Source organism: Poromitra crassiceps (genome assembly GCF_964638095.1).
Source record: "Poromitra crassiceps genome assembly, chromosome: 10".
NCBI classification, from domain to species: Eukaryota; Metazoa; Chordata; class Actinopteri; order Beryciformes; family Melamphaidae; genus Poromitra; species Poromitra crassiceps.
In genome coordinates, this window is record NC_139631.1 from 51,122,860 (window position 1) to 51,194,948 (window position 72,089).

Here is a 72,089-nt window from a genome sequence, read left to right on the forward strand (position 1 = left end):
CTACTAACTCTACAAACTAACTCTTTTAGACAGAGAAAGTACACATTCTATTAGTACTTTTGAGATATTGTATGTTCACAAAGTCAAAGCAGAAAAGAATCCTCGGCTCTTGTAAAATGAGCCAGAATCCTCAAAAAACGGCTTGGCAGAAGCTACCTACAGCAAGAAAAAAACGGCTGGCAGTCAATGTGTTAATGTTAATATTCCTCTAATCTGGCGACAAAGTGCCCTATGGGCGCCGGCAGCCGTCCCCCCCAATGTTGAATCCGTGGCTACAGCCTTACAGCACCCCCTACCTAAAAGTACTTCCAGCGCCTAGGGTGACCAGATCCCAACTAGCCAAATGTGGGACAAAGAGTATGTTTGTGTGGGACAATGTGGGACGCGTTACCAATGCATCAATGTAGTCTAAAATGTTGATATAAATGTCTCTAACTTAAAAAAAATAAACGTTTCTATTCTGCCCTTAGCTCATAACATCTCTATACTTTGCCCTCAGGTTGATTCAGTAGCACATAATATAGACTATGGAAATAACAACTTAACAAATGTATTTTATTTAAATGCAACTTTACGTTCCATAAACACAGTAAGCATGAAGCTTAAGTTTCACAGTGCTTCTACACACCTGACCTGACTAAACTGTGTAGCCTACAATAAAACAGAACAGTCAAGTCTTAGAACTGTTCTTTCAAGTAGTACTTAAAGTGCTTTCAAAAGGGTTTGTCCTGCCTGTACTTTCTCAAACAACAGACAGCTGTTAGCTTACTGCCACAGTCTTCTGACCTGTATGAGTGGCAGTGTTGCACAGTGTGGTAAACGGTAGTTATTTCAGCTGCTGTTACCTTATCTGTGTTGGAATCCTGTTTGGGTTTCAGTATGAACGTATCCATAGACTGGAAAGCCTCCTTTTGAGCAACACGTTTCTTGTGAGTCTCGCATTGTTTGTGTCGTTTCACATCGTATTCACCTCCGTGTGCAACTGAAAAATCACTTCGGCAAACGTCGCAAAACACTCTCTGAGAATCGCCTTGCACTGGTTTCACCCATGGGTAAATAGTGGTCCAGTCCTTATTGTAGCTGCATCTCCTTTTCTTGGCTGTAGTCGCAGTTTCTTCCCTTTCTCTTTCCATGTTTCATATTCCGCGCGCAGCGTCAAATCGACTCGCTGTTCTTTTCCGTGTTGTGGTGGTGTGTGGGCGTACCCCGGTTGCCTGCATTATTTTGATTTGATCCCAGGACCTCGTGTACCCGCTCCAGTTTGATTGACATGTGACATCAGACATAGCCCGCCCCGTCATGACAGCTTTCTCTCCCTGCTTTCTCCACAGACCACACACAGCCTTCATAAGCCAGACTTTAGAAACGCGCATTTGAAAACTGGAGCCAGACGATCAAAATGCGGGACAACGTCTCAATTTGCGGGACGCTTGAAAAATCTTGAAAATGCTGTGCAGTCCCGCACAATGCGGGACATCTGGTCACCCTACCAGCGCCACTGATTGTGAACACAAAACAAAGAACTTCTGATATAATATGATGAGTGTTTTATTAAAGTGTATCACTCAATACAAAAAATAAAGGCTTTGAGAGAGGGGGGGGGGGTGTCTGTGTGTGGTAGCTGTGTGTGTGTGTGTGTGTGTGTGTGTGTGTGTGTGTGTGTGTGTGTGTGTGTGTGTGTGAGAGTGTGTGTGTGTGTGTGGGGGGGGGGGGTGCCTAGGCAATTTTGTAATAGGATAAAATAGTACAATACCATAAATACAATAATTTATTGTTCCAAAAAGACAATGCATTTGTGAATGAAGAAACTGTAGTAGTGTCTCAATGGCTGACATTCCGATTCAAGTGTAAGATAGAACATTTGTTCTTCAAAAGAATGAAGAAAAATAATAAGAAGAAAAGGGCATTGGGTTTGCCAGTGTGAGAAATGAACCTCAACAACAACAAGTAGTATATGATTGATTGATTGATTGATTGATTTTTATTAAATGTGTCATGCACTTGACAGTGCCCAGCCCTCATGGGCTTACAAGACACACATATGATATATTATGCAGTACAACATACGCCAACGCCGCAGTAATAAAACTAAATCACAGCATAACATAAACCATATCAGCAAAACAAAATCATTACATCATTTTCTGAACAGAACATTTTGCCTTAGCTCCCATGCCTGGGAAAGAAAGTTTCCAATAAAGAAAGTGCCTTTCTTAAAACACAACTCAAGTTTTTCATAATCGTCCATCTCAAAAAAGTCATCATAAATAGAGGACATTTTACTGAACAGTATCTCCCTTACCTCATCATAGACAGTACAATAGAATAGAAAATGAATCTCATTCTCAATTTCACCCAGGTCACAGAGCAAACAAAGTCTGCCTTCTTCAGGGGTAGCATTAAACCTACCAGTCTCCAGTGCCAAGGGCAACGTTCCAGATCGTAACTGTGCACACAAGGACCTTTTTCTTCTGTCCAGATGGAACTTGACATAAGGCTCTACAGAAAAACTGTCTTTTATAAGATACTGTATAAATGATTTGGTTTAATGTCAATGACAGCAACCACAGTTAATTATAAGAGTACCCTATTGCATTCATGAATGAAATGTATTTTTAATGAAACACGTTCTTGTTATTCTACTACGCCTATTATATTCACTCATCATGATGATTTTGATGGCATTTTACCCATCATGTTCTTTTTTGTATTCTTTTCTGGCTTCAATAAGATTATGTAACATTTTGGAATAAAAATACAGATTAGTAGTGCAAAACTGGAGGCCAGAATAGCAAATATCTCCACAGCAACACTGAACTTCCCTGGAGAGCTGACATACGCAGGGATAAAGGTGATCCAGACAGCACAGAATATCAGCATGCTGAAGGTGATAAATTTGGCTTCATTGAAATTATCAGGCAGGTTCCGAGCCAAAAAAGCTAGAAAGAAACATAACATAGCCAGGACTCCTATATACCCCAACACAGCCCAGAAGCCTACAGCTGAGCCTAATGCACATTCCAAAATGATTTTGTTTTTAAAGAGTTTAAAATTCTTGAAAGGAAAAGGAGGAGAGATAGTTAGCCAAAGTATGCAAATCAGAGCCTGTATGAGAGTGAAAGCCAGAACACTGAGTCTCTGCTGAGCAGGGCCAAACCATTTCATGATATTACTCCCTGGAAGTGTAGCCCTGAAGGCCAGTAACACCACTATAGTTTTCCCCAGAACACAAGACATGCAGAGGACAAAGGTGATACCAAATGCTGTGTGTCGCAGCATGCAGGACCACTCAGAGGGCCGGCCGATGAAGGTCAGAGAACACAGGAAACACAGGGCCAGGGAGAAGAGCAGCAGGAAGCTCAGCTCAGAGTTGTTGGCCTTGACTATGGGGCTGCTCCTGTATCTGAAGAAAATGAAAGCCACCATAGCAGTCATGCAAGTTCCTAACAGGGACGCCGCCGTTAGCAGTGCCCCCATAATCTCTTCATATGATAGAAACTCTGTGTGCTTCTTTTCACAGTCATCTCTTTTCTCGTTTGACCAGAATTCAGGATGGCATCGCTCACAGGTGATGGAATCTACAAGTTAAAATCAAAAGAGATATTACATTTCCTGAGTAGCTCCCTTATTTTCCCACGGTGGTGGCAGCAGGCCAGGCTGGGGTCAGAAAATGCCAAAGTCAGGACACTCACTCACTCGGTCAGTCACTCATTGACATTTAGTAAAGGGCGGGGCTAGGGGAAAACGACTGTAGCTATGGATAGGAAGATCGTAGAGAGTCAGGGTTCAGGGGTTGGCTAAGGGGATGTGGGTGGTAGGAGGAGGTGGAGAGAGGTCAAGGAAGGGCGTGGGGCTGGGGAAAAGGGGCCGTAGCTAGGGATAGAAAAGTCGAGAGTAGAGAGCTTGGGATTAATGGGTGGGTAAGGGCAGTGTCTGTGGGGATGTGGCTGTGTTAGGCTTAGGGTAGGGTTAGGACCATTTGACAGTTTTTAAGAAATAGGTGTACACACCTCATTAGGAAACACAAATCTGATTACTATGTATCAAATACAACTAAACATTTAAAGAATCCACATGAATTTTGAAAACAATCTTGAATTACCACCACACATTACAAAGGGTGATGGAATGGTCTATGATAGAGCTGTAATGTTAAACTGTTTCAATGACCATTTTGTTTCCTTTGGTTTTCTGTCCAAGGCTACATCAAGTGACCAGGAACTTATAGACCTAAAGCAGAATCTGAAGTATCCATGCCCCCAAACATCTCATCATTGCAGGTCCTGAACAACTTGATTAGATCCAGGAATTTAGTGGATGTTTGGAAGATTCAACACCCTATATACAAATAATACTCATTCTACTCCCATGTCCACAAATAGACTACTTTCTGATAGACTCAACTAATCTCCCATGTCACCGATACAAAATACTACAACATGTTGATTTCTGACCATAGCCCCTTCTTGTTGTCGCTAAGTCTCTCTCTTCCCAAACAAATTTACTCTTGCCGTTTCAAACCCCCCTTATTCGCTGAAGGGAAATTCATAGAATATATTACCACCAAATTAAAACATTTGATGGAATTCGATGATAACGGATAAAGTATCTCACTCCATACTATGGGAAACATTAAAGGTTGTCATTCGCGATATAATTTAATTTGAGTCTGCTGCCAAGAAGGAAAGAGAAAGGCGACTATTGGAGATTGAAAATGCTCTCCCTGCCCTTGAAATGGCATACCAGGTCTAAAAATCATCTGAAGATTATAACAAGATATTGAAGCTAAACTATGAATATAACTGCATCCTGGGTGGTCAAATAAATACTCTTTTAAAACTAAGGCAAAAGCAATTTGAATTGGGAGATAAAGCCGAGCGGCTCTTGGCGCGGCAGCTCAAGGGCCTCTAGGTCAATCCTCAAAGATGGGCACCCTGCTGACTAATCCCAAAGAGATAAATGGCCGCTTTAGATGGCCAATTCCCTGTTATTAGGGTGTCCCCGGTGTGGACTTCCGGTCTGATGTGAAAGAGAGAGGATGCGCGGAGGGGTGGCGGCTCCCGCTGTTTCAAACTATAAGCTCCATTTATCACGTCTAAACTGGAAAGTAAGAATGAAGTTCTATAACCTCCCATGAAGTAATGCCCATGGACAAACAAAGTAAATAAGGCACTCAACCACCACCTACGCTTCAACTAGAACCAAGACGAAGAAAGACAAAGACTGAAGCAGCCACCATGCCGGGCAAGGGAGTTCCAAAGGACCTGCCCGACACACAGTCGTAGCCGCTTCCGAGCGGTAACTGTCTGCCTTTCCGAAACCCTGCCACTCCGAACGTTAACTTCCATTATTCGGACTGGCGGTCCTTCACCTTTTTTTCATAGGTCCCACCATTACGAAAATTCCTGGCTTCATTATTCGAAATGTCGGCCCTTCCTCTTTTTTCTAAATAATCCGCCATTCCGAAGTTTGGATATTGTGGAATATGGCACACAAGTGCAGACATTTCAGTCGCACACTGTGCGTCTCAGCAGCGCAGCAGAACTGGGCTTTTACTGATGCTTTCTGAAGGCTATTTACTTGATTAGACTTCTATTTTCGTTAGGATATTATTATTTTTCGTTATTGTTTAATTGTTTTCAGTGAATCAGGCAAGCTTATCCTATTGGAATTTATAATTATTTCGTATGACATTTTACACAGCTGCAGGGCGCATGGAGGGACAACACTATGTTCCCGCGGGCGTGTCAGCATGTGTGTGCGCTGCTCTCAAGCAGGGTGTGTGCGTTGTGCACCCGCCTATAGAGACACATAGCCTATTACTATCTTGCACATTGTGGAGTTAGAGGGAGCACCAACAACATCTTTGAACAACACGTCTTTATTTTAATTTTGTTGGGCTCCACAATCATTTCGAGGATTCGAGGCAACCCATTTAGCAGCATCTGAGAGAGGTGCCTGACTGTCTGAACGAGGTCTTTGAACAACACGTCTTTATTTTAATTTTGTTGGGCTCCACAATCATTTCGAGGATTCAAGGCAACCCATTTAGCAGCATCTGAGAGAGGTGCCTGACTGTCTGAACAAGGTTCAGCTGCCTGAACGTGAACTGGAAGTCAAATCAAGTTCGGAGTGGCGGACCTTATGAAAATCGGAGTGGCGCGATTTCTGAGTGGCAATATTTCTGAGTGGCGGAACATCGGAGTGGCAGCACGTCGGAATGGCGGCATGTAACCCTTCCGAGCGACCTACAGAGTCTCCGCTCAGCTTTGGTTACAGACATGAAAGAAATTATCCATAGTGTTCAAAAAGTTCAAAGTGCCCTTTCGCCACTGAAGAAATCCTTGGATGCTGTTCAGTTAACCACCCTTGACCATGGTAAACGCATATCGGAGTTAGAGAGGGCCCTCTCTGGATATAGTGACACGGTAGCAGCCTTGGAAAAGACCTGTGACACGCTCAGCTCTGAAAATGAAGCTCTCGCTAGCCGAGCGGAAGATATCGAAAACCGATCCCGTAGGTGCAATTTGTGGATCGTTAACATCCCAGAAAAAGCGAAGGGAACAGACACTGTAAAGTTTATGGCTGATTTTTTTGTGGAGATCCTTGGCAAGGATGTCTATCCTACACCCCCAGTGTTGGACCGTGCCCACCGGATTGGCCAAGAGCGTCCCGGTCCTACTGTGAAGCCCAGAGTAATGATTGTCCGCTTCCATTACTATCAGGATAAAGCCAGGGCCCTGAGAAGCAACCGAAACCAGCTCACCTGGCATGGACGGAAAGTATTACTTTTCCCAGACTACGGTGTCAACACATCCAAACAACGCACTTCGTTTGCCCGGATAAAATCCCTGCTGTACGAGAAGAAGATCAAGTTCCGTCTCGCCTACCCTGCTCTCCTAAAGGTGGATTTTTGAGGGTAAGACCTACGACTTCAAGACTGCTTCAGAAGCACAAAGGTTTACGACCAACACTTGACCTGAGCACATGCTTCTGGTGATCGTTAACGCTACCAGCATGGGATGAACGCTGCCTGTGACCCTCACACCAGATGGAACTTTGCCTGACTTTCTTTATTTTTTTTCCCCATCAAGAGGAGGATCGGGCTTGCGGGATTTTTGATTATTATTATTTTAACCCAGCTGGCAGTGGTTAATGTAATGCGTGGACAATTCAATACGGTCTCTTCTCCCTTTTGTTTTCTCTTGGACACTAATGTTGCCTGTTGGACGTTATCGAACGGACTGGATTGTTTTGTTTTGTTTTTCTTTCTCCATCTCTCCCTCTTTGTGCGTTGGGAGCCGATCAGATTCTCCGTATTCGTAACTCTGATGGTCCCGCGTGAGTACACATGCCTGTAGGCACTCTGGTGTTTTGTGCTTACTATTCTAGTTAACAATGTATTTGTATTGTATGTGTATTTCATGAACTGACAGCGCTATACTCTAAAGTTATCTCCTTCTATGATGCACGTATGCACTTATAGTTTAACTTGGGGATTATTGTCACGTCTAGCACTGATGTTGCGATCAGAGTTAGCAGGTTAATACTTAAAGGAATTTTGCAAAGTTACCAAAGAGTGTACGATTGTTCAGTGTTTTACGTCACACACTGCGACACCGGTGTAACTGCGCTTTAATATGACGCCGATCTTTACCCCCCTCTTAAATCAAAGAATTTACGCTGATAAGAACAAAGCTGAAACGGGGTAACATCGGCTTCCACTAGCGCCGCCTCTGATTTGGTGTCACGATGTTATGCTGTTGTGCTATTGGTCGTGACGTGGCCCTTTCAGGCCAAAATGGCGGCAGCACTGCTATTGGGGTCGCAGATAAGCTTTTTTTTTTTTTTTGCCTTTATCACTCTTTCGTTAAACAAGAAGGAGGGTGGGAACTCGTATGCAGGTATTGTGTTGGAGCTGGAGATGTGCTATCCTTTTAACTTTGGATAGCCCACCTTCATGATACTGTTTTTTCTTTCTTTCTTTTCTTTTCTTTAGTTTTGGGAACCACCCCTAGTGTGTTAGTATGTAGGTTTAGAACTTGTGTAGAAGAATAAGGTAGGATACGCAGAGGCTCTGCAGCTGCGTGTTACTGTGAAAAGAAGAAAGTAAGCATTGTGGGAGTGGGATACTCCACTAGGTGGAGTCCCAGGGATGGGAATGCTTTTACATTTTTATTTTTGTTCATGTTTTGTGTGTGTGTGTGTGTGTTCACTCCATTTCATTTTACATCTATGGGCACAAATCCTCCTGTCGTAAATGCCCGGGTCTCAGGGTAACATTCAGCTGGGGGAAAGGGAGATAAAAATGGTCTCATGGAATGTCAAGCGGTCAACCGGTTAAAAGGGAGAACGTTTTCAGACATCTCAGATCACTGTCAGCAGACATAGTCCTCCTTCAAGAGACTCACATCAGCCCTACACAAGAACATTAGGGGCCATTCAGACCAATAGTGTTTTTGGAGCTGCCAACGTTCTTTGGCAACAACGAAAGAGTCGGCTCCGATCTGCCCCGGATGGGGTTACAGTGCTCATCTTCTTCTTCTGTGATTTCTCTGAAGAAGTGTGGTAAGAAGAGAAACCACAGAAGAAGATGAGCACTGTAACCCCATCCGGGGCAGATCAACGTTGACTGTTGTGTTGGTGTTAGCTTAGCTTCTAGCTATTAGCTAAATAATTATATTTACAACCAGAATGAACCGCGATGTGACCGAAAAAGTGTCATTTACAGAGCGCGTGCAGCATGCCCCGCAGGCTCCCATTCTAGCCTGTTTGAGTGTTTGAGGAGTGTACTCGGTGCGACAAATCTTCTGTGGGGATCCGAATGAACCCAAAAGTATTTTGGGGTAGAAAACATCATATTTTAAGCTGGAAATGAGGACCGTGGTGTAAAAAAACGAAATTCTCCTTTAAGGCAAGTTGATGAAATTCCGTCAAGGCGTTCCTCAGATATCGCGTTAACAATCTTGAAAACGGCGTTCGAGAAGTCACAGTGACCTTGACCTTTGCCCTTTCACCACCAAAATCTAATCAGATCATCCTTTAGCCTAAGTGGATGTTTAAGGCAAATTTGATGAAATTCCATCAAGGCGTTCCTCAGATGTGTAACCCTAACCCTAACCCATTAACAAGCTTGAAATTGGCGTTCGAGAGGTTACAGTGACCTTGACCTTTGACCTTTGACCACCAAAATCTAATCAGTTCATCTTTGAGTCCAAGTGGATGTTTAAGGCAAATTTGATGAAATTCCGTCAAGGCGTTCCTCAGATATTGCGTTAACAAGTTTGAAAATGGCGTTCGAGAGGTCACAGTGACCTTGTCCTTTGACCTTTGACCGCCAAAATCTAATCAGATCATCCTTGAGCCTAAGTGGATGTTTAAGGCAAATTTGATGAAATTCCACCAAGGCGTTCCTCAGATATCGCGCTGAACATCGGACGGACGGATGGACATACGTACGGACGGACGGACAACCCGGATCCATAATGCCTCCGGCCTGGCTATCGCCGGCGGCGGAGGCATAAAAAGTTGAACATTGAGGAAAAGCGCCCTGATCGTCTTTTTCACTCTTCCTATCTTTTCTCCTCCCGAGGGATTTTCAACAAACGGAGCACAAAAGAACCGCTCCGTGTTTTGTGCACAATGGAAGCGCTCTCAACATGATTTTCATAGCGTTCCGACTGAAAAAAGCGCTTTGGGTGTTAACGCCGCCTAAGTTGAGGTGTAGCTGGATGTCACAGGCATTTCAGTCATCATTTTCCTCCCATGCTCGTGGTGTAGCCATCCTGTTAAAAAAAAATATCCCATTTCAGCTCACCTCCATCACTGCAGACCCTTTTGGAAGATACATCTTAGTTTCTGGAACCATGAATTCATTTCCGTTAACAATACTCAACATTTATCGTCCAATTTCAGACAAGCCAATTTTTTTTTTTTAAGTTTTCGACCTACTCCCTGACACCATCAATTCAAATATAATAGTTGGAGGTGACCTGAACTGCTACTTAGACCCGTATTTAGACAGACTATCCCCCCGCCCGCCCCCACATATCTCATCAGTACATGTCCTAAATAATCTGATTAAATCTAGAAACCTAGTCGATGCTTGGAGGGTTCATCACCCCATTGATAAAGCCTATTCATTTTACTCCCATGCCCACAAATCATACAGGAGAATAGATTACTTTTTAATAGATTCTCAATTGATATCCCACGTCACCGATACAAAATACCATAACATACTGATTTCTGACCATAGCCCCTTGACATTGTCCTTATGTCTCTCTCTCCCCAAACAAACCTACTCTTGGCGTTTCAACCCCTCTTTACTCACTGAAGGAAAATGTATAGAATATATTAGCCTACCACTAAATTAAAACATTTTATTGAAGTCAATGATAACGGTGAAGTTTCAGACTCTACATTATGGGAAACATTAAAGGTTATTATTCATGGGAATATAATCTCATATGAAGCAGCTGACAGAAAGGGGAAACGGAGGCGACTATTGGAGATTGAAAATGCTCTCCCTGCCCTTGAAGCGACATACCAAGTCTAAAAATTTTCAGAAGATTATAATAAGATACTGAAGCTAAAGGGCTCTATCATTGCATCGGCTTATAGCCTGCGCCCAGCGCCCGGCGCAGCGCAGATTGATGGGCGTGGACCAGCCCACTCGATATTTTGGTGTCGGCGCTACAGGCGGCCTTAACACTTTGAGTGCCACGGCCCTTGGGCAAAAGGTTGCTTGCTGTGCCACATAGGCCGCAATGCATTTTAAAACAGTCATATAATTTCTTTAATAATTACTATGTAAACACTGAACACGCACAAATAACGATGAGACTCTCTTCTATCACCTGCAAAAAAAAGTTTATTGATCCCATTTTCCGTTCTTTAGTTATGAGCCGGAGAAGATAGCTTGATTGAACGAAAAACAGCCTTTTGTGAAATTAAACATTTCAAGCACATCACTGACTCTGAAGCTAATTTTCTGATGTAGTCACACCTCAAAAATAATTTCCTTCAATAAAACAGTGAAGGCAAGGGAATTTTGTTTGGAAGAATAATATTTTTAGCTGAAACCAGCAGCGCTGGCCCCTGCGTGCGCTGCTGGTTGCAGCTTCTTGCTGATCTTTTGCTGCTGGTGGGCATCGGATATTCTGGCTTGCGTTTGCCAACCCTGTCCTGCTGTCTGGGTCAGTGTGTGCTGCTCTGCGTGCCCCACCTCCCCCCCTCCTCCTCCCCCCCCCCCCCCCCGTTGTGGGAGGAGTGTCTCTCTGCTCTGCTTGGCTCTGCTGTTTGCTCTGCGTCTGCTCAGCACTGAAAGTCCGCTAGATCCAGCTTTTTTACAGCCGCGTGTACCAGCTCTCATGCTTCCAGTTGAGAATAATAACAAATCCATGGCTGATCATGCGAATGGGTGTTGCAGCGGACACGGAGGCTGTTGCAGCGGACACCGAGGTGCTCAATTGTGATAGCAGATTGGCTGCTGCAGGGGCACAGCTAAACGTTATGCTTCAATGAAGCCGCTGCATACGGACGGATGCGATGCGATTTCCTTTTCCCCAATGACTTCTTCTGTGTGTTTTACTTCACGTTCTCTCATCTGGAGAGCGCTGTCGCCACCTAAGGGTTCTGTAAAATAGGTTAGACACATTCAATACCTCTGATATTGTAAGAGGCGATGTAAGAAGCTGAGATGGACACCCCCCCGTCAAAAAAACAATTTCGAGTTATTGACGCCATTTGGCGTCGCTGGCACTCTACGGTAAATTTCTAATGACGCCATATGGCGTCGCTGGCACTCAATGTGTTAAGCATTATAACCACGCCTTTTAAGCGTAAAATTATGCACAATCTGGTCATTGGAGAAGTGCAGTAAACGAATCACAAGCTTCCCTTTTAAGCTCCAATTCCACTGAGCGATCCAGTCCGGTCAGAAAAGCTCCCCCCCTCCCTTTCATCCCCGTCTGTCTGTCTCCATATATAGGCTATTATTCCATATTATTATCCTTCTCAAACCAATCTAACTGCAGTTTAAATACTGCAAGCATGTAAATACGCTACACTATAGCAAGATCAAAGTGAAAAGAATGTCCAGAATGATATCGTTTTCTCTCCCCTGCTGCACAGGTAGGATGATGCAAATAAATATAGCCTACATTATGTAAAGTCATTGCATAAATGTGTGTTTTTATTGTAAAAGTAAATGTGAAGTAAGCCTAATCTTATTGGAGTGGAGCAGACATCACAGGACATCACAGTAGAACCGTGTTACGGCTGTCTCTCATCTAAATCACATTGTATCTGCAAGGGATCTATATACGACCTGGGGTACATATGTTTCACATAGGGTTGTGTTTGGATTTCTATGTTTTATTTTGGCCAATATTGAAATGTTCGAGAATTGCATGTTGTGTGAACAGAAACATTATTTCTATCTACCACTTTAGGCAATTTAGGCTGATTTGGTTGATATTTATTCTCCAAAAGTATTAGTCTCAATGCATGCTGGGAGATTTGAGGGAGTGAGAGAGAGAGAGGGGGACAGCCTCTGAATGACAGGGGCTCAAAACTACATATATATATATATATATAACTACTAGATATAACTACTTTTTTTCCATCGCGGGAGAGAGAGAGAGAGGGGGGGAGAGAGTGTGAGATGGCAGAGGAGAGCTGTGCGTAAATACGCACAATATCCGCGGCGCACTGAATAAGGCCTGGTTTTGAAAAGCGCTAAATTAACGCCAGGGGGGAAGATATCGTTAGGCCGGTATTTAAGGCCAAAACGCCCATTCTGGCCTATTCTGGCACTGCGCCATGCCTCTTTGACGTAAAGCGCATTTCGGGGCCTAAAACCATGTTGCTATCTTCCCGAGGCAGGCGCAAGGCACGTTTTTTTTGCGTTTAACGCTAGTTTTTGCGCCTAAGGCCTGTGGGAGAATAGGGCCCAAAGTATGAATACAACTGCATCTTGGGTGGTCAAATAAATACACTCTTAAAGCTGAGACAAAAACAATTTGAATTGGGAGATAAGCCAGAGGGGCTTCTGTCGCGGCAGCTTAAGGGTGCCCAAGATTCCAGGTCAATCCTCTCTATCAAATCAAAGAGGGGCGCCTTGCTGACTAACCCAAAAGAGATAAACGATCGTTTCAGAGAGTTTTACAGTGAACTCTACTCATATGATGCTGCTCAGTCTGATCTGAATGACTTCTTTGACCCTCTTGAAACGCCCAGACTTAGTAAAGCTGCCAGAGAGGACTTAGATTGTGATTTCACATTAGAAGAAATAACCTCTGCCATTAAATCATTCCCATCAGGCAAAGCGGCTGGACCGGACGGATTTGGTGCTGAATTCTACAAGAAATTTTGCGACATTCTTGCCCCACTCCTCCTCAGAATGACATCTAGCTCCAAGAAGGACAATGTCTTGCCTAAAACACTATATGAAGCTAACATCTCCCTTATTCTAAACTAGAACGACCGCAACGTGGACTTATGCCTCAGCCATTAGTTCATTCTACAGTCCAAATCGCCATTTGAGGCAAATTGGAAGAAATTCCGTCAAGGCGCTCGTGAGATGTTGCGTTACAGAGCTTGAAAATTGGGTGTGTGAGGTCACAGTGACCTTGAACTTTGACCACCAAAATGTCCTTATCCAAGTGGACATTTGAGGCAAATTCGAAGAGTGACCTTCACCTTTGAAACTTTGATAACCAAAATGGAATCAGTTCATCCTTGAGTCCAAGTCGATGTTTGAGGCAAATTTGATGAAATTCAGTCAAGGCATTCCTGAGATATTGCGTTAACAATCTTGAAAATGGCGTTTGAGAGGTCACAGTGACCTTGACCTTTGAACTTTGACCACCAACATCTAATCAGTTCATCCTTGAGTCCAAGTCAGTGTTTGAGGCACATTTGATGAAATTGGTGAGTGGCCTTATATGTTTGAGTCGCTATGCAGATTTGGGTTTGGCGAATCATTCGTATCCTGGGTAAAGCTCATATATGCTAGCCCAACATGCCCCATTATAAGCAATGGTGACAAGTCAACCAGATTCCCACTACTTCGTTCGATCCAGCAGGGTTGCCCTCTCTCGCCGGCCCTCTTCGCCGTCGCGCTCGAATCCCTCGCCCTAAAAATACGTAGTCACCCAAGCCTTGCAGGCTTGGAGGTCGGTCTTATTAAAACGCGTATCAGTTTGTATGCCGATGATGTAATATTATATTTACACAATTCAGAAAAATCAATCCCCATTCTCCTAGAATTATTCACTTCCTTCAGTAAGCTGTCCGGATACACAATTAACTGGACAAAGTGTGACTTTATGCCTCTCTCTGATGTCTTCACTCCCGGCTTTCTGGAAAATATCCCATTCAAATTGGCCAAGGATCGCCTCACCTATCTTGGCATGACTATACCCAAAGATCCAAAACTAATATTTAAGTTGAATTTTGATGATTTTGTTTTAAGACTTAAACAGTGTATAGAAAACTGGAAAACCCTGCCTCTGTCTATGATTGGTCGCATACATTGTATTAAGATGGTTTCACTTCCCAGGTTCCTTTATCCATGTCAAAACCTTCCTATCTTTCGTCCACTGGTTTAAAAACTGGACTCCATAATTCTGTCTTACATCTGGAACTATAAAAACCATAGCATTTCAAAAATGCATTTGCAAAAACCTAAGCTTGAAGGAGGGCTGGCCTTACCAGTATTTAGGCACTACTACTGGGCTGCTAACGTTAGGGCTCTAATGTTTTTGCATCAGGGGACCCCTGGTAATTTGTCTCCCGGGGCTCCCCTGTGGCTGAAAATGGAGGCCAGCTCTATTGGCAACTCTTCACTGCCAGCTATGCTATTTGCTAGGTTGGAGAACCCTGGGACTTTGGGAAATCTATGTTTTGTTGTTAAAAACTCTGTCAGAATTTTAAACCAAATTAGGAGTGTTTTGAGTTTACCAGATGTTTCTGTCTATACGCCAATTTGTTTCAATCACACTTTTCTGCCTCCATGGTCAGACATACACTACCATGCTTGGAGTGAGAAGGGGCTAGTTTCCATCAAAGACCTATTCATAGATGGCCATTTTGCATCCTTTGATCTACTAAAGAGGAAGTTTGAGCTGCCCGGCACGAACTGGCTCAGATTCCTGCAACTCAGAAATTATGTTCGATCCAAGATTCGCTCTTTTGGAGTGCTCCCAAATGAACATGCCTTTTTCGATGTACTGCTAAGCCCTCCTCACTCCAAGCATCTTATTTCTAGATTTGTCTGTCTGTTTGACAATTGTACCACAGCCTCTACTGAGAGGATTAGGGACGCTTGGCAGGGGGAACTTGGCATTGACTTATCTGACATTCTATGGAATAGGAGTCTGTCTATGATACAACTCTGCTCAGTTAATAGTAGACACCAACTCATTCAATTTAAAGTCACTCACCGTCTTCACTATTCTAACCATAAATTGCAGAGGATTTACCCATCTGTCTCACCACTGTGTGACAGGTGTCGTGTATCGGAGGGCACTCTGTCTCATGCTTTTTGGTTTTGCCCTTCACTGACTGATTTCTGGGCCAAAGTATTCGACTGGTACTCTAAGGCCTACAAGGTAGCCCTTCAGCCGGAGGCAGAACTCGCCACCTTCGGCTGCTCGGACTCCTCTTTGAACTTCCCTACAGCTGTGCAGCAATCTCTGACACAGGGGACAATCATTTCCAAGAAACTCATTTTACAGGAAAGGAAGTCCCCCTCCCCACCATCTTTTCAGCTATGGTTGGCTCTGATCTCTGTCATACAGATGGAGAGACAGGTTCCTGAGAACCAACTAACTCTGGAGAGTTTCGGTTGTTTGGGGCCTGTTTCTGGCCTACCTTGACGAGGTTAGGGATGATGGGTGACTCGTGTGGGACCCCATGCCATGCAATGCATAACCTTTACAAGCACTTTCATTGTTGTAATATTGGAGTGTGTGTGTGTGTGTGTGTGTGTGTGTGTGTGTGTGTGTGTGTGTGTGTGTGTGTGTGTGTGTATATATATCAAGGGCATCCATTTGCATAGGGTTGGTTGTGACATGTCATGACCAACATTTCAGGGGGTCCAAATTGTCCCTACCCACTTTTAAGCAACCTTATTTGCATTATCTTTAAAGTGCAGTTATATAGGTCATTTAGATTGTCTTCCCATATTTTGCAAGGATAGAATTGACCCTACCATTATTGAGTGAAATTAGTTTGCATTATGAAGTTACATTTACCCCTGTTTTTCACCACTGAATGTGCCAGTCCAATCTTTTTTTTCCCAAACTCACGTTTGATTGGCTCATTTGGCTGATGACCAATCAAACGCCCACCCACACACACACACACACACACATACTAAAGGGCTCATTATACTCGAGCAAGCTCCGTGAGGTGGAGCTCCGCAAGTCACCGTGCGGACCTCGCGCTGGGGCAGATGCTTTTATACTCAGAAGTGATCAGCCAAGTGATCAGCATGTTGTACAATGGTAATAGTGAGAACAGCCCGTGAAAAAGTCGCAATTAAACGCTATTATGTGCAGTACTGAGTGCACTTTCACTCTCAAACGACCGCACATCAGCACATAAATGAATCACCAAAGTTGTTTTTACTGAATAGTCGTTTCAGTTCTCAGCCCTGATAGCCTAGCCTGGTAAACCGCCCGTCACGTGAACTCACATTTCATTTGGTTCTCCGTGACGGTCTGGACCCGCACAGGCAGTTAAGATGATTGGTCGAGCCATGCCGGCTCGACGAATCAGCGGCGGCCGTAGGCGGGCTTAGGCTTGTCTGGGCAAGTAGTGGGTACATGGTCTTTGTAGTTCTTTTCACTCGTCAACATGGCTGCCGCCACGGAAGTGACAGGCAGTCTGAATGAAATTGAATGTAACGTTCCCAATTCTATGTATTAAATTCTAAAAAACGACCCTCAACATTTGGGAAGGCTAAGCCACACAACTAGTTCGTTATAATCTAACTAAATGCTTCGAAGGTGACTTTACGACCGTGAGGACTCAATCAATGAATACCACGGAGATCATCCACAGGCACCTTCTGATTGGTTGAAGTTAACATCCACCAGCGGTGATAGACAGATGGGTCATCCAATCACCTGCCAAGCAGTGTTAATTTTGGCAGCTATTTTAGATTTAGTCTTAGTCTTAGTCTTTTGGACGAAAATGCTTTTTCGTTTAGTCACATTTTAGTCATTTCTATCCTTGATAGTTTTAGTCTAATTTTAGTCGACGAAAACTCATTGCATTTTAGTCAAGTTTTAGTCATTAGTTTTAGTCAAAAAATGTATGTCTTTAAAATAATTAAATTATGTCAATACAGGTATTGGAAATTGTAATCAAGGTTGACAGGCTGCAATTCATAGTTAACTCTCTTAACACCTTTACTTGTTTCCTTACCAGTTTGATAGCTCTAGCAGAGACTCTACAATCGATGGAGATGGAATGCTGCCTTGCTGTAGGCTACTGATGATCTACTAAGATTGTCCAAAATAAACATGCTGGCTAACATGAACTGCTAACGTTACATACAGCAGCCACATATGCTGTTCTAGACACACTGGGGGACAGCAACAGGTCTGAATGGCTAAATTTCCCCCCATATGTTTCACTCAAACGTGGGACAATATTATGACTTCACTTGCTGTGACCAAAAGCCCTGCAGTTTTACTCATGACAAGCTTGTTAACTAACGTTAGCGCAAGCAAGCCAACGAACAGCCCATTCATTTGCAACAGGGTGTAGCTTACCGTAGCGTGCCTCTTTTAAGTTCGTTGTATATCCACATAACACATCGCGTATCTCCGCCTGTCGTCGTCACTACGGTGCACTGTTTTCCTTTCCGCTGGATTATAGGTAAAGTATAAATCAGTTCTATTTCTCGACAACCAAACTCTTCCTGTGTTGACCATGTTGGTTGAGGCTGGCCACCACGTAAACTCTGCTTGTAAACACGGAAGCACGTTGTGCCTGGTGGGTGTGGTAACAGCAAAGAGTATATAGAAACCAAGAGGAACACGCTGTCAACCAAACAAGGACAGGACGCATTTGCTGCAATTGCTGCTGAAATGTCATGCATTTTGAAAGTCCGACAGCCCACCCACTACGTTTTCGTCACGTCTCGTTTCGTCAACGAAAACAACAATACGTCTCGTCATATTTTCGTCAAGAAGAGCTATTTTTAGCTAGTCAACGTCTCGTCCTTCGTCATGAAAAAAAGGGGCGTTGACGAAATAATTTCGTCATCGTCATCGTTGACGAAATTAACACTGCTGCCAAGTAGCTTGGAAAAAGTGCCCGCCTCCGTCAGCGGGTCTGGTGACTTCATTCCCAGATCGACTGGTTTAGTGAAACCTATGTGGAGCTATACCGTCCATCTGGCAGTGTCAGGTTACTGATAGCCTACTCTGTGCTGCTTTTAATCTCTCTCAATCATGCTCACATTTACTTGGTGAAATGACTAAAAACGAACAGTTACAAATCAAAGTTTAGCCTACCACATGGGTCAAGAAATGTGGTGAAAACACAGCCGACAGGAGAGCTGAGCAGGTGGTGAGATGAAAGTTATTGAGAAAAGGAGAAGATACTGAATAATGACATCACAACAGTATAATCCTAATGTTGATTTAAAATGAGATATTCCTCTAAATATGGCTAAAAGGTAAAAAAAAAAAAAAAAAAATGTCGAAAAAAATCTGGTCGAATTTTGCCGTCCTCGACCCTACCAACTTTGAGACCAAAACGACGCCCTTGGTGTATATATATATGTTTGTTTTTTCTTGTCTGAATTTGTTGTTGGGTTTTTTTGTGTTGGTTATTTGTGAAAAAGAAAATAGAGGGAGACTGTGTACAGTCTCCTGAGTTACTTATTGTTTCATTGGAGAATATGATTGTCTGATTGCAACCAATGTGGACTGTACTCTACCTTGCAAATAAAAACATTTAAATATAAATGGCCGCTTTAGGGAGTTTTACAATGAACTCTACTTGTCTAAGTGTGGTCAATCTGATCTGAACAACTTTTTCGACCCTCTTGAAACACCCAAGCTTAGTGGTTGCCAGAAGGGACCTGGACTCTGATTTCACATTGGAAGAAATAACTTCCGCCATTAAGGCGGAAGTTATAAGAATTAAAGAATTCTTATTTTTACCCCTACCCCTTGTTTTTGAGTGTCCCTCACTTTGGCCCTTGGCCTTCAAAACAGAGCCACAAGGGGTAGGGATTGAAAACAATCACCTAGGTAATGGGACACCACTCATTACCTCATCATTTTGCCCAACTGCAGTGGTGGCCCAATGGTTAGAGAAGCGAGCTTGTGACCGGAAGGTCGTCTGTTCAATCCCCGGGACCGGCAGGATAAATCTGGGTGGGGAAAGTGAAAAAGGCAGCGCTTGCCCCTCCCTCATTACCACCACTGAGGTGCGTTTGAGCAAGGCCCTTATCCCCAACCGCTCCAGTGGAGCTGATCAGTGGCCAGCAGATCAGACTGTGGTTATACTGGTCAGCTTCCAGGTATGAATGTGTGTGTGAATGTGAACAGGGCACTCCTGAAAAAGAGAGCATTGCTCTCAGTGAGACTCCCCCTGTATAAATAAAGGTAAAAAAAAAAAAAAAAAAAAGATAATAAAGCTATTTCTTCAAACAGATTGATTGAAGTCTGCAGATTCTCATATAGATACACTATTTTGTCACCATATTGCATATTACCAGAAATTAATTAATTAAATTGTTGATACTGTATTAATATTTAAATTATACTATTTTATTTGTTGACTGGTTTGCTCAGGAGTCACTGGAAAACATGATTATAACATTATAGGCTAGCCCAATAGTATAGCCTATTCAAATTGATTGAGTTGATATTGTAGCTACATAATATTAAGTTTTTTTTACATTTTATTCTCACGATTGGGTTGCTTCATAATTGGGACATTAAACTATCCCATGGTCAGGTGTCCAAAAATAATCTATTTTATATCTCCATAGTCACGTTTCAGTGTTAAAGCTTTTTACACGGATATGCTTGCAGATACTGGCTGGCTGGCTGGTGCTGCTGCGACTGTTCCCAGCTTGAAGTGAGCGCCCATACTGTCTATGTTAAAATAGTCCCAAAATACCTAAACAAAACATACAAAATAAATGAATGTCTTCCTTTAATGTCGATACAAAGGATCACTGGGTCGGAATGTTGAAACATGCATTTCAAAACTCGATATTTGCAAAGATTGCAGTCTCCTCTTCCACAAACTGGAAACCAGGAAACCAGTGCAGCATGAATTTGTATCAACATTAAACTCAGATATAAACGTTTGTTTGTAACGTTTGGCTAATTTCTGGTGGATTAATAGTGATTTCCTTCTGAGCCCTTGGTGTGGGTCCTGAAAATCGCCGGTTCGAGGGCTACTAACACCTCCCACTTCACCGTGATGCAAAAACAAATTGGGACCTCACTACCACTTTACGTGAACGCACAAAACGGAGGCTTAAGAGTTAAGTTAAGTGGTAGAGCCAAGGGGGGAATTGGGATTGGGCCTAAATCATTTCCATCAGGCAAACCAGCCGGACCAGATGGATTAGGTGCCAAATTTTACAAGAAATCCTGCAACATTATTGCTCCACTCCTCCTCAGAATGACATCTAGCTCTAAGAAGGACAAAGTCTTGCCTGGAACACTCTCCCTAGTCTCAAAAAAGGAGAGGGAGGAAGTAGACCCAGCCAGCTACAGCCCATAGCACTTCAGAATTTTGACAGAAAGGTAATCACTAAAATGCTGGCCACCCGGCTAAATAAACACTTGTCAGCCATCATTCATCCTGACCAGACAGGGTTAATCCTGAATAAGTTATCTTTCATTAATGTCAGGCGCCTCCTCAACACCATATACGCAGATCACAGTAAGTCCAGTGGTGCAGCAATTTTATCACTCGACGCACAGAAGGCACGCGTTCAGGTTGAGTGGCAGTAGTAGTGTAGGGTTAGCACCCCTTGAAAAACAAATAAAAAACACATTTTTAGAACTTCCTCAAAAGGGCACTTCCGCTTTTTTGAAAAGGGGAAGTGATTTCTTTTTGGGTAAAAATCAATTTCTCAGTACTTCTGCAAAGTGTACTTCTCCATTTTTTGCCTTGTGCTTAAAAAACACTTTTCTTGTGGAAAGTGATTATTTCAATAGTTATCCAAAGGCTACTTCCCCATTTTACCCCATAACACAGCTCACGACAAATACCACCGTTTTTTTTTTTGATCTCGGGGGAAATACATTTGAGCAATCATTATGCAAACCCAGCTGGGTCATTTTACATAGTGGGCAATATCTCTTTTGCTCGCTGTTGTTATGGAGGCGGCTTGTGAAACACCAACGACTTCCGCAGCACGCACCACGTCTCTTCGTGACAAGAGACGTGCAGCACGCAGCACGTCTCTTGTCACGAAGAGGCGTGCTGCGTGCTGAACGCCTCTATGACGCAACTCCGCGAGAGGAAGCACCTCCCTTTATAAGGACGAGAGCGATCAGCTGAGTACAATCACAAAGCCATAGCTGTTAGTTTCTTGAGAGAAGCAGTGGAGGGCAGAGCGCAGCATTTTTGATCTCAACTAACAACAAGAGTGTGTGCTTGTTTTATTTTTACTATCGACCCTCGCATCAACAAACGGCGGAGACCAACAGCGCGGCATTTTTTTTGATCTCAATCAAATACAAAATTGATTATGGCTTCTCATGCAGGTAACGCAAACAATATTCTTACCTGTCCCAGTGCCCCTATGCGCAGGCGCACTGTTCAACTAGAGGCGTTATTTCAATTTGACGGCAATCACGGGTATGAATACAAAATCGAGTACTTACGTGAGAAGCTATTGCTAAGGGCTAGCCATGATATTGGTAGAAAGGACATTGTGTGTTTCAGTGCGTGTTCACAAATGACACCTGAAGCGTGGAATGAGCAGGCATCAAGGTATTTTGATGATGAAGCTATTCTATGCAGAACACCTTGTCCATTTGGATCTCAAGTCCATGGCAATATATCTATAACCGATTGGCGTACATTCATGTTTTTAATGGGAACAGAGGTGTGCCCAGCAATTAAAGCAGAGCATGGGAAAAAATCTAAGAATAGACCGGTCTGGCTGTGGCGAGCGTCGGATGGTTTTGGTGGACTTAGGATTGAGGTGCGCAGCTGGTGTTCTGGACCCTGCGATATCCTGGACGGATTTGTTTATCTCGGTGTATGTCATAATTTTAAAGGCAACGATCTATGTGAAGGCCTACCGAAAACAGGCTTTTTTAGGCCGGGGGCTAAGGAGATCCCAGCTGAGGATTTTGTAGAAACAATTTTTTTCATGCAGCTTGGCGACTGGAACAAAATGCATAGCATAGGTCATAAAATTAACGCAGTCATTACTAGAGACGCGAGACACGCCGCTCTGAGCTCTATTAGAAAGAGACTGGCGTTTAATATGGAGTGCAACAGCGACGCCAGTGACGAGGAGGAGGACAACAACAACAAAACAGTCAACTGAACCCAAATGGTATGATACGGCTTGTGTGTGTGTGTGTGTGTGTGTGTGTGTGTGTGTGTGTGTGTGTGTGTGTGTGTGTGTGTGTGTGTTACAGTATATGTGTAGGAGGAACAAACCACTAATTCATCTATTGTCTCTTTTATGTTTTACAGATCATAACACCGATGACCTCATCCAGTATCGCCCCCTATACACCCACAAACCCCCGCCTCGCACATTCATAACAACTCAGGCACAGGTGCACGCCAATGAGGATTCAAACCATCACATCAGATTGTCCAGCCAGGAGACAACCCCCACAGGTGCAACGCACATACCACCACCACCTCCAAAACGCATTGACATATCTGCGGTGCGCGGGATCAGGGCCCTTCTTGTACGTTGCATCCGTGCAGCAGCATGGACGAAGGCAAGACTTTTGTGCAATGGTTGCATTATTGACCACCCCAGTCAACTTCAGCATTCATGTGTGTTCGCCTACGATGATGACATATTTGGACTTTACGGCAGCGAGATATTCGATCTAGTGTTTTCTCCTCAGCTTGTTTCAGCCATAGCTAGAGTCGTCTGGTTGATTACAGGGGACACTCATTCGAACGAACGATTAATGGGAGCAGCGGAGGCCATAATTGCAGACATGTGTGACCCCCCCACGGGGCTCAGATGGAAATGTGATGAATTTGATCCAATTAATACATCCCTCCCACATGATAATTTTGTAGGTGAGGGTTTCGTAGTGTGGGCTCAGTCTAACCCCTGATTTTTTTTCTTCCCACTTATAGGCTATTATAGGCTATAATAGGCTATATCTTTTTTTTTTTTTTTTTTTTTTTTTTTTTTTAGACTAGCCATGTGGTGGTTAGTCAGTATGTTAACGGATATATTTTACCCTAATAATGTTTGTTTTGTTAGAAATAGATTAAAGGATATTTTCCATACATTTGATGATGATACTTTTAAAAATCATATGAATTTTGTACGTTCTAATGTTTGCTGGGATGAGATGCTTATACTGTGTAATAATACAAACATGTCTACAGATGTCATATTTGATTCGTTTTTCTCTGAGGAGGGTAAAGTGTTTGACATAGGTAATTTAGTTGTGATATTTGCATTCATGCACGATGTATGTATTAGACATAACATAGATTTAATTTTGGATTATTTGTGTGATAAACATTTACATGTATGTATGGCTTATTTGAGATTGATTGATAAGAAAAGAATGTTTACATTGTCTATGGAATAAAAAAAAACATTTTTAGATAAAAAACATTTGTTTGTTGGTGTTTTAGCTTCAGCGTGATATATAGATGTATATTCATAGTCAACATTGCGGGGCTTCCGCTAGGAACGAATCTGATATATGCGTTTCACCCCGGGTTGTTTTTGAGTACGGACTGTGCGTCTGACCATGTAGCCCCCCAGTGACATCCGGTTTAGCTGGTTGCCTATAGCCACACATGATACGCTCTAATATAAGATATATAACTGTTTGACATAATGTCAGATCATGATGGAGCAGCGATTAGACAAGATCTATCTAGATCCCGCTAACCCCGCGGGTTTCTCTAGCATTGCTAAACTATGTGATGCCGTTAGAAATGACGATAAGGGGCCGGTGAATGAAAGCATCGTTAAAGATTATCTATTAAAACAAGATGCATATACACTACACACTCCGGTTTTTAGAAATTTCAAACGTAATAGAGTATTTGTATCGGGAATCGATAAACAGTTCCAGATAGACTTAGTAGATATGTCTGAATATTCGATGGAGAATGACGGCATTAAATTTTTATTAACGTGTATTGATGTATTCAGTAAATTTGCATGGGTTCAACCTCTGAAAAATAAAACGGGTCTAGCTGTTACAGAGGCCTTCAGATGTATCCTCATGGATGGCCGTATTCCCATCAAATTACAGACAGATAAAGGAACAGAATTCTTCAACCGTAATTTCAAAAAGCTAACCCAGGAATACAACATTAAACATTTTACGACATTTAATGAGACTAAGGCCAGCGTTGTCGAGAGGCTGAATAGATCGATAAAATCCCGGATGTGGCGATATTTGACAGCTGTCAACTCAAGAAGATACATTGATAACCTAAGTGATTTAGTTTACGCCTACAATAACGCCAAGCACCGATCGATAGGGATGACACCCAGCCAAGTAAATAAAGGAAATGAACGCATAGTTTTTAATAGACTGTACAAGAAACACCCAGAGCCAACCCCCTCGTTCAAGTTTAATATCGGAGATAACGTGCGGATCTCAAAACAAAGAGGGATATTCGATAAAGGATATAAAGGTGGATATACCGAAGAATATTTCATAATATATGAGCGAGTCGCTAGACATCCGGTGGTCTATCGCATCAAGGATCTATCCGGTGAGGTGTTAAAAGGGTGTTTTTATGAAGCAGAACTGCAGAGGGTTATTATTGACGAGACCAAGCCGTTTAAAATAGAGAGAATAATCAAACGACGTAAATCAAAGGGGGCAAGACAAATCTATGTCAGTTGGCGTGGTTATCCAGAATCTTTTAATTCCTGGATTAATGAACGTGATTTGATTACCATATAATATTTATAGTGGGTGGATGACTGCTAGGCGGCTACTCTCCCCGTGACAGGCAACGCGTTACGTCATCTACAACATGGCCACCCCGGAAGCGGCTGGCTTCTACGTTACGCTCCCCAGTAACGCCTCTATCGATATATATCCGAATAATAAAATCTGGAGTTATCGGACAAAGCTGGCGAAACCATTAGTGTTTAGAGAAGCCTTTGAAGTAGGTTTGGTAGAAATCCAATACCCAAAGTCTTGGCCTACTTTTCCATTAGAGGACGCAAACATAATGGTTTTTGATGTTAGGGGCAAAAAGAAGATTTTCAGAACCGTTTCTATGCAGATAGGAACTTATGGGTCAATCCCTAGTATTTTATCACGCTTCAACCACACATGCATGACTGTGTTCAATAACCCAAACCCACCTATAGTATTAACCTATAACGAGGTCACTAATTTTGTACAAATCGGAGGCGTCCCAGGATCAAAAATAATATGTACAGGAAGGCTGGCGACTATCCTAGGAATGAGCCCAAATGTAGAACACCTCTGCATTCCTAAACCAGCGACCGCTGATTATCAATCTGATATTGACGCGGGTGTTTATAATATATTCGTGTACTCAGATGTATGCCAGCATCAACTCGTGGGTGACGAATATGTACAGTTGCTCAGAACGATTAATATATCAGACACGGACCGACGCGTGACCACTCTATCATTGGATCCCGTACATTACACACCTATCTCAAAGGACGTTATCGATGACATTGAACTGGTTCTGAAAAACGATCAAAACAAGCATATTCCATTTGCATACGGAAAAGTCCTTATCAAATTACATTTCAGACCAGTTGGTTATAAACGCTGACGCATAATGATGACGCCGTATGAGAGCGCCGGAAATGACGCGATGGATTACTATTATGATTACTATGTTAAACAGGCGGGTGGAGATTTAGCGGGGTTTTCTGGAAGCGCTACACAGTATGGAGCGGGACTAGGTGGCCTGTTTAGAAGTCTTTTTAGGATGGCTGTTCCATTATTTAAACGCGGATTTTCTATTGCTAAACCGTATATTAAAACTGCAGCATCAGGCATCGCTGGAGACATAGTTCAGAATATCGTCAGAAAAGCAACAGGAAGACCTGACCCCCAAACCGGAAATGGTTTTATGGCATACCCCCAGCGTAGACCACCATCTAGTGGTCGGAGGGGGTATCGCCCCGTTAAGAAAAGGAGTAGAATACATAAGCGAAGACGTTGCACAGCTCCTCGCAGACCAAAGACAGCAACCAAACCACGTAGACGTGCTAAAACTCACACCAGAGACATCTTCTAAATAATGTCACTCCTTCACAACCAATCGGTAGAGTGTATGAAGAGTGAGCTTGATATTTTTCGTCTACCACCAACCCAGACATGTATAGAGCGTGCTGCGTGGGTTGAAATTCCACCTGTTTCTCAAATCACCACTGGGGCACCAATCGAATTCGTAATTACTGGATCAAACGATCAATATATCGATTTTAATGACAGCTATTTATATATCCGACTGAAACTCACCAAGCCTGGCGGCGTAGCCCTGGCTGATGATGATATAGCTACCCTGATCAATTATCCAGGTGGTAGCCTATTCTCACAACTGGACATTCAGCTTGGTGATAGGCTTATTACTCAAGCCAGTAATACATATCCATACAGAGCCTTGTTGGAATGTCTTATTAATTATGGGCAAGAGACATTGGATACACAATTCAGCACAGCCCTTTTCATCAAAGATTCGGCTGCTGCTATGGATGGGACATCTCTTACCTCGGGTAATGATGGTCTGGTGCGTAGGAATACCTACACTGCAGAAAGTAAAACTTTGGAGCTTATCTGTCCTATACACGCCGATTTATTTATGCAGGAAAAACTGATGATAAATGGCATTGATGTGGGGCTGAAATTTATCCGCTCTAAAGATGAATTCTGTCTCATGTCACCCACTCCTGATAAACACATCGGGGTGAATATACTTAGCGCAAGTCTCTATGTGAAGAAAGTTAGCATTTCCCCAGCTGTCAGGCTTGCCCACATGAGGGCGCTAACGCACGCCAATGCACGCTATGCCATGGATAGGGTTTCACTGAAAACAGTGACAGTCGGGAGAGGCCTCAGGATGACAAATCATGAAAACTTATACAATGGTCAGATACCCAAATTAATAATAATTGCTTTTGTTGATAACGAGGCACATAGCGGGAATTATGCAAGAAATCCCTATAATTTCCTTAATCTCAACACTGAATTTATTGCATTATATTGCGATGGTCATTCATATCCTGCGAGGCCTTTTACACCTAATTTCACCACTGGCGAGTATGTCAGAGAATATCATGAGCTGTTCCAAGCCACCGGTCGTCATTTGAAAGACCGCCCTCTCGCTATTACACGCCAAGAATATGGGAGTGGCTATACCTTGTTTTGCTTTAACCTGGAAGCAGATGGTGCGAACACAGGAAACGTCAGTTTGATTAGAACAGGCAATGTGAAACTTGAGGTTCGTTTTAGACAGCCTCTGACTCGCACAATCAACATAATCTGCTACAGTGTCTTTGACAGCATCTTGGAAATTTCAGGGAAAAGACAGGTTTTATTGGACTATTACTAAAACTGGACACTATGAACACAATGGAGATTGATCGGATTCTCAGGAAGAAACTTGCAAAAGGCGTACAACTGTTGGGTGTACTAGCAGCCGACGCACTTCCGCGACATGTGCGCTCACTTCCGGCTATGGTTATTGTCAACACCGACTATAGTGACAAGCCAGGACAACACTGGCTCGGAATATATATAACTGTAACCCGAGAAGCTATGTTTTTTGACAGTTATGGTAATCGTCCTGATTTCACCGGGTTCCCAAAAGAAATAGCATGTTTTATAAACCGGAATAGCCGTCATGTCACATATTCAACTGTGCAGGTGCAGAACAGCGCCTCTGTCAGCTGTGGACAACATTGCATATTCTTTTTAATCAACATCCAAAAAGGTCTATCGTATCAAAGTGTTATGAAAAAATATACTAGTGATACTCTGTGTAACGATAATATGGTATGTACCTTTGTAAGCAGAATACAGCCTGGATCATGTAAAAGCTATCATTTAAAATGTATACAATGTGCAACACCACAGACCTGTATGTGACATTTTCAATCAAATAAATCATATGAGACTGGAAACAATGTTGGTTGTGACTTTTTATTTTTTTCAATATGTACATAGGATATTTTGAGCATTATGAAAAAACAACAACAACAACAATATGACCATACATCATGATATGATAAAAATAGGATGAGAAACAATACATGATATGATAAAAATAGGATGAGAAGCAATAGCATGTAACAAAAATGCTGAGGTTGTAAAAGCTTCAACCTGAATGATAGGATAAAAATAAAAATAAAAATGGAAATAAAACATAATAAAGTAAATAGAATTTGAATGTTCTGTTTTCAATTAGAATCATTTGAATAAAAAAATAGTAAAAATAAAAATAAAAATGGAAATAAAACATAATAAAGTAAATAGAATTTGAATGTTCTGTTTTCAATTAGAATCATTTGAATAAAAAAATAGTAAAAATAAAAATAAAAATGGAAATAAAACATAATAAAGTAAATAGAATTTGAATGTTCTGTTTTCAATTAGAATCATTAGAATCATTTGAATAAAAATAAAGTATAATAGAAAATAAAAAAAAATGAAATAAAACATAATAATAATAATAATAATAAAACATAATAATAATAATAAAGCATAATAATAGAAAATAATAGAAAATAATAGAGTAAAATAAAAGTATAATAATGTAGAGTATAAAAGAAAATTCTAATAGGATCTCCAGGCGGTCCTGGCGGGGCTAAACATTTCACCATCAACAATAACACTATCATTATCATCATCTGCACCATGCATTGTCTTGCTATGTTCAAACAGACGACGGAGACTCCTATTTGTAACGGTAGAGGAGGGGACATTTATCTCTGCTAGTGTCTTAAGAAACTCTCGCCATCCTAATGGGCGAGCCGACTCTCTAACCAGCTGTGAACCTGTCATAAACTTGACTAAATCAAATATGTGTGTTCCCCTGAGGGGCTGATTGTCAATAACTAGCTGACCGTTAGCAGTCCATCTGATTCTATCCGATGCATTGGAGATAGCGTTCAGAACGTGTGAGGCCTTGTTTTTGCTGTGTGCTGGTATGTGTTGTAATACATCCGTTATGTCAGCAGGTGTCGCATTGTTATCATTCACAGGTGCTAATGTCTCAGCTGGTTCAGAATTTGGCATCAATAGTGTTAGCGTGTTCTTTTCGTTATCGGCCTGTTTCACCAGAGTCAAATATCTGTGTAAAATGTTTGAATATTTCAACGCTTTACTATGTACATCAACACTGGGATCATCTAGGACCTCTGCCATCAAACGATCTAGATCACACTGAGCCTTTGTTCTGATGTCAGGGGGGGCGATGGGAGTAGCAGGTGGGCGTGTCTGAAGAGCCTTGATTTGATTGTGTGGTACAAGAAACATTTTGGTGGTGTGTTCCATGATCAGCCTCGATTAAAAAGACCACTAATAATAGGAATAGCCGCAGCTAGCAAAGGGAATATAAAACCACCGCGTTGGTTAATCTTTTTCTTTTTTTTCAATAGTGTAACTTTTTTATTGGCAAACCACCTAAGTAAAGCCTTGCTTTTCTTTAATCTCCTGTGAAGTTTAGGAGAAAGTGGAATATTCCCTTTTAATAGGTTCAATGCAAGCTCACATAATGCATTAATTAGATCATTGCTGGCTGTGGCAAGAATGGTCTTGCGCCTTTTGGGGGTCGCCTTATAAAGATGTTGAAGAAGTTCGAAATTCCTATGTACACGAGCAGACATTTCTAAAAGAGCCTAGCTTCTTCCCCCTCTGGGCAGATAGACAACCTGTCGCTCGGGGGTTAACTCAGTTCTGAGTCTTAACAGGTCAGGTGTCGTTGGTTTATAGTCTATGAGAATATATCCATAATTACTCGATGTGGCATCTTGAAAAGCTTCCATAAAATGTTTTGAATTTTTGGAGTACATTTGACGTGCTATGATGCTTATTTGTTGTTTATCGCGAGGGTTTTTAAATAACACAAGATAATTAGTGTTGAGACTTATTGTACGGCTTGCTTTGCCTTGGGCGAAAAGATTCTGGACCAGATAGATACAACTTAAATTTCTGTGATGACAGTATTTTGTAAATACATTTTGAACCTCTGAATTATTAACGGCAGAAGACATCTGATCATCAATAATTAATAAGTTGCTCTTATCGGGGGGAAAAATACTATCATCTGCTAATGAGGGCGGAATACCCTCAATAAAAGTAATTGGTCTAATCAGTAATAAATCATCATATACTTTTTGCCAGCAGCCATATAAAAAGACGATATTATCCAACGCTTGTGTGATCAGTTGTGATGCGTTTTGAATAATGGATTTAACAAAAAAAGTTTTTCCACACCCAGACGGCCCAGAAATAATCATGGTAAAAGGGTGGAGTAGGCGTGCATCAAAACCCTCCTGCGTGTTGATGACGTTGTTAATATCCATGTGGACGTGTGCTGAAATCGTTCAGAACGCGGCGTTTATCATAGACGACCTGAAGGCGTTTAACTAATGACTGATTGCTTAGCTGTAGCGATAATTTATGTCTCCTGATTCGATCAGCGGTTGTTCTAATAACATTAACTTCACCATCCAACACATACGCTTCCAGCAGGCGTAAAAGGGAATCATAAGTGACAGCATTTTTATTTACACTAGTATTTAGCGTGATACCTTTACATTTCACTGACGAGCGACCTGTGTTGGTGATAAATGCATAGGATTTTGGACCCGTTGATACAAAGTCTGTAATGTGTTCGGCTGGATCAAGCTCGCTTGTCAATTGTCCTAAATGCTTACCGAGTTCCGGGTTCCACTCCCCCTCCCGCGCTGTGAAAATTATTGAATCTGTATCACTATATAATGTGCGCGAGCCAAGTTTATCCATAATTTCATATAGCTCCAGACGAGCATATGCGGTGGTCATAGCTCCTAGAAAGACATTAATATCTTTTCCCTTCGCGCCTTGACCGGCAGCATGTTTCCATTGGACAATAGCGACATCATCGGTGAGGAAGCGGAATTGACTCACAATGAATTGGTCACTGAACATTAGTTGTAGAAAACGAGCCTGGTTATTAATTATCTCACATGTACACTGTTCATCTCGTAATGCAAATCGTCCCCATAAAGTGTTCAAAAGTAATTTGGATGATGAACGTAGTGCAGGATTGTGCACAATTTTTGTTTTGTCTAAAAACACACCTTCGACTTTTTGGTATTCGGCAATGTACGCGTCTTTCTCGGCATCCGTAGTGACGTCGGCTGGGAATCCACTCGCTTCCTGTTTACGCTTGAGAAAAGCTTTTACGTACCCTTGGAATAATTCCTTTGTGCGGTGTTCAAAATGCCAGACTTCAGAGATTGATATAATACGATAACCTTTCTCGATCGCTTTGTGTAACTCAAACGAAACCCATACGCCGCTGAGAGCTCTCTCGTTCTCGTTGTGGTCGCACTCATCTTTAGAGAGCCCTTCTGCACATGTGCGACAAAGAGGGAACATCAGTTTCCCGTGTGCTCTGTGGGGGAGGACGGGGTGAAACAAAGACCTAGGTGGCGCTATTACACACTTGATGAGTCCGAAGTAGGTTGAGATATCATCAAAATCCCTGGTAATAACTTTAGGATGTCCAAGAGGGTACTCTTTTGTGTTCTGTACATATGGATATAGAGAACAAAAGTCCACATAATGTATCTTTTCGCCGTTTTCGACCTTATGGTGTAATTTTAAGGCGTTTGTTCGTCCCCCATATAGGGCATGGCGTGGGTTCAAACGCTCAGGTTGTGTGTAAGATCTCATGAATGCCATCACGGAGACATCCGTGTGTTTCATACGGGTCCATTCACACTCCCATAAAACGACTACGTTCATACCATGGATAGATTCTAACGTATTTATTTTTTCAGCGAAAGCATGGTACAAGTCCCCAAACGTTGCGTTTTTGTAGGGGTGTGTGTCATTTGAAATATGACAGCGATCACACCCATGAAAAAAACAGCCGGCAAATTCATATGCAGTATTAGTCCTTGGGTTGAAACCATCTAGATAATAACCACCGACTCTATGTTCACCATGGTTGAGAGCATGTATAATGCTAATATTCTGGCTTTGTGCCAGATAAGATAACCACTGCATAGATGCGTCGCTGAATGTTCGGTTCTGACCTGTATAACAACCGTTATAGGTGAGCGCGACGGTGTCTGGTTTTAGGAATGTGGTTTTAAATACAGCCATGCAGGCGCCAGGAAGCGTGACATATCGGAGGGGGTCTACGTTGGTGGCTTTGATGAACGCTTCCCTATAAAGAACACAGGCTTGACGTAACACTCGAACATCTTGTGCACAATACTTGGCCTGTTGCTTAGCAAAGTTATATATCAGGGGCTTATGACTATTATACCATTTTAAGAACTTGTATTTATCTGATTCACGCATTGTACCATACCCAAACATCTGCTTTGAGGGGATGACTCCAATATAGTTTTCATTTTCTATTGTGTTAAATTTGTATGGGAAATAGCCTTTTGATTCAGCAAAACCTAAGGCTTTTGGGGTTTCGGCTAAACGCATGGGTAGAAAGCTGGCAGAGTCTATGAACCTCTGTTTTTTGTATGTGGAAAAGATGGCGGTCAGTCTGGATCCCTTAACAATGACAGTGGGAGTTAGTCCTTGAGACACCATGTTTTTTAATATTAAATATCCATCAAAACCACTACCATTATGCGCTATAAACGTATGCTCTGCATAGCGGGGGTTGGTATAGAACCTTAGAAAATCACCGATGCAATCTTTCCCATCAGCGCCACTGAAGTTTCTAGGCCTGTCATTTTTAAGCGTCATAGCTGATACAAAACTTGCTTCATGCATACCTTCTGCATTTATTCTTGTCTCGATGTCATAAAATATATAGTTTTCCGTGGCTTCTTTAAATGGAGTAGGTTGTATGAAGCAGGCATGGTCAGACTCTTGCGCCCCTAGTGGAACGCCACAATGATCACATCTTGGTGAGCTGCATATGTGGGGTGTACTGGGTCTGTGCATGTGGCTCATTTTACATAGTGGGCAATATCTCTTTTTCTCACAGGGGGAGACGCTATGTTTGTCCTTTCTCATGTGTGCTTCATAGCAAGTCTGAGATTTGCATATACGCCTACATACATTACATTTAACAGTGGTGTTCGCCTGGGGTGGATCTATGTGTAGAGGTCCGTAACAGACATTACATATGTGTCTACATGTATGTATATAAGGCTCCTGATACGGCTGGTAACAGTAGTCGCAAACATAACTAGACCCAATGAATCCATTTTTATTCAGAATGAGATAATAATGTCCTTCATATAAATAAACCCAAATTGTTTCTGGGTGGGGGGCGTGTGTAGTCATAAATGGGTATCTGCGTTTAGAACTCTCTTTGTGGTGGAAGATAATTATCTTGCTGTCAAAATGACGTTCAAAAGTTCCAATGTCGGCAAATGATACTTTATGCATATGGTCAAAACCCAACTCAGTGTATATTTCTCGAGCTCTCTCCAATAGACTAGCGTTGTTTAAATCAGGGTTAAAATGTCTGGCAATAACCATGCCGAAACAAAGATTATTTCCACAACCATTATCAGGATTATAAAGGTAATGAATCTTTCGGTCAATAATATCTTTATATTGTATATCCATCAATCTAAGCCTACCGCCCCCTTGCTGATTCATTGCAACTGTGATGGTGAGAGATAGGTCACCAGAGATCATTGACTCATCATTGCTTTGAATTGCGTCTGAGACATGGTCCAGAAATTCTTGACCAGCATTGTCTCCGGCTGTGGTGATAGTATGCACATCTGACGCTAGGCTATCACCCCCCAGCGTTACATCCATAATGCTACCCGTCGGGACCTCGTTTGTAACTACATCAATTAACCCTGTTAATCTCTGTCTGACCATACCAGGCACCAATCCGAGATTATCAGTGTTAATATCGCGTAGATCTATATTTTGACGGTATATCCTAGCGTTGAATGTATCTATGTGTCTAAGGGTATAATCACTGGGAGAGATGGCAGCTGGGGGTTGAATCATAGAGTCTGCAGACGGTGTAGTGATGTCGTCATCGACGCGGTCTGATGACGCGTCTATTTGTTGTGATGGTGTGGGTAGCATGTCGGCATTTGATGACGCTGCTATTTGTTGTGGGGGCGTAAGCGTAACGATTGACGTGGGTGGGGGTAGCGTGTCGGGATTTGATGACGTCTCGTCGCAGTCTGATAACGCGTCTATTTGTAGGGGTGTCCCTCGGGGGTCGACTGACTCTAATGACGCAGCAGCTGCGTCATTTTGGGGTTCCGCGTGTTGTTGTTGTGTTGGGGTAGGCAAAGCGCCACCGGTCTGCGGTACAATGCAGCTTCTCCGGGGTGGTAAATCAGCTATGTAGCGTTTGATTATACGAGTCTGTGCGTTAGCCCAGGCTCTAATATCGTTATTATTATTCACCCCCGTAGGTAGGTCATTTGCTAAAGCATAAGCAACGCCTTGCTCACTCCAGTCTATTCTAAGGGGAGGGGGTTTATCGGAGTTGAAATATCTAGTCAATTTAGGGGGAGGTGTTCGATTGTCTTCATCTGCATGTCGCCTACGCTTAGCCATATTGGCCGTTTAATTGATCTCTATATACATGGACTTTTTTTTAAAATGATGGTGATGGTGATAGTGTCATTGTTCTACCTTACTGTACTTTTACAAAAAAATTACACATTCCTCAATTTTTCAAGCATGGAACATTGTATATTCTGATGTATCAAAATTGTGTTCAAATTGGCATCAGCCGATGCCATCCACCGTGTGTGTGTGCGTCTGAGTGTTCTCAATGTACGTTCAAATCTCCTTTGAGAGCGTTGCATTATCCTATAACCATTTCTTAAACGTCTATACACATTCTGCTTATCTGAGTCAGAGGTACCTGAGAGTTGTTGGGTCTTCTCGCGTGGTTGATGATCAGGCAAGGGTGGAGGTATCGCGTTCTCGTCGATACAGTGTGGTCTGTTGATGGAGAGGGGCGTGGGCGTATCTGAAGCTTCCACCCGTTCGTACTCGGCAATCCACTCATTCAGTGTCTGATCACTGAGCTGCACATCCGTTTCCAACCACGTGGGTTGGTTGTTGATGGTGTCTTCAGCTGTTGGGGCCGTGTGTTCGCTGAGCTGCACATCCGGGTCCACCCACGTGGGTTGGTTGTTGATGGTGTCTTCAGCTGTTGGGGCCGTGTGTTCGCTGAGCTGCACATCCGGGTCCACCCACGTGGGTTGGTTGTTGTTAATGGAGATGGGTGTGGGCGGGTCTGATGGTGAAGGTTGACTCCTGTACTGTGCAATCCACGCGTTCAGTGTCTGGTCGTTGGGCTGGATGGTGGGATTCAACGCTGATTCAGGTGATGTTGGTGATGAGGGTCGATACAAGTCTACATCGGGGGTCAGCGCTGAGTTGTTGGGGGTTGTCTCCTGGCTGTAAAAAAAATAAAAAATAAATAAAAAATAAATAAAAAATAAATAAAAAATAAATAGCGATGGATATGTCTATCTCAAAAATACATATAGCCTATATATATATTGGTGGTTGTTATATCTGAATTATGTCCTTACATCTGGTCGATTAAATCTGCATAATCATTTGGGCTCAGCCCGTTGTCCTTAGATGTGATGTTATCAGATGAATGGTGTATGGGGGCATCGGGGTTGCATCTATGGAAGTCACGTGGTTTGCCTCTATGGCGACGGTTGGCTGTCTTCGTGGGAGCCCCTCCCAAAGATTGTGGATGAAATAACAATTCACCTGTGTGAGAACCCGTTCTATGGGGGGTAAAAAAACAACATTTCAAAAAAAAAACTGGTAGAAGTATGGTTACCACACCCATTTTTTTCTAAACAAACTATATGATAAATATGTAAACAAACAATGTTTCATTCTCACCCTCTAGGTCTGTTAGTAATATCTCGTAACGCAGCTCCTCGTTTTAGAGAGATTCTGGTGTGATGATCATCTGGATATTCCTCTGAGGGCGTGGTATCCAATAATCTGGTCCCCGGGTTATATATGTAAAAAGCTGTATTGTTAATGTTTTTGTTAATATAACATTCCATAAAAAAACAAGGAAAATGATCTTAATTATAAATATATATATATATATTAAATGGATAGTCTAATTAAACAATATTAATAACAAAAAAATCTTACCATTGAAATCCATGGTTGTTGATACGAGGGTCGGTAGTAAAAATAAAACAAGCACACACTCTTGTTGTTAGTTGAGATCAAAAATGCTGCGCTCTGCCCTCCACTGCTTCTCTCAAGAAACTAACAGCTATGGCTTTGTGATTGTACTCAGCTGATCGCTCTCGTCCTTATAAAGGGAGGTGCTTCCTCTCGCGGAGTTGCGTCATAGAGGCGTTCAGCACGCAGCACGCCTCTTCGTGACAAGAGACGTGCTGCGTGCTGCACGTCTCTTGTCACGAAGAGACGTGGTGCGTGCTGCGGAAGTCGTTGGTGTTTCACAAGCCGCCTCCATAACAACAGCGAGCAAAAGAGATATTGCCCACTATGTAAAATGACCCAGCTGGGTTTGCATAATGATTGCTCAAATGTATTTCCCCCGAGATCAAAAAAAAAAACGGTGGTATTTGTCGTGAGCTGTGTTATGGGGTAAAATGGGGAAGTAGCCTTTGGATAACTATTGAAATAATCACTTTCCACAAGAAAAGTGTTTTTTAAGCACAAGGCAAAAAATGGAGAAGTACACTTTGCAGAAGTACTGAGAAATTGATTTTTACCCAAAAAGAAATCACTTCCCCTTTTCAAAAAAGCGGAAGTGCCCTTTTGAGGAAGTTCTAAAAATGTGTTTTTTATTTGTTTTTCAAGGGGTGCTAACCCTACACTACTACTAGTGGCCTTATATGTTCTATGTTATAAGATTCAGGTTGGGTAATTAATTTATATCCTGGGTAAAGCTCATATATGCTAGTCCAACATGTTCAGTTATAACCAATGGCCACAAGTCAACCAGGTTCCCATTTCTTTGCTCAGTTCAGCAGGGTTGCCCTCTCTCGCCGCCCCTCTTCACCGTCGCGCTCGAGCCCCTTGCACTACAAATACGTAGTCATGCAAGCCTTGCAGGCCTGAAGTCTGAGGTATTGAGACATGTATCAGTTTGTCTGCCGACAATATAATATTATACCTACATAATTCAGAAAAATCGATCCCCCCTCTTCTAGAATTAATAACAACCTTTCGGTAAACTGTCCGGATACACAATTAACTGGACAAAGAGTGAATTTACTCACTCTGACATCTTCAATTCTGGTTTCTTGGAAAATCTCCCATTCAAATTGGCAAAGGACCGCCTCACCTATCTTGGCTTGACCATACCCAGAGATCCTAAATTAATATTTAAGTTGAACTTTGGATATCTTGTTTCAAGACTTAAACAGTGTATAGAAAACTGGACAATCCTGCCCCTCTCCATGATTGGCCGTATAAACTCAATTAAGATGGTTTCTCTTCCTTTATCGTTGTCAAAATCTTCCCATCTTTCTCAAATGAGCTTTTTTCAAAGAACTGGACTCTGGATTCTGTCCTACACCTGGAATTATAATAACCACAGAATTTTGAAAATTCACTTGCAAAAACCCAAGTCTGAGGGAGGGCTGGCCTTGCCAGTATGTGGGCACTACTACTGGACTGCTAATGTTAGGGCTCTAATGTACTGGAGGCAAGGGACTCCGGGTAACTTAGCTTCCGGGGCCCCCTTGTGGCTGAAAATGGAGGCCAGCTCCATTGTCAACTCTTCCTTGCAAGCAATGCTATTTGCTAAGTCACAGAGACCTGGGACCTTAGAAAAATTGAATTTAAGCTGTGTCGTGATTTTTTTTTTAACCAAGTCAGGAGGGTTGTAAGTCTACCAGATGTTTCTGTCCACATGCCAATTTGTGTCAATCACTCTATTTTGGCTCCATGGTCAGACAGAAACTATGCTTGGAGTGAGAAGGGGCTAGTTTCCATCAAAGATCTATACATAGATGGTCATTTTGCATCGTTTGATCTACTGAAGAGCAAATTTGAATTGCCTGGCACGAACTGGCTCAGATTCCTGCAAGTCAGAAATTATGTTCGTTCCAAGATTCACACCTTTGAAGAGCTCCCAAATGAACATGCTTTTTTCGATGTATTGCTGAGCCCTCCTCACTCCAACCATCTTATCTCTAGATTTGTATGGCTGGCCTCTACTGAGATGATTAGAGAAGCATGCCAGGGGGATTTGGTATTGATTTATCTGACATATGGGAAAGGAGTCTGTCTGTGGTACAACTCTGCTCAGTTAATAGCAGACACCAGTTGATCACCGTCGCTCACCGTCTTCACTACTCCAAGCATAAATTACACAGGATCTTCCCTTCTGTCTTGCCATTGTGTGACAGGTGTCAGAGGGCACACTATCTCATGCCTTCTGGTTCTGCCCTTCATTAACGGGATTCTGGGGCAAAATATTTGATTGGTACTATAAGGCCTACAAAATAACCCTAAAGCCGGAGGCAGAACTTGCCATCTTCGGCTGCTCGGAGTCTTCTCTGAACTTCCCTACAGCTGTGCAACAATCTCTGACACTGGGAACAACTGCCAAAAGACTCATTCTGAAGGAATGGAAGTCCTCCTCTTCACCTTCTTTCAATTGTGGCTGATGGACATGATCTCTGTTATACAGATGGAGAGACGCAGGTCCCTGAGAACCAACTCGCTTAAAATGTTCTCGGCTATATGGGACCCGTTTTTGGCCTACTTCGACGAGGTTAAGTATGACTAGAGACTGAGATTAGGGGTGACGGACGGGTCCTCCGGCGGGTATCTAATGGACGCCCTTGCATGGGATCCCATGCATACTATCGCTTACAAACACATAAGCACCACATTGTAATGTTGGATATCGATGATGTTTTTTTTCTTTCCTTTTTTTTCCTGTGTCTGAGCCTGTGTTTGTCTTGTTCGTTTGTTGTTCTATAAAAACTGAAAATAAAATATAGAAAAAAGAAAAATAGAATCTGAAGTATCTACATGATGGTATAGACTCCTATACCTCCTGGTCCTGATGGTTTGGACCCTTATCTTTTGAAACTGCTAATTTGATAGCTGAGCCCCTTACATATTTATTTAATCTTAGCCTTGAATCAAATGTTATCCCTAGTGCATGGAAGTCAGCTTTTGTTCTTCCTCTGTTAAAAGGTGGTGGGCCTTCAATTATGAATAACTACAGGCCTATTTCCAAGCTTTCAGTACTCGCTAAAGTTATGGAGACACTGGTCAGATTAAGGGTTTTTAAACGAAAATAATAGTTATAGTTCAGTACCAGTCAGGCTTCATAAAACAACATGGCACCACCACAACAGCAGCAGCAATGAAAGTCATAAATGATGTTATTAGTGCTTTGGATGAGAAGCAACATTGCCAGTGCGACTGGGACTTCTACTACCACCGCGGCAGCGCCAAGGCCAAGTAGGCTACTTTGTGAGTGAAATGAGTGTGTGGTTTACAGTGCTTTGATCGCTTGTTCCTATTCTGTCGAACTGAAGTGGTGTGTGAAGTGTGTGTGTGTGTAGGTCGCTGTTAAATCTCATATGGTGCTGATATGTGTCACTGCAGCTTTATCGCATTTGGGTCGGCTCGGCTGGGGGGGGGGGGGGGTGGTTGGGCGACGGGCACAAGCATGCGCAAGCATGGGCACCCACTGGCACAGACATAAATCGCCGCCCCTGCTCGCTAGCACACTACAGTTTTCCTTTGTTCTCAACAAGAGATGTGTGTGATGGGGGTATGCTAGCAGTAAATACAGAGGTGGGTAGTTTACCCACCATGTTTCCCCTCATTGATTGTTACAGTTGATCTGAAAATAGGCGAGTAATCTATTATGTCCCGCCAAATAACTTATTGATAAGAAGCGCTGGCGAGGGACAATCGCACACAAGAGACCCGCCATTTTGGAGACACCCATGACGATGACACCATCGATGACAAAAGAGCCGATTTCCAGGCCAAAATGGCGGCAGCACTGTGTAAGTCAGTTCTTTCTTCAATATGCTTTGTTACTCTTTGACTACTGCACACGTCAAAACGTGTTAAAACATTTATATTATACAGTATATGGCTAAAACACACATCTATCCATAACTATATGCTCGCACAGTCCTAAAACAGAAACAAAACGTAACTTTAGGGCTCATGATTAAATACAAACTCACCCAGGAGGAAAAGCCAGGAAGTGCTCCACACTGCTGCAGTCATGTAATTCCCATAATGTTCTGCGCCATAATGTTCTGCGCCCGGACCGCACTCGCAGATAAAGTTGAAAGAATCTTAGTTAATCCAACAAGATAATCTCACGGGGAACACAAATGTTACAGCTGGCATTCCTTGTGAATTCTGCACGTTGTGTCAGGAATGTAAATAAAAGCCGATCAGCCAATCGAAACTCGGTATGCAAATACAAGACTGCCCCTTTGTTCAGCTCGAGCTGAAGGATCACAGCAGTAAAACAACTGGAGTTTTATTAAGATTACAAGATTACAAGATTAACGTATTTAATGACCCCAAAACATCTTCATTTTATATGGAATGGATACTTCAAATACGCTATGGTGTACTACTGTGAAAAATGAAAAAACAAATGTTTTCAAGAAATAGACTTTAGATGCCGGTAATGGAAAACTTGATACGGCCGAATTGCGGTCCCTCGCGACAGCAGCTGTCACACACATAATATATATATATATATATATATATATATATATATATATATATATATATATATATATATATATACGGTGTGTATATATATATATATATATATATATATATATATATTTATTTATTTATACACATACACACAATTAGATTTTGTTTAAATCGTTTAGATGTAGATTTTTTTATAAATAAAATCATTTATTTTTTAATCTGGCCACAAGGGGTGCACATGCATCCAGTGCACCAATGTAAAATCGCCAGTGGTCGTGGTGGTAGGACAAGTGTGATAATATTGGCCACGCAAGAAATAATGTATATTTGACTAGGGGAGAAAATATATAAGGAGGGAGAATGTATGCTACTTATTTACATACTTAATTGATTCATAATTTTACACTAATGTATGCTTGGATAGGTTTCAGCCCCCTGTGACCCTGGAAAGGATTAAGCAGGTAGTAAAAAAAAATTTTTTATGCATATTAGTTACAACTAATTTACATGTTGTTTGCAATATAATCACATAATGCTAGTCAACCATTTTCTATAAATCAGAACAATACTTCACAGTACTCCCAAATTTGATATTCAAATGCACTGATGGTGAACTCCATTTTTATTACGAATTGTACTGTATATAAATGTATAAATACTGCTATGGTATTTGAATATTTATCTGATTGCTGATATTGAATTTGCAGGCATTATCCTCTGATCCATAGAGAGACAAAGTGACCGCCTACTTTCTGCTTCAGCACTGTACCAGATATTTTCATCTGGTACCAAACGGTACAGATATATGTAGAAACAGGAGAGATTGCATAACATTTCACTGGGACCAAAACGTGTAGTTTTTTTTAGTTTTGGTCCGAGTGAAATGTTCTATGGTCTCTCCCAATTATAGCGTTAGCTGAACCATTTGGTTCGACGAAGTACAACTATTTTATAAGCATTTTATGAAATGTCTATGGGAAAATATATGGCGGATGAAAATCTCTGGTACAGTGCTGAAGCAGGAAGTGACGTTCCACTTTGCCTCTCTATTAAATCAGCGGTTATCAAAGCGGGGGCCACCAGGAGGCACTAGGGGGGCCTCAGCAAATGAATGGAAATGCTTAAAAAACATCTTTATGGGGAAGGAAATGATTCACTATATTTGTTAATACTACAGTATACTAAATGCTATATACAGTATATTCTGTATATATTTTTGAGCAGTGCAACTGCTTCTATAAGGTCGCTTTGAGAGATGGTGGACTCGGTGCAATTCGGGGGGGGGGGGGGGGGGGGTGAAGTTGCAACATTGTTGCGATTTTCATTTGGTCCGGTTCGCTTTCACACAGCAATTTGTCAAGCGCACCAAACTTTCGGAACAATGTCACGTGGTCGAATCTTGCCTCTTCAGCAGGCTTCTAACCTGGCTGAGGGCTGACTGAACACTGACTGAACAACACAAGTGAATCCGCAAAACACAAACCATGAAGCAACACCTACGATATTGGGATTTCTGGTTTAGTGTTACTATCAAATAAATATTTTACAAGAATGTGCCCAATATGAGCAGCAGATGAGGCAGTAAGCAGTTGAACATTTAATTCTGCAGATGAGACAACTAGCCTACGTACTGAAGGAGAAGGCAAGCCAGTTGTTAAGAAACGACGTGTTGTTGTTATGACGATGTACAGTATGCAGTGTTTGTTTTGCTCCCTTCTTCGTCTTCTACTCATGAGTGCATCAGATGCACTGGTGCTTCCTATTTGCTCTTGTGTTTAGTCCGGTTTGCTTTCACACAACACACAAACTGCGCCAGGGTTCACTTGCAAGCAAACCGAGACCCACGTTTTCAAGCGGACAAGAGTTTGCTTGTTTGTTCCGCTCCAGAGTTCGTTTGCGCTTTCACACCACCTCAAACGAAGCGGACTATCTGAGGAAACAAACTCTGGTGCGTTTAAAGCGGACCAAACAGCTAATATGTGAAAGCGACCTAAGTGTCAATGTGTTTGTGGGGTGTGTTTGTAGGGGAGATGTGTGCGCCTAAGCCCCGCCCCCAGCTCTAAGGTCTGACTGCACAGAGACACAGGCGTGGGGGCGGGGGGGGAAGCAACCGGTTTGCACAAGGAAGTGAGAGTGGAGACAGAAGGCACCGTGACTCCAAGCCGTGTTGAACACCCAGAACATGTGCATGCACGCACACACAGGCATACATACACACGGACGGACGGAGGCGTGCATGGATGGGCGCACGCACCGATGCACGCACGAGTCGGACATGCACAAAACTGCACTGCTTACTGCAACACCTGGGTGTGATTTAAAATGTGCGTCATGTGGCAACCGCAGGGGCAGGCAGCCCTGGGTTGTGGCTAGATGGGGTACAGCGACGGATGGAGTGACGCAAAATCGTGGCAATTGTTATTCCATTTTATTTGTGTTACTTCTTCATGACGAAAGCAAAGATACAACAGGGTGAGATAAAGGATACATCCCCCCAATATTCAAGTAGCCTATAATAGTGTGTGTGTGTGTGTTTATTTAGTTAGCTTGATGCTAATCGCGGCTAAGTAATATAGATAATCGACCACCAAGAAGCTCCAGTAATAACGTTACCGTCTTGTGTGGATAATGTAATGTAAAGTGGTAATGGATGTACTGTACCACCCAGTCATTGATTTAACGTTAGCTTGATGCTAATCGTGGCTAAGATAATTGATTCGCACACAGAACTATAGACAAGACAAAGTCTTAAAAAATCAGATCCATTTTATTGAGGATCGGCACACAGCAGACTGCACTGACGATAGTCCAACTAGGACTGAAACGTTTGCTGCCAATTTGTGCCGATCCTCAATAAAATGGATCTGATTTTTTAAGACTTTGTCTTGTCTATAGTTCTGTGTGCGAGTCCTACACTGCTTGTTACTGTATCTTATCTGACTGCCGCACCAGAAGCAAGAATCACTAGGACCGATGTCAAGTGCGCAGCTCTCTTCATGCTCAGTAATTAAGATAATTGATTGCCATCAAGAAGCTCCAGTAATAATGTTCTAGTCTTGTGTGGCTAATGTAACAGTCGTAAATATGCCTAACATACTGTTATGGAACATTGTTTGACTGCTCAGTTTGGTTGCAGCCAGCTCAGACTGTAGGCTATTTGCTGGCTCATGCTAATGTAAGTATCCAGTATCCACTTCCCCGCAGTCAACGCAAGCCAAAACATGACCAAACATGCCACAATAACATCCAGTAATTCACCCAGAATCCTTCCCAGCCATGTTGAGGCTGATTTGGCCGATAAATTGTCCAGGTTGCCATTTGGATAAGGATTAACAGCCCCAAAAAAGCTAAGCTGGCAAGGGCATCTGTAACATCTGTAATGTGGTCACCTATTTCAGTTGTGTGTATATATACATGCATGCGTACATACATACACACACACACACACACACATACATACATACATAACATACATACATACATACATACATACATACATACATACATACATACAACCATACATACATACGTGTGTGTATGTATATATATATGGAAACACTTTATTTTAAGGTACACTTATTAACCACTAACTAGCTGCTTATTAGCATGCATATTAGTAGCATATTAGCTGTTTATTAGCCATTATAAAGCACTTATTAATGGCTTATTCTGTATGATCATATTTGACAACTAGTAGGCCATTAAAAAAAAAAAAAAAAAAAAAAAAAAAACGCGATATGAGATTTCATCTCAACGATACATATCGTGACGTTTTACTATCGCAAAATTTCGTGGGACGATATATTGTGACACCCCTACTACTAACACTTTTAGTTTTGTGTTTTCTTAAATGGGAATAGACCATATTTATTAACACATTGACTGCCAGCCTTTTTTCAATGCTGTAGGTAAGTTCTGCCAGGTTTTTTTTTGAGGATTCTAGGCTCATTTTACAAGAGCCGAGGATTCTTTTCTGTTAGGACTTCGTGAACACCAATCATCTAAAAATAACTAATAGAATGTGTGCTTTCTCTGTCTAAAAGAGTTAGTTTGTAGAGTTAGTAGTTATGTAAGCATTAGCAATTGAATACAGCATGGTTTCAGCGTCAGAAAAAATATTCAGAGATAAACGGCTTTTTGTGAAATTCGATAGAACAGTCACTTTAACCATTCATTTTTGGCATCAGTAAGAGCTAAACAATAGTTTTGAACAGTAATTTCCTCCATAACAGCAGGAAACTCCGCTCTGCTCAACTCCTCCCTCCGTGGGCGTTCTTCTTGGCTGCAGCGCCGTGTCACAAGCACTTTCCTAACTGTGCAAATGCACTTTCTCATACTCTCGACCTCTCAAATAAATTTCTGAATAGAAATTAAATTACTCTAAATTAGAGCGAAAAAGAAACAAAAAAGAATGGGTTGAAAATCCCATTCTAAAAGCCTTTTATGGCTGTTTCCAATTTGGTGCTATTTTGCAAGGCTAAATGGCCTGCTGCACCACAAGCTTGTCACGAGTCTCACTGCCCCGCTGCCGCTGTGCGGCTGTGCCTGCCTGTGCCTGGCTCCCCGAGGAAGCCCGGCTGGACTCGCCCGCCTCCCGGAGCTCTGGCCGAGAGCTCCGATGAAGCCCCTGCGACTCTGGTCATATTTACGCTGCGTGCCTCAAAGTGTGCTCCATCCGCAATCCACCATGCAAGTTTGCAATCCCGCACTGCCAGCAATCAGCGCGAAAACGACAGCGTTTTCGCCCCATCCATTTTCATGATAATGGCTTCCATGCTGCTGTCTTGGCTTGCTTGGCTCTCAATAGTCTGAGCACCGTCTCCACTCAGTGGGTCGGCGGAATGGATTGCACACGCCCGGCGGCTCTAACACTATAATAGGAGATGCAAAAGGGCCAGATCAACGATCCACCGTCAAAAAAAAAAAATCGATTTTTTTTTTGACGTGTTAACACGTCCTTGGCAGTGAACAGCTGGATTCTGAAAACGTGTTAACACGTCGTTGGCAGTGAACGTGTTAACTACGAGTTTTCCCTCAATAACCTCCTAATTACTGCTTATTGATAGTAAATAAACACGTTGTTGTGCATGAATTATGATCTTAATAGGCTTTGCTCAGTATGGGCATTATAAGGTGGTAATACCACAAGAATAGCTATTCTTTGTTAATAACTCTTAACACGTTCACTGCCAACGACGTGTTAACACGTTTTCAGAATCCAGCTGTTGACTGCCAACGACGTGTTAACACGTTGTTGGCATCGATTTTTTTTTTTTGACGGTGGGATGTGCATCTAACCCTTTTACATCTCTTATATAAGTATTGGACGTGTACAACGTGTACAACCCATTCCACCGACCCACTAAGTGGCGACAAGGAAGGAGGAAGGCAAGCAAAAAGCAGCGTGACGAAGCCATTCTCATGAAAATGGATTGGCGGAGGCGCTTTCGTTTTCGCGCTGATTGCTGGCGGTGCGGGATTGCAAACTTGCATGGTGGATTGCGGATGGAGCACTCTTTGAGGCACGCAGCGTAAATATGACCAGAGTCGCAGGGGCTTCATCGGAGCTCTCGGCCAGGGCTCCGGGAGGCGGGCGAGTCCAGCCGGGCTTCCTCGGGGAGCGGCCACGCAGACAGGCACAGCCAGGCACAGCCGCACAGCGGCAGCGGGGCAGTGAGACTGGTGACAAGCTTGTGGTGCAGCAGGCCATTTTGCCTTGCAAAATAGCACCAAATTGGAAACAGCCATAAAAGGCTTTTAGAATGGGATTTTCAACCCATTCTTTTTTGTTTCTTTTTCGCTCTAATTTAGAGTAATTTAATTTCTATTCAGAAATTTATTTGAGAGGTCGAGAGTATGAGAAAGTGCATTTGCACAGGTAGGAAAGTGCTTGTGACACGGCGCTGCAGCCAAGAAGAACGCCCACGGAGGGAGGAGTTGAGCAGAGGGGAGTTTCCTGCTGTTATGGAGGAAATTACTGTTCAAAACTATTGTTTAGGTCTTACTGATGCCAAAAATGAATGGTTAAAGTGACTGTTCTATCGAATTTCACAAAAAGCCGTTTATCTCTGAATATTTTTTCTGACGCTGAAACCATGCTGTATTCAACTGCTAATGCTTACATAACTACTAACTCTACAAACTAACTCTTTTAGACAGAGAAAGCACACATTCTATTAGTTCTTTTTAGATGATTGGTGTTCACGAAGTCCTAACAGAAAAGAATCCTCGGCTCTTGTAAAATGAGCCTAGAATCCTCAAAAAAAAAACTGGCAGAACCTACCTACAACATTGAAAAAAGGCTGGCAGTCAATGTGTTAAATAGACTAAGAAACGTCTTTGTTTGTTGAAGTTCAATGTGTGGAAAGTAGTTCAGTTGAACAAGTCTCTGAAGAGACACATGAGAAGTTATACAGGAGAGAAACCATTCAATTGAGTTTCTGGCAAAACTGTTTACTTGACAGGAAAAACTGAAGATGCATAAAAAATAGACTAAGAAAAGTCTTGTTGTTTGAGTTTGAAGAAAAACTGAAGATGCATAATGAGAATTTATACTGCTGAGAAACGTTTTAGTTCAAAGTAAATCTAAGTGACGGTGTAACTCATTCTATTTCAAGATAAGCCTTATCTCCAATCTCATGTTTTTTCTAGTTGTTATTGTAATAACAACAACAGCATGTTTTGTATTTGTGCATTTCAAATAAAATACTACTTTTCCAGTCATATATTGTCATTATTCAAGTTGAAAAAAATATTGTTAAAATCGTATCGTATCGTTATCGTGAACCCAGTATCGTGATACATATCGTATCGTGAACTGAGTGTATCGTGACACCCCTAGTTAGTAGTGTCCAATTAACTCCAAACTAAGTCTTTATAACTCAGAATATGTTCCCCAATCTAAAGTGAGGTCTTATTCATAACTAATTAACTAGTAGTTTGACACTTATTAACCCAAACAGGTTCCCTAATCTATAGTTGCCTCCTCTTCATAGTTAGTAAGTCGACTACAACACAAAACTATACAATTAACAGACACTATTCGGTATATGGTTACACTTTGAAAGTTTGTTAGGTCTGTGATTCAAATGTCTATTCCCATTCAGTGGTAGAGGAACAAAGTCAACACAAGTAGAAATATCTCCTTTTTAATAGACCACTTTTTAAAACATTAAAGAACAGATTGATAGATACTGACAAGAGCTTTTAGCTGTAAAGGATCACGCAGATTGAAACCATTTACAGTAGCACCTTAAATACCATATCTGATGACAGGCCAGGCAGCAGCACAAGAGACTACATTCTATACTAGCCTGCATCATCAGGCATAGGGCATGGGATAGTAAACAGTTACTGACAAGACTAAAAGTCTAAAGTGCCATAAAGTGCCATAAAATACAATAAAATAAAATCATTGTAATTTGGATGGCGGTCTTACCGCCGCCTTCAGGGCGAAGGGTACACCTGACCGTCAACTATCGAGAATCATTTGTTGTCCCTGTTACTGGTGCACATACACAGAACCTGGAGAGACTTTGGGGGGTTTGCAAGTCAACAATCTGGAGACTATAGGGAACTGCACAGAAAGTATGTTGAAAGATCACTTGGATGTAATTGAGTGGACTTACTGGCGTGGAAACCAGCACATTAACACATTGAGTGCCAGCGACGCCATATGGCGTCATTAGAAATTTACCGTAGAGTGCCAGCGACGCCAAATGGCGTCAATAACTCGAAATTGTTTTTTTGACGGGGGGGTGTCCATCGCAGCTTCTTACATCGCCTCTTACAATATGAGAGCTATTGAATGTGTCTAACCTATTTTACAGAACCCTTAGGTGGCGACAGCGCTCTCCAGATGAGAGAACGTGGAGTAAAACACAGAAGAAGTCGTTGGGGAAAAGGAAATCGCATCGCATCCGTCCGTATGCAGCTGCTTCATTGAAGCATAACGTTTAGCTGTGCCCCTGCAGCAGCCAATCTGCTATCACAATTGAGCACCTCCGTGTGCGCTGCAACAGCCCATTCGCATGATCAGCCGTGGATTTGTTATTATTCTCAACTGAAAGCATGGGAGCTGGTACACGCGGCTGTAAAAAAGCTGGATCTAGCGGACTTTTCAAGTGCTGAGCACACGCAAAGCAAACAGCAGAGCAGAGCAGAGCAGAGAGACACTCCTCCCACAACGGGGGGGGGGAGGTGGGGCACGCAGAGCAGCACCCAGACAGACCCAGACAGCAGGACAGGGTTGGCAAACGCAAGCCAGAATATCCGATGCCCACCAGCAGAAGCAAGAAGCTGCAACCAGCAGCGCACGCAGGGGCCAGCGCTGCTGGTTGCAGCTAAAAATATTATTCTTCCAAACAAAATTCCCTGCCCTTCTTGTTTTATTGAAGGAAATTATTTTTGAGGTGTGACTACATCAGAAAATTAGCTTCAGAGTCAGTGATGTGCTTGAAATGTTTAATTTCACAAAAGGCTCATTATCTCAGCTCGTAGAAAAAAAGGTCTGTTTTTCGTTCAATCAAGCTATCTTCTCCGGCTCATAACTAAAGAACGGAAAATGGGATCAATAAACTTTTTATGCCTCCGCCGGCGAAGCCAGGCCGAAGGCATTATGGATCCGGGTTGTCCGTCCGTACGTACGTACGTACGTACGGCCGGCCGTCCGTCCGTCCGTACGGATGTTTGTTAACGCCATATCTGAGGAACGCCTTGATGGAATTTCATCAGATTCGCCTTAAACATTCACTTAGGCCCAAGGATGATCTGATTAGATTTTGGTGGTCCAAGGTCAAAGTTCAAGGTCACTGTGACCTCTCGAACGCCATTTTCAAGCTTGTTAACGCGATATCTGAGGAACGCCTTGATGGAATTTCATCAGATTCGCCTTAAACATTCACTTAGGCCCAAGGATGATCTGATTAGATTTTGGTGGTCCAAGGTCAAAGGTCAAGGTCACTGTGACCTCTCAAACGCCATTTTCAAGCTTGTTAATGCGATATCTGAGGAACGCCTTGATGGAATTTCATCAGATTCACCTTAAACATTCACTTAGGCCCAAGGATGATCTGATTAGATTTTGGTGGTCCAAGGTCAAAGGTCAAGGTCACTGTGACCTCTCGAACGCCATTTTCAAGCTTGTTAACGCGATATCTGAGGAACAACTTGACAAAATTTCATCAGATTCGCCTTAAACATTCACTTAGGCCCAAGGATGATCTGATTAGATTTTGGTGGTCCAAGGTCAAAGGTCAAGGTCACTGACCTCTCGAACGCCATTTTCAAGCTTGTTAACGCGATATCTGAGGAACAACTTGACAAAATTTCATCAGATTCGCCTTAAACATTCACTTAGGCCCAAGGATGATCTGATTAGATTTTGGTGGTCCAAGGTCAAAGTCACTGTGACCTCTCGAACGCCATTTTCAAGCTTGTTAACGCGATATCTGAGGAACAACTTGACAAAATTTCATCAGATTCGCCTTAAACATTCACTTAGGCCCAAGGATGATCTGATTAGATTTTGGTGGTCCAAGGTCAAAGGTCAAGGTCACTGTGACCTCTCGAACGCCATTTTCAAGCTTGTTAACGCCATATCTGAGGAACAACTTGACAAAATTTCATCAGATTCACCTTAAACATTCACTTAGGCCCAAGGATGATCTGATTACATTTTGGTGGTCAAAGGTCAAAGGTCAAGGTGAGCTCTCGAACGCCATTTTCAAGCTTGTTAACGCGATATCTCAGGAATGCCTTGACGGAATTTAATCAAACTTGTCTCAAACATCGACTTGGACTCAAGGATGAACTGATTACATTTTGGTGGTCAAAGTTCAAGCTCACTGTGACCTCTCACACACCCAATTTCCAAGCTCTGTAACGCAACATCACAGGAGCGCCTTGACGGAATCTCTTCCAATTTGCCTCAAATGGCGATTTGGACTCCAGAATGAACTAATGCGGAGGCATAAGTCCGCGTTGCGGTCGTTCTAGTTTTTGCAGGTGATAGAAGAGAGTCTCATCGTTATTTGGGCGTGTTCAGTGTTTACATAGTAATTATTAAAGAAATTATATGACTGTTTTAAAATGCATTGCGGCCTATGTGGCACAGCAAGCAACCTTTTGCCCAAGGGCCGTGGCACTCAAAGTGTTAATGGACCACTTGGAATGCTTTTACATGACATCAGGAAAAAATATCCAGTATGAAGCCTGTGTGAAATGTAGTTGCAGATACTAAGTTGACTACCAGTCAAAGAAATTGACACATTGAATCTACCGTTTTTCATTTTCTTAAAGCCGTTTTCATCTAAAGTCTTCTGCTTAAATGCTAGCAATGTATCTTTGTTCCTCTACCACTGAAATGGGAATAGACATTTGAATCACAGACCTAACAAACTTTCAAGATGTAACATACCGAATAGTGTCTGTTAATTGTAGTAGTTTTGTGTTGTAGTCGACTTACTAACTATGAAGAGGAGGCAACTTTAGATTAGGGAACCTGTTTGGGTTAATAAGTGTCAAACTACTAGTGAATTAGTTATGAATAAGACCTCACTTTAGATTGGGGAACATATTCTGAGTTATTAAGACTTAGTTTGGAGTTAATTAGTTACACTTGTAGTTTTGTGTTTTCTTAGATAGGAATAGACCATATTTATTGAGTTATTAACAAAGAATAACCATTCTTGTGGTATTACCACCTTATAATGCCCATACTGAGCAAAGCCTATTAAAGCAGCTACGAGCACGATTTTCAATTGTTATTAAACAGTCTAAATTTAATATCAATGCATCACATCTTACCTCTAATAGTAGACGAGACCAACGCAGAGTAGTCTCGCTTGAACCCCGAGTGAATCGGCCAGTGTTAGTCTGTCTGTGGCCAGGGAAGATCAGGAAGTGAAATGAAACGGTTATATAACTTCCAAAAAATCTGTTAGAATATAACGAGAGATGTTCACGAGAGTATGCATGGCGTTCTTCTTGTTTATGGTATGTTGCTAGGCAGCGCGAACGGGTGAAGGCAGGCAGCTGCGTTTCACTTCCGGGTGGTGCCGCCAGGTGGTGAGGGTGGGCAACCTCACCTCCTCCTCACTGACCATCAGCATAGGAGCGCCCCAGGGGTGCGTCTCCAGCCCCTTCTGGTACGACCTCTACACCCACGACTGCGTGGCGACTCAAACTTCGAACACCAAGTTTGCAGACCAGTTTGCAGACGACACAGCAGTCGTGGGGCTGATCTCGGGGGGCGACGAGACGGCCTACAGAGAAGAGGTGGGGGCCCTGTAACAATGGTGCCAGGACAACCACCTCTCTCTGAACGTCTCCAAGACCAAGGAGATCATTGTAGACTACAGGAGGGGGGGGGGGGGGCAGGGGCGGACTGCATAATCGGGCACGTCGGGCAAATGCCCGGTGGCCTGGCCTGGCCTGCAAAAAAAAAAAAAAAAAAATTGCAGGCCAGGCCAGGCCAGGCCAGGCCACTCACTGAACAGCAGGCCAGGCGCCGCCTACTGGTTTCCTAGTGGTTTTATTACTTTATTCAGGGTTAAAGTGGGTGCATCTCATTGTAAAATTGGACTTGGCCCAAATTGGGCTTCAAACGGCCCAAATCGGGCTTCAAACGGCCCAAATCTGGCTTTAAACGACCCAAATTGGACTTCAAACGGCCCAAATCTGGCTTGAAACGGCCCAAATTGGGCTTCAAACGGCCCAAATTGAGCTTCAAACGGCCCAATTTTTCGGCGCCGCCCTTCGGACGCCGGCACACGCGTCGGCCTGTATCGGCCTGGCCTGCTTGGTATCTAATGCCCGGCCTGAATTATGATCCCAGTCCGCCCCTGGGGGGGGGGGGGGGGGGGGGGGCACACACCCCCCAATCACCATCAACGGCACAGTGGTGGAAAGGGTGGACAGCTTCAAGTACCTGGGAGTCAACATCCACCAGGACCTGACTTGGGCCGGTCACACCGCCACTGTTGTCAAAAAGGCCCAACAGCGACTACACGGACTCAGGCGCCTGAAGAAATTTGGGCTAAGGCCAGAAATCCTTAGGGACTTCTACAGAGGCACCATTGAAAGCCTGCTGACTAGCTGCTTCACCACCTGGTATGGGAACTGTACCACCATGGACCGCAGGGCGCTACGGAGAGTGAGACGCGTGGCCCAGCACGTAACAGGATGTGAGTTGCCAGAACTGCATGAACTGTATAACCAGCGGTACCTCAGGAGGTCCCTGAAGATCATCAAAGACCAAACCATCCCCACAACAGTCTGTTCTCCCTGTTACCCTCAGGGAGGAGATACAGGGTTCCAAAAGCACGCACAAATCGCTTGAGGGACAGTTTCTTCCCGCAGGCCACGAGACTCCTTAACATACACAAATAGTGTAGTAGCCGTACTGTACCGTACTGTAGCTGCTACCATTATGTATGTCTAATGTTTAATTGTATGTTTAATTAGGTACAGTATATGCTATTTGCACCTGTATGTCAAATACGTCGAATTTAAAATGTTTAAGCACGTCTAAAGTATGCACATGACATGTGCACCTATGTGCAGTGAATATGCCACTGTCTTTGACTTGTCTTATCACTCTACTGCCTTATTGCTTGTTGTGTCTCTTGTTGTTTTTGCACTCATATGCCCTGTTATATTTGTACTATGTTGTAAACGGAGTCCACAGCACAATAATTTCACACGTGATACTTAATAAAAATCTTGAATCTTGAATCTTGAATCTTGGGTTTCACTTCCGGGTTTATCCGGTCCGGCGGTAAGAGAGAGAGCCCCCTGGTGACGCGAGTTTAGACAGACACAGACTTAACACATTCACTGCCAGCCATTTTTTTTTTACTGTAGGTAGCTTCTGCCAGAGGGTTTTTTTGAGGATTCTGGCTCATCTTTCAAGACCCGAGGATTCTTTTCTGCTAAGATTTTGTGAACACAAAATATCTCAAAAGAACTAATAGAATGTGTGCTTTCTCTGTCTAAAAGAGTTAGTTTGTAGAGTTAGTAGTTATGTAGGCATTAGCACTTGAATACAGCATGGTTTCAGCGTCTGAAAATTTAAGCTGAGATAAATAGCTTTTTGTGAAATTCGATAGAACAGTCACTTTACCCATTCATTTTTGGCATCAGTAAGACGTCAGACATCTAAACAATAGTTTTGAACAGTAATTTCCTCCATAACAGCAGGAAACACCCCTCTACTTCAAACTCCTCCCTCCGTGTGTGTTCTTCTTGGCTGCAGCGGGCGTGTCACAAGCGAGTTGCTGCTGCTGCTGCTCCTGTCTGCTGGCGGCCGCTGGGCAAGTCTGGATGGGCTCGCTCGTTTCTTGGGGTTTCGGTTGAGAAACCCCAAGAAACGGGGTTTCTTTTGCGATTCTGGTCTTATTTATGCTGCGTGTTTCAAAGTGTGTTGCACCCATAATCTATTATGCAAATTTGCAATCCCCCACCGCCAGCAATCAGCGCGAAAGCGAAAGCGTTTTCGCCAATCCATTTTACTGTATGAGAATGGTTTCATCACGCGTTCCCCTGCAGTTTTGGCTCGGCTTTTTCTAGAATGGAGAGCACTGTCGCCACTTAGTGGGTCGGTGGAATGGGTTGTACACGTTCGGTGGCTCCAATATTTTTATAGGAGACGTGGGGGGCGTTGATCCACGTCCCACCGTCAATTTTTTTTTTTTTTTTTAAGACGAGATATCTCGTCATTGGCAGTCAACCGTTGGATTTTGTAAGCCGAGATATCTCGTCAATGGCAGTGAACGTGTTAATAATCGTCAAGAGAGCAATCTCCGATTCACACGGCTTTGGTCTCAGCTACTATTATATGTAAGATGTCAATGTATATACGGTATATATATATATATATATATATACATACATATATATATATATTAGGGCTGTCAGCGTTAATCGCACGTTAACGCGCGCCGATCATAACGCGTTTTTTTTTAATCGCATTAATCGCATGCCGCTATTTTGTCCCTTCGCCGCACCCGTACTTGTAGTCAAGCCGTTCGGTTTCCTGTCTCCTGCTTGTGCAGCCGGGCATGGAAGAGAACGACAGCAATATATATATATATATATATATATATATATATATATATATATATATATATGAAAGGCTGCTGTGGGTTGTTTTATTTTCCTTTTTCTAAAACACGCCAGAGGGAAATCCATACATCCATACATGGACATGATGACAGTGGTCAAGCTGTTGCTATGAAGAGAACATGTTCATCAATAATTTTAGTGGACGAAGGTGCAGGGCCGGCGACAGGATGAAATGACTTAGGGGGCGGTTATAACTGGGGAGGGGGCTTATTATTATAATTTTTTTTTTAATTATTATTATAAAAAAAAAATTATATTATATTTTTATATTGTAAAACATAGGTTATATATACCCGCTATGCCTATTTCTGGACTTTTTAACCATAATAACCTCTGAAAAGTGCAATAACAACACAAGAAAGTCTACTATTCAAAATCAAATAAAACATTTATTTCACAGCAGCAGATTAAGGCATTAATAGAGCTGAGCTTTGCATAACGTGAAATGCGGGACCTGTCTGGAGCACTCTGAACATATATGTCTATATGAAAAGTCATAGAATAAACAATTGCTGCAAAAATAAAAAATAAACTAAACAAAATAACCAGTCAGTGCCAGGTTCATTAAATTAAAGAAATAAAGTGATCAGATGCGTTGTCTCCATCTTTCTGCTCATGGAAGCTGTGTGCTTGGGTGCAGCTGATTTCTTTCTGTGTGTGTGTGTGTGTGTGTGTGTGTGTGTGTGTGTGTGTGTGTGTGTGTGTGTGTGTGTGTGTGTGTGTGTGTGTGTTTAATCACGTCATGATCACTACAACATGCAGTGAGGTTCAAATATAATGAATAGCTACATCTCTGACACCTTGTGACAACCAAAGCACAGCAAATAGCGCTTCCCTGCCAATTCTGAAACAACAGAGCTATGTTTATAGGGGGTAGCCTACATCAACTTAAATTGATCAAATTTGATGAAGACTGCAGAAACAGCAGCCGAAACATGTCAGGTACAAACATTGCCTAACTGGCCTTTATAGATGAACTATTCCAAAAAAAAAAGAAAAAAAAAAAGAAAAAAAAAGTGAGGGGGCAGAAGATTGAACTGAGGGTGCAAAGCCCCCTGCGAAGGTGTATAGGAGAGGGAGGGAGAGGGAGAGATTCAGAGGCGGATTAATCCACCCGGCGGCAGATTTGGAGGAGGTTTAACGTTATACAAACTGCTCAAACTAGTCTAAAATAACAAACCAATAACAAAACTCCACAATACAACCCTGACTAACTTCATAAACAGCGTTTTCAATCCTGCAGTAGCCTATTATAAGCCTACCACTTACAAGTACTTATAACACAGTTTATCTGGCAACAAGAAATTAATGCGACTGAGGCGGCAACCTGAAGTCACAGAGAGCAGGGCAAAGCGGTGTACTTTCACATTCTCACTCTTCCTTTAAGAGCTTAAAAACTATATTTATCGCTCGAATTTCACAATAATCAATTTACACAGAATGAAAGCCAAGGCTTTATTTGACTAGAATCAGGTAAAACTTGAAAACGGCCAAAATAAACATTTCCTCATGAAATCGCATTTCAGAAACACATTAGCGCGACAAGCGACTCATTTTGATGGAGCAGGTCACATATTAGGTTATTAAATGAATACAATTAAGGAATATTCTGAGGTTGTATTGATGTAATTTTTTACATTTTCAATAGTATTGTCAATAGGTTTCTCTCTTCTTGCAATAGGGGGGCACGGCCAAAGGCTAATGCTATTTGGGGGGCTTTGGCATGGCAAAGTTTGGGAACCCCTGCATTAAGTAATACGGTACTAGAGTACCTGTGGTCTTGCTGATTTCTCCCTCTGCACATGGTATACAGTCATAGCAGCAGACCGGCTTTCCTTTCTGGAGGACCTTACGGGTTCCTGGGGGACAGTTCTTACTGCACACTGACACAGGCACCTGCATGAACAAAAAGCAGTATGAGATACACTTTGATGCTGTTGTCTTTACAAGTCACCATTTGGAATTCTGATTAAATCTACATTACCATACAATAATCCCGCAATGATCTTATGGTATTAACCTGTTCTAAGTTCTGTGCCCAAATTAAGGACTTAGTGTGCAGATTTAACTGTTTTTCTGCAGGTAAAGATGCGTCGTAAAGACCAACAGTGACAAACTCCACAATGCCATTTTCGTCGGGCTGCCAGTTTATGATTTGAAACTTTGCTGCTGGATCTCCATTCTCATCAAAGTAAACGTCCTCCCCCTCCTTTGTCTTGAACTGAACCTTTTTTATGTGCTGCAAAATCTAAGAAGATAGATATTACTTTACTTATTCCATTAAATGTAAACCACCTTGTATTAGCTCTGCAGAATGATGGATATGCAACAATTTATTAAACAATACCATTAAACATTTAAAATTAAAGGGATAAAATGTTAATGTGAAGCACATAATGTTGAACTATTATTCAGCCTTCAGTGTTCAACTCACCGTGAATGGATCTGGCTGTACCTTATTGTCACATTTTTCTTTACAGCCAAGAATACTATGTAGTGCGTGAGCCACAGCATACACTGCTTTATAGACATTGTTAAAGATGGGCATGGTTGACATATCAGTGAAACTGTTTTGCTGTCCAGACAAATCTTCAGACCCTGTACAGTGTCTCTGATTCTTTCCTGAGCCCTTCATTTGCTTGAACCTACAATCAAACATTGTCTCCCAGAATTCTGTGAACAATTCATGACTATATGAATTGAGTGACTTTACATCCAACATGAACTCCCTCATGCCTGTGACATGGGCCATCGGGATGGTCAGCCCTATAGTCCCATCCAGGATGTGGTGTTCATTCATAGTTACAGTGTAGGAATCAGCGATCCAGCCATCACTGCCTACCCACTGGTACCCAGTCAGGTTGTGGGAGACCATCTCATGTATTAGCATTGCAAAATCCTGTGGGGTAAGGAAAGCGACAATCACCTGGGAAGTGGAAGCTTTGATAATGTCAATTATTGCCTGTATTTTTTCTGGTGGATCTGTTCTAAATACGGATACAGAGTACTCTAGACAGATGTCCAGCTGCTGGGCTGACTCTGTGAATATGGCCATGCCGTCATTGCCATAAGCATCATTGCTCCTAATTGCCCCGACCCAAGTCCAGCCAAAGTGCTTGACCAACTGGGCCAGACCTCTGACCTGGTGGAAGTCACTGGGTATTGTTCTGAGGAAGGTTGGGTACCGGACTTTGTCACTGAGGCAAGCACAGGTGGCCCAGTGGCTGATCTAGATAGATAGATAGATAGATAGATAGATAGCTTTATTTGTCTTTTTCACAGAAAGTCCGTACATAATACAAACATGTAGGACATAAAAGGTATAGGGTTGTACAAAGTACATGATACAATGTACACTGTACAGAAACACATGAACACAGGAAACAGTAGCCTAAGACAGAGACACATTGCACACCACACAGTAACTAGGAAGTATCTATAGGGAGTAGAAATGAATGATGTGACCAAGATGAGAATGCAAATTCCAAAACAATGTACACAGGAAAACATAGAGCACATTAGCAGCAATTCTCTTAAAACTGCCTTTACTGTGAGCAGTCAGACAGATTGCAGTTTAATAATTACTGTATTATCAAGAAAATAAAACTAAATAAATAGATCAGAATGGTGGCCAAGGTCTATTAGAGTAAATTATACACTTGGAAAAAAATAACTACCCACCATTGGGATATGAAAAGGTGCAATGGCAGTGGATATGGCCATGGAAGGAGAGGAGTAGCTGTCTCCAATAATGGCTAGCACTTGGGCCGGTCTGGTGCAGGGTGCCTTGGAGGCTGTGGATATCTCCTCATTACCATTTGCCAAGGCCAGTGCCACCCTTACTCCCCTTGCAATGGAGCCACATGAATCATATATCTTGTAGCCCAGAAAGATGCCAGGCAGCAAGTCTGTGCTGTTGTTAATCTCCTCAATGGTAAAGAGCATAGCCTGAGCAACCTGGAACTCTCTGAAAGTCAAACTTGACCCAGTTATAAATAGTTGGTGTTAGAGCCAGTATGTCCTTGAAATGAAACCAAATTAAAAGTGAAACTATATGAGCAAACATTTCTAATCCATTTTGTATATCTACCCAGCACTTCTAATCTTCTATCTTAATAATGTCAAACAGCTTGTTACAGTGTTATTTACCTTGTGCACTGCAGTGGCGGTGGTCTGTACATGTAGGAGTTCTGTCTGCCTTTCCAGCTGCTGTGGAAAGTGAAGATTCCACCCAAAATAATGTCCCCATTCTTAGACAGCTGAGGGATCTCCGGCTCCCCCATCTGCCGACACACCGGCTTCTCAGCCCCAGAGAGAGATGTCACCAGCAGCAGCTGCAGAAGGACCCAACCCTGCTCTGTCCACCTTTGGATGGACATCATTCTAAAGACCGTTACACACCAAGAGTGATGTGAATATGCAGCATGATTCAATTGGGAAGCAATTTTTTACCCACCTGTCAATCAAAGCAACAGATGTTTTTTGAAAAATCGTTTTGAAAAATATTATTGACGTGCAAATTAATCTCATGAAAAAAAAAACTTGTGTAAGGACTTTAAGAGACAAACCATGGGGCAGCAGCAGATGCGCCCCAACATGAGCAGGGCAGAGCTTGCATCTGTATTTATAGATATTGAAGCATGACAAGTAGTTATGGAACAGTGATGTTCTATGGCTCCACAGGGAGCAGAGGACAGAGAAGGGAGGTGCAAAACTGGAAAGTTCTTAATGAGTTTTGGCACTATCTTATGTGTAGTAGCCTATTCAGTCACATAAAATTGTGGTGTTTTTACATTCAGTATTTGCAATAATTCAACAAGTCTGATTTGCACAATTTGAAAAATAATGGGGGTCAAGGAGCGGTAAAGCCTTGAAAATTATCTAATGAAGGCAGGAGGGTCTGTCTGTCCTTCGCGTATCTCGTGAATGTTCATCGGATTGACTTCAAACTTGGGGAGTGTGCTGATGGGAACCCGATGGTTTGCAATGCAGAATTTTGTGCAATTTGAACATGCATACTGCAGTCATAGTGCCACCTACTTTTTTGTACTTATAGGCTAATTACGGGGTACCACACTGTACTTACAGGGTAACTATGGGGTCACGGGCTGTATTCTGAAGCAGGGGACCAATTTTGTACTTATAGGCTAATTACGGGGTACCACACTTATAGTGTAACTATGGGGTTTAAGGAGTGTAGTTATAGTATAACTACGGGGTACAAGGAGTGTAGTTATAGTATAACTACAGGGTTTAAGGAGTGTAGTTATAGTATAACTACGGGGTTTAAGGAGTGTAGTTATAGTATAACTATGGGGTACAAGGAGTGTAGTTATAGTATAACTACAGGGTTTAAGGAGTGTAGTTATAGTATAACTACTGGGTACAAGGAGTGTAGTTATAGTATAACTACAGGGTGTAAGGAGTGTAGTTATAGTATAACTATGGGGTTTAAGGAGTGTAGTTATAGTATAACTACAGGTTTTAAGGAGTGTAGTTATAGTATAACTACACTCCTTAAACCCGTAGTTATACTATAACTACACTCCTTAAACCCTGTAGTTATACTATAACTACACTCCTTGTACCCCGTAGGTATACTATAACTACACTCCTTAAACCCCGTAGTTACCCTGTAAAAGTACAGTGTGGTACCCCGTAATTAGTACAAAAGTGGTCCCCTGCTTCAGAATACAGCCCGCGACCCCGTAGTTATACCATAAGTACAGATCTTGTTACCCTCTAGTTAAAAGTATTAATTCACTCCTTATACCCCGTAGTTATACTATAAGTACAGATCTTGTTGCCCTCTAGTTAAAGTATTAATTCACTCCTTATACCCCGTACTTATACTATAACTACACTCCTTGTACCCCGTAGTTATACCATAAGTACATATCTTGTTACCCTCTAGTTAAAGTATGAATTCACTCCTTATACCCCGTAGTTATACTATAACTACACTCCTGGTACCCGTAGTTATACTATAAGTACAGATCTTGTTACCCTCTAGTTAAAGTATAAATTAACTCCTTATACCCCGTAGTTATACTATAACTACACTCCTTGTACCCCGTTGTTATACTATAACTACATGCTTATTTGCGGGCTGTATTCTAAAGCGTTACCTAAAATGTTGCTGTTTTTGGGGTTGCTGGTAAACGGGGGGGGGGGCGCTGTGTTTCACACTGGTAATAAAACTGTGCTTTCACAACCAGACAATGTGGTGAAAAATGTAAGTGCACTGCTGCACGCTAGCATAGCATGACCCAATTTCCCCCTCTGGTTCAATAGTTATTCTGATTCAAATATGGATGCTTACCTGCCATGTTTGACAGCTTCTTGGAAGGGGTCTTCATAGGGATATTGGCAGCTGGCTGCAGGTTCTGCTTCTTCCTAGGGGATCTCCTCACTATAAAGTAGAAGCAGAATGTACAGTGTATTGAAACTGAAGCTATTTTTATTGAGAACAAATCTTTTTTGTTTTTTTCTCACATGGCAGCCATGGACGTCCATCTACAATCACTTCCACAGAATTAGCTCATGTTAACTATGTGGACCCCAAGCATGCACAGTATTTCAGCATGCTGACCATCATGGCCACAGTATAGGATGAAAAAAAAGTACCCTTCTATTGAAAGCTGCCCAATGACATTCCTGAAATGTTCCCTTTATTTGGGTGAATCGTAAATTAATGAGGCCATAATCTGGCACTTACATGGGATGCCCTGGGGGACTGGAGCAACTGGCTCAAACTCCAGGTCACTGCTCTCAGTCGACCTTGCTTCTGTAAGAAGAGGGGGGTTCCTTCCGTTACTCCTCTATTTGAAATGACTCACTTCCTCACAACCTTTATATGTAGATAGTTTTATGACGCTTTAATCAGACACTACCAAACTGTCAAAGAGTTTACCTGAGGACCCCTTTGGTGCTGGCCAATTTGATGGCTTCTGCATCATCGAAGACCCAGCCTTGGAGGTATCTGGAAAGACAGTAGTTGTGTCTCAAACAGGAATAGCTTTATGGCAGTAACCAACCAATGACTTCGGCAACACTCAACCCTTCCTGCTATAGAGATAACTTCCAGCAATACAGTGCAGAAGCCATTATTACAAGTTGATTTTTATACTGACAAAAGGTTCCCTTTAAGCCAGGAAGATTTTAAAATCTTAGAATAGGCATACTTAATACTAAATAACATATTGATAAACAGCAAAATGTTGCAGTGTCTGGGCTTGGTGGTAAAAGGCCAAACGGCAGGGGGGTGGTAGTGTTCCATGATGGTAACAAAATTCAGTGCTGTCACAGCCCTATAGACAATGTGGTTAAAAATTAAAGTGCGCTGCTGCAAATATGGATGCTTACCTGTCATCTTTGACAGCTTCTTGGCAGGGGTCTTCATAGGGATATTGGCAGCTGGCTTCGGGTTCTGCTTCTTCCTAGGGGATCTCCTCACTATAGTTGAAGCAGAATGTACAGTGTAATGAAACCGAAGCTATTTTTATTGAGAACAAATGTACACTGCCGCATGAGCCATACTTCCACAGTGATGCTTACACTTGGACTTTTCTCACATGGCAGCCATGAACATCCATCTACAATCACTTCCACAGTTATCTCAGGTTAGTTAACTATGTGGACCGCAAGTAATGCTTACATGGGGTGGTCTTTATAGCTGGCAGTGGCTCCACCCCCTTGGATGCCTTATTCTTCATTTAAGCCATAGCTTTTGAAATGTCTGGAAAGACAGTTTTGTGTTAAACATGAATGGCAGTAACCAAAGCATTCGACAACACTCAACTCTCAATGCAATAGGAATAACTTGACATAATCTTACCTTTCTCAAGAACCAAGGGTGGGTCCTCTTCTCCTGGCTCTTCCTTGCTGGTCTCAATCACTTGAATATATAGAGGAAGTGTCAATTTTCATAGCGAGATATCAAATAACTCAAGTCACAATCTGCACAACCCTTAACTTTAAATAGTGTAATGACGCTGTAATCAGAGTAACACTAACAAACTGTCAAATAGTTACTTACCTGGGTTGGTCTTTGGTACTGGCCCCCTGGATGCCTTTTTCTTCATTGAAGCCCCAGCTTTTGAAGAGTCTGGAAGACAAGTTTAGTCTCAAACAGGAATAACTGTCTGGCAGGAACCAACACAATCAGCAACACTCATCTCTCCCTGCAATAGGAATAACTCAACAGTCAACAACACAGTGCAAGAGACAATAATCTAAACTGATTTTTATATTGAGAAGGTTTTACCTTTCTGAAGAGCCAAGGGTGGGTCCTCTTCATCTGGCTCTTCGTCGCTGGTCTTAATCACTTGAATATATAGAGGAAGTGGCAATTTTCATAGCGAGATATCAAATAACTCAAGTCACAATCTGCACAACCCTTAATTTTAAATAATAGTGTCATGACGCTGCAATCAGAGTAACACTAACAAACTGTCAAAAGAGTTACTTACCTGGGTTGGTCTTTGGTACTGGCCCCCTGGATGCCTTTTTCATCATTGAAGCCCCAGCTTTTGAAGTGTCTGGAAGACAAGTTTAGTCTCAAACAGGAATAACTGTCTGGCAGTAACCAACACATTCAGCTACACTCAACTCTATCTGCAATAGGAATAACTTCTACACTACAGTGCAGGATAATTGTTCCAAGTGAGTGACTGAAATAGAAAGGTTACCAATTGTGATGCAATAACATACAATGAAATCGCCCCGAGTGACACGGCCTATATGATCAACTTAGTCTTTGTCCCCTTGCCTGATCCCGTTTGATTTGATTTAGCAAATCTGGGATAAACATGATCATAGATAAGATCACCGATACTCATGTCATGGTGTGAGGACAATGGTATGCCAAAAACAAATAGCTAAAATGATGAGTTAAGACTTATTACTCGTGCTAAATGTTCAGTCCTGGTTACCTACAGTAGAACTGGATTTAAATGCGTACCTTTGGCTTCATGCTCAACAAGGGGTGCTGCGAAATGCTTTCTGGGAGGATTTGGGAAAGCTGATAGTTTTCCTTAAAGCCCCATTCAGTAAGTTTTCCAAGTTTTGCTATGGAGAAACTGCGCCCTCTGCATGCATTAGTATCGATAACGATATCGCCGTTCAAAGTCAACAAAACACAGCGCCAGAAAGCTCTATGTACATGTTGTGACATCGGGTACTCACCACGTGATGAAATAATAATGCATAGTCCCGTGAAACATCATTTTCGTAGCAAATCCGAATCGAGTTACTTCCTTGTATTCATGCAGACAGCGCTTCCGCTGTACAGCGCATGCGCGCATCCTTTTCTTTTTTCTTGCCTTCGGGACGCTGGCAGCAAACTGCTTAGTCCCAGGGCTGGCCAATGGAGGGCGGTGTGGGATAAATAAACTCGAGAGTCTCCCAATAGAGAGCCGCAGTAACGAGTCCGGAAATCATCGATGCTAACGCCCCTGGTTCCATACAGTTTTCGCCTATGGGAGTTTTGAATGGGTTTTTGGCGCGATGCTTCTAATAATCTCTCTGGGCAACGCTGGCTTAATCAAAGCGAACCAGTGTTTAGTAACATCATCTTCACACATGAAGACCACTTTTATGAGTTTTGAAGCTTTTATGTGCCGTTAAAAGGGTGGCTAGCTAGCAAACAGCTAAATGAGACTACAATGTCGACGCGGATATTATACGTCATCACGAGTGAACGCGGAAATTCTTTCTCTCGCGCCTTCGGTCCTTACAGTCTATGCTTCAGTCACACAGTTCTCTCGCTCTTACAAACTAGATTAATTCGTATTTTCCAATAGTAGTATTTTCTCATTGTAGTATTTTCTAATTGTAGTATATTCAAATTGTAGTATTTTCTAATTGTAGTCGTATACATTCTAGAATAACAAATTATCTAGCGTTAACGTTAGTTGTCAACAATGGTTTCGTGCTTTGCACCGGGGTGCAAGCACAGATCAGAAGATGGTAAATGCTTATTTCGCCGTTTCCCGAAGGATTATAAGGTGATGAAAAGATGGATTGCTGCTATAAGGTAAGCTCACGTTACAAATGATTTCCATGTCAACAGGGTGAAACCTTCATGATGCTACACGGCCAAATGAATCAATTATGCTAGATAGTTTAGTGTGCTAAACTGCTAACTTAGCTAATGCTCATGCTAACTTTAACTGGCCAGAGGCTAGCCGCGTTGCGTTACCAAGGTGAAACATACGAATAAACTGGGAGCACGTTGAACCAATATACAGTTTCAAACATGAATTCTTTAAACTCGTTCTTTCAACAGTATCACATCCAACCGTGGAGTCGGGACAGTTTAAAAATGAAACGTAATAACGTAATAACACCACAGCACAGGGCAGGCTAGACGTAGACGAGACCCATAATATCATATACCATTATGGCATAAACGACGTTGTATCTTATTGAAAAGGTGGGCGTCAAGTCTTTGTGGATCGGGCATCACATCATAACTATTTGTGTAAGCAGAAGGAAGCTGTCAAATATTGGTATTTAGGAAAGACACTAACAATTATTTACATGATCATTGAATCAGCTGATTATTCATACTTCTTATTATTAGCACTACTTCGGTAGGTAGGTCTGAATATTACTGACAGGCTTAGAGCTTAACATATAGAAACATGTAATCATGTATGTTAGATGCATTCGCTAATATGCAATAACAGCAATTCTACAACTATAACTTTAGTTTGTCTGCAGTTTAAGCAGTCTAAATTTTTAATTTTAACCATGTAACTGAAGCCATTACTGAAGGGAAATGGTAGTTTGACACATTGTAGAATGCATTAACGAAGAAATAGAAAGAATATACTTTGTGATTACTGTAGGATAGCCTGCGTAAGTTGTACATTGTTGGAACATCGTAATTGTAATTGATTTTGTATGCACCATGATATCTGTGCACATGGTTATTGCAGACTTAGGTACTGTATGTGTGCTCTTATGTGTGGGGGTATAACTTCCATGAAACTAATGTTGTATTCAACTTTCCCCCAGACGGGAGCCCACTGCCAACTCCCGCATCTGCAGTTGTCATTTTCCTGGGAGAAAAAAAATTCCTGTTCTTTTTGTCACACATGACGTAGACATTGTCAATGAAGATCATTCCTACTGCAAGAGGACGATAAGCACTGGTGGTGAGAATACAACTGCTCCACTAACCATGGATGGAGAGGAGGAAGGAGCTTCACAGCTCATGACGGATGAGGAGGGAGGAGATCCACCAACCATGGATGGAGAGGAGGAAGGAGCTTCACAGCTCATGACGGATGAGGAGGGAGGAGATCCACCAACCATGGATGGAGAGGAGGAAGGAGCTTCACAGCTCATGACGGATGAGGAGGGAGGAGATCCACTAGCCATGGGTGGAGAAGAGGATGGAGCTTCACAGCTCATGACGGATGAGGAGGGAGGAGATCCAGTAGCAGTAGCCATGAATGAAAACATTATTCAGCTTGAGATACAGCTACAGCAGGCCAGAGCAGAGCTGAGGTCCCTCAAGGATAAACAGAGTTACTGTCGTGACAGGTATTCTGCCTCTCTGCTGAGTGAAAGTGTTATTCGAATGGAGACGGGATTGCCAGATAAAGATACCTTCAGTGTGGTATGTGAATATGTTGCTCGTTTTGAAGGATCTATTATATACCATGCTGGATGGAGGCCCAAAGAACTCATTCTTGAAGACCAAATTTTCATGACCCTTATGAAACTCCGGCATAATTATACAAACCTGCACCTGGCTACACTCTTTCACTGCAGTGAAACCGCTGTCAGGAATATATCAATGACATTCATAGAGGTTTTACACAGGCTCCTTTTTAACACATTCACTGCCAACAACGTGTAAACACGTTTTCAGAATCCAGCTGTTGACTGCCAACAACGTGTTTACACGTTTTTGGCATCGATTTTTTTTTTTTGACGGTGGGTTGTGCATCTAACCCTTTTACATCTCTTATATAATTATTGGAGCCACCGAACGTTTACAACCCATTCCACCGACCCACTAAGTGGCAACAGTGCTCTCCTGGCTAGAGGAAGGAAAGCATTTTTTTTAACTTGTCACGCCATTCTCACCCCAGCCATTCTCATGAAAATTGATGGGGGAAAACGCTTTCTTTTTCGCGCTGATTGCTGGCGATGCGGGATTGCAAATTTACATAATAGATTACAGTTGGAACACACTTTGAAACACGCAGCATAAATATGACCAGCGCTGATTGCTGGCGATGCGGGATTGCAAATTTACATAATAGATTACAGTTGGAACACACTTTGAAACACGCAGCATAAATATGACCAGAATCGCAAAAGCTTCTCTCAACCAAAACTCCAAGAAGCGAGCAAGTCCATGCCGACTTCCTCAAACAGCGGCCGTGCAGACAGGAGGCAGCAGCAAAGCACTTAGACTGTGACGGCCGCTGCAGCCAAGAAGAGGGAGGAGTTGAAGCAACTCTCCATCTCGCTCTCTCCCTCTCTCTCTCTCTCTCTCTCGCTCTCTCTCTCTCCCTCCCTCCCTCTCTCTCTCTCTCTCTCTCTCTCCCTCTCCCCCTCTCACTAGGATTAAACCTAGTGCGTCTCCCTCCCGAGAGGGAGGGAGAGAGAGAGAGAGGGAGGGAGAGCGAGAGGGAGGGAGAGAGAGAGAGAGAGAGAGAGAGAGGGAGGGAGAGCGAGGGGAAGGGAGAGAGAGAGAGAGAGAGAGAGAGAGAGAGGGGGAGGGAGAGAGAGAGAGAGAGAGAGCCAAAAATGAATGGTTAAAGTGACAGTTCTATCGAATTTCACAAAAAGCCGTTTATCTCTGAATATTTTTTCTGATGCTAAAACCATGCTGTATTCAACTGCTAATGCTTACATAACTACTAACTCTACAAACTAACTCTTTTAGACAGAGAAAGTACACATTCTATTAGTACTTTTGAGATATTGTATGTTCACAAACTCCAAGCAGAAAATAATCCTCGGCTCTTGTAAAATGAGCCACAATCCTCAAAAAACGGCTTGGCAGAAGCTACCTACAGCAAGAAAAAAACGGCTGGCAGTCAATGTGTTAAGGACATAATGAGCACTGTTCCCAGCCGGGAGAAAAATAAAACCAGCTTGCCTTCTTCTTTTCTGCACTTCCAAAACTGCAGGATGATATTGGATTGTACTGACATAAAAGTCGCTATCCCCAAACAAATGGATGTCCAGAAAGAGACCTACTCTGCATACCGTGGTATGCACACTTTTAAACTGCTCCTTGGGGTGGCACCGAATGCTGTCATCACATACTGCAGCAAACTTTACCCAGGATCAGTAAGTGACAAGGAAATAGTACGGAGTTCTGGTGTTCTGGACCATTTCAAGCCTGGAGACCTTATTTTGGCAGATAAGGGATTCCTGATCCAGGATATTGTGCCTGAAGGAGTCACAGTAAACATTCCCCCATTCCTGAACCATGGCCATCTGACAGAGAGTGAAATACACTCTACAAAGCTGATCGCACAGAACAGGATTCATGTTGAGAGGGCAAATGCCCATCTGAAAGAATTCAGGATCCTGAAATTCATCCCAGCTCATCTGCGGCACTTTGCAGATAAACTGGTTCAGGTATGCTGTGCACTAGTGAACCTCCAAAGTCCTCTCATAAAAGAAGTCACCGAATACGAATAAGAACAAAGGCACAGATACACATACACACACACATACACATATATATATATATATATATATATATATGTGTGTGTGTGTGTGTGTGTGTGTGTGTGTGCATTATTAGAATTATTATGACTTGGCTAGCGGCTGGGTTTGTTTTTAGCCGGCGTTCAAGCTTAGCTAGAGCCGTGAACTCTCTGGTGCCAGAGCACGGAAATCTCTGAAACTGAAAGGAGCTGAGGGCTTCTGCCCTCTATCTGTAGTGATGACCCGATTTGCCATCAATTTGCTGAGGACCGCGACTGGCTGAGGGATAGACTCCGGGGCAGGTTCTCATGTCATGTTCATGTTTGTCTTCTCTCACCTGAGCCAGAAGAGGAACCATACACATTGGCTGTACATAATTTCAGCTGCACAGACACCACCTGTCAGTGGAAGAAGCCTAAAGCAGCCAAACGTTCACACTCAGTGGAGGAGCTGTTCCCCCCTCAGAAGCCCTTTGACCCACTGACAAGAGAGTCAACCACAGAGGATCGCGACTGTTGTTTAGGAGAGGGAGGCTGACTGCCAGCAACTTTGGAGCCGTCCTCAGGGCCAAACGGATCACTGCTTCACTTCTTGCCAGGGTTCTGGGACAACAGAAAGCACTGGATGGTGTCAAATCAATAAAGTGGGGCACTGATCATGAGAGTGATGGCATCAGGGCATTCACAACAAAAACACAAATGTCTGTCCAGGAGTCTGGCTTTTGGCTCTCTCCATCAGGGGTGTTGGGAGCATCTCCAGATGGTCTGGTGGGGTCTGACGCGGTGCTGGAGGTGAAGTGTCCCTTTACTGCCAGGGAAATGACAATTGAGGAAGCAGTGAAACTCAAAGGCTTCTGTGTCAGTAAGGAGGGGGATAGGTACAGCCTGTGTGAGGACCATCCTTACTGGCACCAAGTGCAGGGGCAACTCCAGGCTCTCCTTCATCCAGCCAGCAACACCAGGCTCTCCTTCATCCAGCCAGCAACACCAGCCTCTCCTTCATCCAGCCAGCAACACCAGGCTCTCCTTCATCCAGCCAGCAACACCAGGCTCTCCTTCATCCAGCCAGCAACATCAGGCTCTCCTCCTCCAGCCAGGCATCAACACCAGGCTCTCCTCCTTCTACTTGACTGTGAAGGTAAGCACTCTTGCCATTAGTCTTGTGTGCATGCAAATCCACTCCCTGCTGTTTCATGGACAATGTTAAAAGGATATTCTCTGATCTCTTCCTCCAGCCAGGCAGCAACACCAACCAGGCTCTCCTACTCCACCTCCAGCCAGACATCAACACCAGGATCTCGATCTCCACCTCCTACTTCACTGTGAAGGTAAGCGCTCGTGGTCTTGTCATTAGTCTTGTCAATGACTTCCGGGTTAAAGGTTAAAAATGGTACGTCGGCAGTTCAAATTCTGCACTGTTTGCAAATTTCTCCCAACAGAACACACAAAATGAACCCAAAGCTTTCACCTCTAAAATGTAAGATCTCAGTAGAGACCTACACTCACTATGTTTGGTCCTGTCCTAAAATACATGCATACTGGGCTGATATTTCCAAGACATGGGAAACATATTTGGTGTGGCTTAGGATATGAACCCTCTCTCTTTACTCTTGGGTCATCCGAGTCAAGATATACAGTACTTATTGTTACTAGTTCTAGCAGACGACTGACTGTATGCCATCCTGGCATATGTAGCAAGGAAAAACATTTTTCTCTCATGGATAAACGACAAGCCTCCTTCTAAAACAAACTGGCACAAGATCGTTATAGAATGCTTTACTCTTGAATATCTGACCTGTCTCCTTCACTCCTCAAAAGTAGTTTCCAAAAATATGATCACCATATCTTAATTTCTCCAATTCCACGGTGGCTTTAACGCCTAACCGATTGTGTAACCCCCCCCGCCCCATTTCTTTTATAATTTATTTTGTAATTTGGTATCTTGCTCATTTACTCATTGTTATGTAAGGAACGTGTTTATTCTTGTATCTGTCATTGATTGTGATTGTGTGACTGTATGATTGATTGTGTAGACCAATGTTTTGCTGAGCAAATTGTTTTTGTTTTTGTTTAAGAGAACAAAACTTAGTAGTAGAGCAAGAGGAGTAGAGCAAATATTTATTTGTTATCGATAAATGTCTGTGTTCTTTCTGAGTGCATTAGCGTGGCTCCTCACCTCTTTAGTTTGTATCTGATTTGCCCCAGGGTTCGAGGGGCCAGCCCTGGGTTAAATTTCAGCGCAGAGCCCTACACATCCTACGCCAACCTCAGCGCTCTGCTCACCATGGCGAGCTCTGATAGATTTCTCTCCCCAATCTATGGTATTTTGATCAAACATTTCTCCATAGGCCCAGTTTGGACTCAACAGGAGGCAGATACTTCAGCATGGCGGCCCTGCATGCTGATATGAAAATATGCAATTACAGAGATGATCTTGTCATTTGTTAATTCAAATATGTGACACCAGCTGGTGTTTTGACCCTCAATTAGGCCTAGGGCATTTTTCTGATTTTTACAGATTCTGAAATGGCAGACTGTAAGCTTTCAAATGATGTGTCACACATTGTAATCTGAAAAAAATTGAAGGAGATATGCTTATTTGATTGTTCACAATCTGGGAAGGTCTGGGGAGAAGAAACCTGAGAAAACCCCTCTCAAAGATTGTGAACTTTTCACACCTGGATGAGCCAGGCAGGGGGGAGTTAACAATGGCTCCTCATTTACATTGACCACTCCCAAACCATTAAGCAGTCAGTCTCTGTCACTGAGAATGACAGATGAGAGAGAGAGAGAGTGCACACAACTGTGGGTAATTTATTTTCACTATTATTCCACTATTATTCCATCCATAAGTAACAGAATAATAGATGGTCATGGGTGTCATACATTTCTGTATTAAAATATCTAAAAGCAAAAATGGGGGTCTGCGGTCTATTTTTAGGTGAAGTTTTGATGTGAAAGTTTGAGAACTATTGACCTTTTCCTTAAAGTTGTAAGCAGAAAACATATACCATTCAGTCAGTGAAAATGTGAAAATAAACTACAAAAATATTATCCTAAAAAGGCATTTATTATAACAAAAGGCATTTAATATAAAACCAATATTCAGTAATACCAGAGATGCTCACAGGTCATTTTTTGCAAGTCAAAGTCAAGTTTCAAGTCTTTGGTCACAAGTCCAAGTCAAGTCTCAGAA

General features: G+C 42.5%; 1 protein-coding gene across 1 annotated transcript; it reads right to left on the bottom strand.

The window, feature by feature from the left end:
• Positions 1-2,664: 2,664 nt before the first annotated feature.
• LOC310784502 (extracellular calcium-sensing receptor-like) lies at positions 2,665-59,491 on the bottom strand (the record flags this gene model as incomplete). The annotated part of the gene is made up of 6 exons (XM_083645486.1): positions 2,665-3,578; positions 56,981-57,104; positions 57,229-57,447; positions 57,922-58,107; positions 58,210-58,375; positions 59,358-59,491. The coding sequence occupies 6 exons, from the start codon at positions 59,489-59,491 to the stop codon at positions 2,665-2,667; spliced, it is 1,743 nt and encodes a 580-aa protein (XP_083501612.1).
• Positions 59,492-72,089: the final 12,598 nt, after the last annotated feature.